Below are 72,089 nucleotides of genomic sequence, written 5' to 3' on the forward strand. Positions count from 1 at the left end.
TAAGAGTTAGGGCAGTTGTCAGACTAGTGAAGGACATGTGAAGATGTCCTAATCAGTGTACATTATATTTTTTTATTTTGGTTATCATATCGTTTTGCTAAATTCTATGTTTTCACCTCATATTTTGTATATGTAAATGTTGTATTTATACCACAGGGGATGTTTTGTTTAATATTAAACCTTTGAGCTACGCATATGAATGTTTTGTTGGCTCTACTAGTTGGGAATGAGAGGAGCACGTCCGTACCCGTTGACATTGGGGCTCGGGCTATTATAGGTGGTATCAAAGCCCACGTTCCTAGAATCATTCCTTGTGCATAAGGTTTTAGAGTTTAAACGTAACCTTTTATGATTTTCAGGATGTTCAGTAGGTAGGAAAGTTAATTTCTTTCAAGAGACCAGATGAAGAAGATATCCATGCTTTTGATTCTACTCAAAGGGTACTTGCACGATCACTCTCTCTATATATATATGAAATAATTTTACATACTAGGTTTTTTAGATTAAAGAGTAGTCAGTGTCAATTAATGTGTAGGGGAATCAGAAGAGATGCAAAAGACAAATTAAATGTCCAATAGTTGGAACAACCACAATCTAATTTACACTTCCTGAAGATCTCTTAGCTATGGCTGATAATATTGATCTTGTTAGTAAAATTTTCTATCACTTAAATCTCTAAAAAAATTTTTAGGTCAGACGGGTTTTCTTAAAAACTAGTTAATGGTTAATTTTTTTTTCTAATAGTATACTCTGGAGCATCTTTGACCTACTACAAATCGTATACGATCCAGTAAAGAATCAAAGGCTGGACGGTTGAGAAACAATGACGGGATACTAAAATATATGATACAATAAGTCTTTTTTAGTTTTCCAACTTAACAAATTGGCTTTTTGGAATACAATATTCATTTTGAAATAGAAAAAGAAACTTGATAATATTTGTATTCATGTGGGACTGTAGTACTATATTCATATGGAATCTAAGGGGTCATTCCAATCGGTTATCGATGTAACATCCAACCCTAAATAAAATAAAAGAAAATGTAAATAACTAAATAAATTGATATTAGGGTTTAAATAAAATGAATTTTAAAATTTTGTGTTTTTGTTTAATTTCAAGGACCTAAATAAAAATAGGTAGGAAAAAAGGGGGTAAAAGCATAAATAAATTGAACTGAAAGGGGGAAAAAATCAGGAAATGAACGGTCCTGATCGAACTATCTAAGTAGATGCAATGGCTGAGGTTTTATTGAGAATAAACAGCCCAGATCGAGCTTTGTGAGATCCAACAGCTAGGGAGACGGGTACACAAGGTAAGAGATTAGGGTTTTTCTTCATTTTGAAAGGAGAAGCTGAAAATGATAAGAGAAGGGAGAGAGCCAATTGGGGAAATGAGAGAAAGAGAAGCATAGCCGAGCAGGAGAATAAGGGGAAGAGCCGAGAATGGCTACCACAAGGGAAGAAAAAGAAGAATAGTGGTAGAGGCGAGAGAATCGTGGAGGCTGAAGTCGAAAGGAAGAAGAAGAAAGGGAAATCGGGCTGAGTAACAGCGTGTGACAGCAAAAACCAAAGCAAATAAGGTAAAAATCCATCCTTTTTCATCTTTTCGTCTCTATTTTTATTCAATCATTTTTCTATTTTATATTAACCTATTTATAGGCATCAAATCCATCATCCAAACTTCAAACAAGTAAGGAGAGTCATGGGGTAGCCGAGAAGACCATTTGAGGTCAAAACCGAGATCGAATTGCACACACCAGGGTAGGTAAGTTTTGTTATGTGATTTGTTGGCTATTAGGGCGACGGGGGCGGGCGGTCGGTGTCGAACTAGTCGCGCGAGCTCAGCGTAGTCACCCACCCACTCAAAAACCAAGGAGCCTTCCTTGGATATGGGAAACGGACTCACCAGTAGAAGCCAAGGTGTCTTCCTCGAGTATGGGAACCCAGTTCCCCCATTCAGGAATCCAATTCACCACTCGGGAAGCTGAAGAGTCTTCCTCGGGTATGGAAATCTGATTCACCACATGGGAAGCCGAAGAATCTTCCTCGAATATGGAACTCAATATTTTTGGGTTTGAGATTTGGGACTATAAGGGAGTAGATTGCTCACCCTTATGTGATGAGCCGGGTATTCCATTGGGTTATCATTGAAACCCATGATTTCGATTGAATTTAGCTTCTATTTAGTGTTTAAATTCCATTAATTAATCTGTGTCGTATGTATACAGTGAATTAGAAAATTCAAGCGGATTCGATAAAGTTATTGTGCAAAGGAGTGATAAGTATTTTCGATTCTGAACCTAGACTAGGATTTTTGGAATCTATGTGTATGTTATTAATTTTGTATGTATTTTTTTAAAAAAATAGAATGGATACTAACCCAAATTTTGATGAAGAACATAACCCGGACTTATGACAAGTGAATTTTAAGCCATAGGAATTTATGCAGAGATGGAACTAAAAAACAAACCCAGGATTGAGGAATACTTGAACTATGATAAGAAATAAAACTTAAATTAAAAAGAATCACCAATAAAGCGTAAGATCGAGAAAAAAAAATAAAGTAAAAAAATAAATAAAAATAGAAAGGAATAATTATGGTTGTGAAATGATCAATTTAAATAAAATTTAAGAGAAATATAGAATATGAGGGAAGCAAATAAGAAATTGGAAATGAGAGGATGCGAGTGATTAGGGTATGGACCCTAAATGCCTTTTCATTTAGTCTGAATCGAGGAGGGGAGTGTGTGGTCACCTAATAAACGTAACTATTGCAGCCATTGTGAGATTTTATGTGTGTGTGTTATCCATGCGATGGGGGATCCATTTTGCCTCTCCTTGATGACGATATAAACGACATCGCGCGATGAAACCTTAGAAATGACCTTTCAAGTGTATATATGATCTTTCGAGTGTATGTGGTTATACTTCGAGATTATGAATTATATTCGAGTGTATATATGTTCCTTCGAGAGTATGTGGTTGTGCTTTGAGATTGGAAATGATATTTGAGTGAATTTAAGAAATTCGATCAGAAATATGTGAAAATGGTGAAAATAATAAATAAATTTTGCATTGAAAACATTACTATTGCATTTGTCTCATATTGTGTATTTTGCATGAAATCTTATCTGGGTTGAAAGGATGAAAATACTTATTGAGTTGGTAAAAATCATTAAATTTCACCCTGATATTTTTCAGAGGAGAAAGAAGAGCCAGAACCACTGCCGAACGAGTAGAACTTTTAAAAGGGTTCCTATTCATGTATATTCAAAAATTTTCATTTTATTTTGTTAAACTCTAAATTTTGACTTCATATTCTGTATATATAACAAGTGTATATATCATATGGGATGTTAGGTTGCATGATAAATTTTGAGTTATGCATATGTATATTTTGTGGGTTCATTGTATGAAAATGGCATGAGTAGGAATTGCGCCTCATATCGAGTTTGGGGTGCTACAGTCGATGTTACAAATTTCATACTTTATGAAATCAGCCCAAATAAACCCGCTCCAAAGCCAAAGAAGAAAAATACAGAAAAAGAGAGTAGCTATGTAGTGCCACTGGGAGAAAGCACTACTCAAATGAAGAAGATGATGGGAAGGCCAAGGAAGAATAACGAGGATGGGAACAAGGGAGAACTCCAATTAAGAGGAAGGTTGGCAAGCCAAGGAAGGTGGTGGATGGAGAAGAAATGACTTCTTCTGTATGTTGGTTTTGAGTATTTATATATATACATATATAATGCACTTCGTTAGAATAGTTCATGAATGTGTAGAGTGTTGACTAAATATCTTTTCCTTTCCTGTTAATTTTTGCAGGTGTCAACCAAAGAGGAACAACTAAAGGAAGTGGTAGGGAGAGGCCTCAGATCATTAACGAAGTAAATAAATTAATATAAAATATTGAAAATAATATTTTTATTCTTAGCAAACTATTAAAATGACCTTGCTTTGCCATATTGTATAGGTGGTGAACTAACTCATTTAATCTTATTGTGTAATAATCAGTTTATATTATCCACTTACAAATAACTTAATTTCTTGGTACTAACAGATGATGGAGCAGACAATTATGAAGGGAAAGAGAAAGAGGGTGGGAGAAGAGATTGATCCAATTGATGAGGTAATTAAGTATGTATTAGTTATAAGTTATATGGGTTAAAAAACTTTATTTGTTGTTTGTATAAATGATGGAATATTTTCAAAAGAAACCGTTAGTTGAACGAAAAGACAATATTACAAAAAGTTATAGGGTGAGTAGTGTTTGATAAATATTTAAGTTGACATAATTCAAAAAGTAATAAAATTATTATTCATGAGGTAAATGGAAATGTTGTTGTTCTTGAGGCAAAAGAAAATGTAGAGAAGTATAGCTCAATGCCAAGAGGTGTATTAAATAATGAGATATCTCGGTCTAATGTAAAGAGTTTTTTAGAAGAGCTTTTTATGAGGATGTCTTGATATTCAAATAAAGATGCTCCTATAAATGACAATTGCAACAAGGGAAAGAACGATAAGGAGGAAAAAAAGATATGAATTGATGGTCTTTGTGGAAAAACAATGTATGATCTTTAACTCTTCTTCTTTAGCTCAATATATGGGTAATGGGAGTGCATCATTATCTTCTAACTAATAAAAAGAGTTAAATGCATTAATCACCAATTCATTGATATGATGATATTTATATATGATTAAAGTCTTTTTCTTACTGTAGTTACATTCTAAATAATGCAGTTATGTTCTAATAGAGTGATACGAGATAAAGCTCCCAAAATAAAATTTTAATTAAAGATACAAATGAGCTCCCAGTAGTCTTATTTTAGGTGGGATTAGAAACCAAAACATATATTAGTCTCAAAATTTTCATAAGGTGGAAAGATGTTAGACACTGACCTTATAGCATAGATTAATTAATTTAGGTTAACATATTTCCACATTTAAAAGAATATCGAAACAATATTGAAATGAAGCTATCCTAAATAAAGAAGTTTAAAAGTTACTTATTTTCTTTAAAAAAGATCTAAAGAGTATAGTTTTGTTTTTTTCAACTTTTCAGTAACAAGTTTTTAAAAATAGCCAAAAAGACTTTTTTTTAAGACAATAAATAATATTTTAAATTTTAATGTCCCAAAATAATAATTTAGAGTGTTGGAAATATATAATTTATATTGTCATAGAGTAAATGCTTTCTTCAATGCTAAAATTTTAATAAAAATAAAAATTAAAAAAAATGAATTATATGCTAAAAAGAAAATTCAATAACTAAAATTATTTTAATAGTAAAAATAAAATCTAGGCCAAGTACATAAGTAAACTTGATCAGTTTATAACATACTAAAAGGAGATGCTTTTATTAATGATGAGACAATAGTATAACTTTTATACTTAAGCAATGAAACTTCGCATGAAACTTATTTATGCTTTAAAAATGAAAGATCATATAGATAATGCAAAAGTGAAATTGTCATGGAGACGTAAAAGTTATTTTAATTTTCAAAAAAATATTACAAAAATTAGATGTCACAATGGATTTTCATCAAAAAATTCAATGTCAGAAATAATTTCTTTTAGCATAATCCTCTAACCCTATGAAGTCCCAAATGGGCAACTTTATTAACCTTTATAGCAAACCCTTTAATAATTACATGAAACAACTGTAGGGAGATCTCACTTACTTAGTGTAATCATCTATTTTAACTAAATATAGATTCTAATGTAATTGAAATTTAATTTTATAAAAGTGATAATAAATTTATGAAGATAGAAAAGAGTCATGAGGCTCTATTATTTTTTTAGTTAAATATATAAGAGTAAATTAAATTTACAAATATAGAAAATAGATATATAGTTCTATTTTCTTAGTTAAATTTTGATTTCGACATTCGTAAGTAATAAAAATATTTGAATCTTTTTCTTAAATGTTGTAATTTTAGTAAAAATACAATTGCGTAAACTGATATTAAAAAGGAGTAAAACATATTTGAATGGATAAAACACAAATTATAAGAATAAATGTATCAATAACTGCTAAACTGTATGTAACATCCCGCTCATTACTGTGCTAAAATGATTTGAAAATCCTATTTATTCGGGCCTTTGGCCACATTAAACTTAATTAATTTACGCTGCTAGATATTTATTGTAATTTGTAATTTTAGTTGATTTTTATTTTTATTTAATTTAATTTTAAGTAATTTTATTTTATTTCATTTTAAATAATTTAATTCTAACCCATTTACATTAAATAGGAAATTTGAGGAAAAAAAAACTAAAAAACAGCGAATCGGGAAGAAAATCCCGCAAGAAAAACCATGCAAGAAGGCTGGTTGACCGCGTGGGTGCTAGACACTATGTGCACACTCATGCACGCATAACGGTCGTGGGACGTGCGCACAGCGTGCACGTCCCATCTGCATGCACGCACGCACGGGACGTCCGTACAGCATGGATGGTGTAGGGTCAAGACCTGCACGTGCATCCTATTGGACGCAGGTGGGCTGTCCGTATGTCACCTTGCATACTGTGCGTGCGCCATCCGCACAGTAGGCCTGCGCGGACGGCCCTGTGCACTTGGGGCTTGCGTACAGTAGGCCTGGTGTGCATAGGCTAGCCCCTGTACGTGCGTCAGGAGACCTGTGCGCCTGCAGGCTAGCTTGCAATGCCCCACCGCTGCCTTGGGCAGGGGGCACTGCCGCCGCCAATAAAAGAGGCCCTCCTCCCTCTTTTTTGTACCGAGCATTTTTTCTCCTCTTTCTTCACTGAATTTTGTCATTTGGCACGAATCCAACGATTTTGAAATTCTTTAAATTTCTCTCCCCCTTCCCTTCCTCTCCATACTTCCATTCTTTCAGTTTTTAAAGGTTTAGAGAAAGAGAGAGAGATAGTAGTCTAGTGAGAGAATAAGAGAAAGAAAGGATAGTGAAAGAGAAAACATCAAGGTTTCAGTAAGGAATCTAGTATTTATTTTGATTTCTTGAGTATTTTTAGATAAGCTAAATTAATATGATTGTGATTTTTTCTGTTTTGTATGCCTTTATGTTCAGATGAGTCGAATTATTCTTATTTTCAAGCATGCTATGTGAATTGTAGACACTTGATGAATTTGCATGTAATAAATATAATACATAATCGATAAAAGTAAAAAGTATAAAAGAAAAGAAAAAGAGAAAAATGGAATGAAGCCTATATGGTCCGAAATATATTTGTATTGACATGTATATTGCATCAGATGTCTCGTTAGGCTTTTTATCTCTAAGGAGTATCTGTTCCCCTTTCCCTTCGGGGTATCTGTTTCTCCCTCCCTTATTTTTCTTGGAAAGACGTAAGAGGACCACTCTCGGTAGATAACGACGTACCCTCTGACGAGAGTGGTATCGCACTATCTGCAGGGGTCACCCATTGCTAAGTAATGTCGCAACTATAGATATCTGCTAGGGCCACTATGGCTGTACGACCATGGTCATAGATCGTACCATGGTTTGGCCAGTCAAAAATGGGTCTGAGCAAATTGTCGTATCTGTATCTAATTTGGTCATTCCACTTGAATAGTTAAAAATCTGTATCTTTCCTTAGAGATAGAAGTTGTATCAACTTCGTAAAGCATGACATGAAAATCTAAGCATTTCATGTTTGATTGTCTGTATTAATGTATCGTTTTCTTAACAAATAAATGGTTTTCCATAATGTGAGACAGATAAGCAAGGAAGTTAAATGGTAATATCAAATAACTAACTTTTGAAATCTTACAATGTTAATTTAATATTATTTTTCTTACTGAGCATATGAAACTCACTCTTTCCATGCCCCCTCAGATGAGGAACAAAGTGAGAAACCGCAGGCTGACCTGCCCTTAGAAGTCTATGAGGATCCCGTGGATCCACAAATCTGAGTGTATGTATGTTCCTGCACTCTGATGAGTCCAATAGCATAGTGAAAGAAGTGGCCCTTATATTTTGTTTTGTATTTTGCAGTCAATTCTGGCCTCATTATACATATGTATTAGAACTCATATGTATTTATAAGGGATTTGTAATGATTTGTTCCGCTGCATAAATTTTATCATGTACTCGTTATTTTGAATTTGTATCTGACACCCATTTGCCTTAATTAACACTTGGGATGTCACACTGTAAGTTGTAAATATGTATAAACATATAAGCCCATGATGTTGCATACATAAGAGCAATATTTTTACAATTATTAGATGTAAAAAAAATATAAAATCAAATATGTAAAATCTCACATTAATTTTTTCATGTATAATAATATAAATATTTTTGCTAACCTAATGCAATTAAAAAAAATCTCAATTATAGATATTAGTTCAAATAAGGAAAAATATTTGCAAATGAGGGGGCTGTTAAAAAAATTTTAAGGATAACAAAATTTTGTTTATAGCTAGTAGGTAACTAAATTGATTAATAATAAACATTTCGTATATTTTCTTATCTATTTGTCGTAGTGCAAATCCAATGGAATCTATTTTCTCGTGTATCTTCCTAATTAGAAATTTAGTATTTTTTAACTTATTTTTAATTTATTTTATTTTATTTTGATAATTTTTTAAGGTAAATAAGTAAGTTTTTCAAGCATAAAAATTTATCTATTATGTCTAAATATGTAATATAGTGCATAGCACTATATAGTTGGTTATATTTCTTTAGAATACAATCAACTACTTTCTCAAAGAAAAGTCTAAGTTGGAAAAGCTATAAATTACTTACGCAAAAAAAAAAAAATACTTTCTCATTTTTTTAGTGAATAAAAAAATATAAAAATATCTATCGAAAATATGTACGAATGCCTTGCAAATCTTCATATGTCAGAAACCAAAGAACAAATTTTGTATAATAATTTTAGGTTAATTAAACAACGAAGTTTTCTTTTATTCATTTTAGGTTTGTAAAAACAAGTATATTAAGAGTTTAATCTTTATAGTTTTTTATGTCTAGGAGGAATTTTGTCGCAAAGTATTTCAATCTAGTAGAGAATTTTGATAAACTCTCCCTTATAGTCCTAGATTCTTCATTTGTTTTATTTTTTTATTTTAAATATGAACTAAGAAGTAGGCACGACCATATGTACGTCTCTGCATGTTTTTGCTTCCGTATGTATATGCATGTATGTGTACATTTATATATGTTCATGTACGTCATATGTTTATTTATTAAAAATACCAAATCTAAAATTGAATCTTATAATTGACAAATTAATGAGTTATTGTATTTGTTAATTCTTTAGTACTTTCTTTTAATTTAGATAATAAAAGAAAGAAAATCTAAATAATTAGAGTTATTAGAGATTTTGTTAATTAACAATAACAATGAATATTTCAATTTATGTTATCTTAATTAACTATTTTTTTCTGTGAATTATTTAAAAGTATTGAGTCACAATGGTAATTTCATCTATATATTTCGATCTATGTTTCATTATCAACCTTTTTAAATTTGTATTTATATATTTGTAATTTTATCTTATTATATGAGTTAATTTAGAATTACATGGTCATCGGATAATTTTATGATTGTTTATTATGTGATAACTTGAAAATACCTCCGATTTAATTTCTTATATTTGATATATTTAATTTACCTTTATATGTATTTTAAAATATATAATAAGATTAAAGACATAGTTTAGAGTCATCGAATAGGCAGAAAATGGGCAGTCTTGGTCAGCCTATTCACAATGACCTAAATGGCATTTCGACCATAATAGTTCCTGGGTAATTCGGTAAAAAAAAATTCATAATCACGTGCTCCTATTTTTATTTGAGAATCAGAAGACCTTGTAGCAAGTCACAAGGTCTATGATGTTTTGGCTTTATCCGTTGACAAGTAAGGCATTGGGAGATGTAGTCAACTATATCGTTCTTCATTCCTAGCTACCAATATTATCGTTTCAAGTCTTGGTACATCTTGGTACTTTCAAGATGAATGGATAACTTGAAAGCATGGGCAGTCTTGAGTACATTGGTGCATACTGCATTGGAAACCCAAATTCGGTTTCAGAATCTAAACAAACGGTCATAAGAACTCTTGAAATCAAGAGATTCATCTGAACTTACCCAAGTTTTTAACGAGTTCTGGGTCCGTGGCCTGTGCTTCCTAGATCTTCATAAAAAGATCCGACAGGGCTTGGATCTAGGTGAGGTAGGTGCCTTTGCCATAATAGTTAAGGTAGAATGATTCCATAATGTCCACCATCTTCTAACTTGTGGCCATGGTTTGGGCCAGCACAGCAGGCTCTTGTCGATTTAGAGCATCGATGACTATATTCCCTCTTCCAGGGTGATAAATGATTTGACAATCATAATTCTTCAAAAGATCCATCCAGCATCTTTGCCTCATGTTTAACTCCCGTTATGAAAAGATGTATTTGAGACTCTTATGGTCAGTGTAGATTTCAAAAGTCTGACCATACAGATAATGCCGCCATATCTTCGGGGCAAAGATAATGGTTGTCAGCTCCAGGTCATGGGTAAGGTAGTTCTACTTATGAACTTTGACCTGTCGGGATCTAAAGGTGACTATTCTACCATGCTGTATCAAGACACACCCCAAACCAATATGAGATGCATCACAGTAAACTTGGAACCTCCCTTCATTATCCGAGAGGATCAACACAGGGGCATAGGTGAGACGGCGCTTTAGTTTCATGAAGCTTTCACTGCATGTATAATTCCAAATGAAGGGTACACCCTTTATGGTGAATCGAGTCATGGGGGTAGCAATATTGGCGAATCCGTCAATGAATAATTGGTAGTAGACTGTCAAGCAAAGGAAACTAAGCATCTCGGCCACATTGGCGGGCAGACTCCAGGTGGTTACTGATTCCACCTTAAACAAGTCTACAGAAAATCCTTCAGTTGAGATTACATGATCAAGAAAAGAAACTCGATCTAGGCAAAAAAGGCACTTGCTTAGTTTCGCATACAGTTGGTTTTGGCGGAGAGTCTCTAATACTTCAGCTAAATGCACCATGTGTTCCCCGTGGCTTTTGGAATACACCAAAATGTCATCAATAAGGACGATGACGTATCGATCTAGTGAATGTCGAAAAACTCAGTTCATTAAGTCCGTGAAAGCTCCTGGGGCATTGGTCAATCCGATTGGCATCACCCTGAACTCGTACAATCTATATCTACAACGAGAGGTAATTTTTTGAATATATTCCTCTTTAACCCTCAATTAGTGGTACCCAATTTTGAGATCAATCTTAGAGAAGACTATGTCTCCTTGCAGTTGATTGAAAAGATCGTTGATCCAGGGTAAGGAGTACTTACTTTTAATAGTCACTCAGTTGGGTTCCCTATAGTCCACGCAGAGTTAGAGGGTACCATCCTTTTTCTTTACGAACAACACCGGAGTGCCCCAAGGAGAATGGCTGGGCAAATGAATTTCCAGGTGATAAGATCCGAAAGCTGATGTTTCAGCTCTTTTAGCTTAGTGTGACTCATGCGATACGTGGGCTTCGAGATCACCTAGATTTCAGGCAGTAATTCAATAAGGAACTCTACCCCACGTGGGGGAGGTAGATCAGGGAGTTTGATGGGAAAGACATCAGAAAAATTACAAATAATGGGTATTGAACACACAGTAAGATCAGCATCCATATTCCTGTTCATTCATTTGTTAGGGAAATAACAATAATTTTTATTTCTTTTTCAAGAATCGTAAGACAATTTTTCTTTCACAGTCTGTTATAGCTCTAAACTTCCTTATCCATGTTATGCTTTCTATTCATAACATTTTTGTCAAGACTTTGATCGATACAGGTGCAACTCAATCTTTTATTTTCTATGCATTTACTTGTAATCTAGAGTTTAGATCAGAACCTTTAGGAAAAACACTAGTGATGGAAACTCCCTCTAAGGGACGACTAGAGGCTCACTGTGTATATAAGGACTGCAGGATAAAAAATTCAGGTATAGAGGTATGTATAAACATAATACTATTAGATTTTGTAGGATTTTATGTAATATTAGGAATGGACTTGTTGGAAAAAGCATAGAGCTATAATAGACTATGAAAGTAAAATTGTAATCTTACGATGCCCAAAAAAGAAATAAAAATTATTATTGTGTCCCTAACAATTGACTGAACAGGAATATGGGTATTGATCTAGCTGTGTATTCCATACCAATTGTTTGTAATTTTTCAAATATCTTTCCCATCAAAATTCCTAGTCTACCTCCACCATGTGAGGTAGAGTTCCTGATTGAATTGTTGCATGGAACCTAGCCAATCTTGAAGCCTACTTATCGCATGAGTCATGCTGAGCAAACAGAGGTAGAACATCAGCTTTCTGACCTTATCACCCAAAAATTTATTCGCCCTAGCCATTCTCCTAGGAGCATTCTAGTGTTGTTCGTAAAAAAAAAGGGATGATTCCCTCCGACTCTGTGTGGACTACAAGAAACTCAACCGAATGACCGTTAAAAATAAGTACACCTTGATTATTTATATAAGAAATGGTTGAAATAACATAGGATGGAGTACTGTGAAATTAACTGAAAGCTTTCTGTGCAATTGATGCTATGTTATTAATTTCTTGGAAAAATAGTTTACATAGAGAGAAGACTAGACCATTCTCTATGACACATTGGCTGAAGGTTGATGGTTGCAAGTAATACTCTGGAAGAATGCTTTGTTATATATGTGCAAGAAATATTTATAAAATAGTGGAAATTTGGTCATGGAGCCTTGCAACCGAGCACGAACGCAAGTCTTATCTTTTGGAGTTCATTTTTCCCAAATAGTATCATTAGTCAAGAATCCGAACATGTCCAACTTGTTAGGATTTGATGGAGAAGACTATTATTCTTACCTTGGCAACCGACAAGAAAAGATTCAGTGCATCTTCATACAAACTTGTTGAGAAATGTGCTAAAATGTTTGGTAGTGAAGGTCTTTTACAACTCCAATTGAGTATTCAAAACTTTTGGGGTCTGATGAATTGTCACCTGAACTTTTGATATTAAGGGACTGAATTACTCTCTCTAGAGAATCTAGTATGCATATAATGATGCCTTTTATTTTTTTTACCAAAATTTTTACTCTAATTGGTGAGGTTTTAAAGAGGATTTATTGCTTTGTTGGATGTGTTTCTTTTTAAAGTTTTCACCTTTTGTTTTCATTATAATTAATCATGTTCAAGCTATGCATCATTCCCATTTGGTTTCATAGTAAAGAGAAACCAACACCGATTCTGTTGGGTGAAGACTAGCATAATCATGTGTTCCCTTATTAATATCCCTTTTGTCTCATTAACATATTGTTCTTAGTCTAGCTCTTTCTATTTTTACACATGGGAAGTTAAAAATTTATCATATAATAATTTCCATAAATTAAAATAAAAAAAAAAGAAGTTTGTGATAATTTTAAATCTTTTATATTAGGTAATCTAGTATCCTTATGCATATATATATATATATAAATCTAGTATCCTTATGCATGATTATAATCAATTTGGTCTTATGTGGTTAGACTCTTTATGAATTTCTACCACATTCTCCATAGGGTCCTCATATCTCTTTTTTCTCCAAACTGATAATTGTAGGAATAACTTGTAATAACGAACTTGCAAAATTGATATGTGTGTCATTTAAAGATTCATTGTTCCTGAACTTGATTCACTTTAATTATTATTTGAACAAGTCCAAATCATGTTTTGGTATGAGTATGGATAGTATTTCTCTTCTACATGTTCATGGAGAGCTTTGAAAAATTCAAATACCTTAAAGATATATAGAGAGATAGGAATTAATCAATCCTCCTTGAAAATTACATTATGTTAGGACTTCATTGAAGAGAAGTGGTTGGGAAAAGTGTGAAACAAGTTCCTATAATGATGAATATAAACGTAATTAAAATTCTTGAGAAGTTATACATTTGTGTATTGACAAGACCATTCACTATTTCTGGTTCAAATGAAATAGAAAAATTAGAGGACATGTTTATATGTAGGTATCTGCACCCTAGAGTGTTGGGCCACGTCTTCAATTGTGATGCAATAGTTTTTGGTGCCTGTTAATGCAGTGCTTGTAACAAAAATGATTGTGATAATTCATCATTTTGTAAATGGCCCTTTTGCTTTTATTATACTCTTAATTCTTCTGAAGTGTCTAGCTATTGTCCAAAATGTCTTCTTACTACTGTAATTTTGGTGAGCTGACGTTCTCGTTACTGGCACAGAAAAATAAACTAATATTGTGGCTTTTGACAATTCTTAATCACAAAGCCCTTAGATATATTATCAAGTTTATGGTCTTGCATTTTTTCTTATGTAATCTTCTTTCAATTTCATTTTGTTAGTTTTGTAAACTATTTTTTTTCCCTTTCCATATTAGTCAGGAGGCAGCATCATCATAGTTGCCACAGAGTGTTCCTAGTAGTCCATATGAGGATAACTATTAGCAACCTTTTAATTCAATCTATGCAGTCAGGTATACTCACCCCACATCATATCTGACTCAATAGCCACATACTGTGTTTATGCCCCCCAGCATCAGCAAGTTCCTTAGGTATTTTGCATTCCTAGAATCTTTTAATAGAGTTCGTAAAACTTTTCTGGTATTTGCTACTAGTTGAATTTGATTGTTCTGAATGTGTGTTTAGGCTTCATATGAAGTGCATAGGCTTGGAATTAGTTTGTGTAGGGTGTAGTTTAGTCTATGGTGTAGGATATGGGTGAATGGGATTTCCCTCCATCAATTTCCTATGCAGACCATGCTTAACGAATCTATATATATATTGAAATATAAAGTATGAATTATATTGATATAGGAACCAAGGGGATGGTGCAATGTACAAAATTTACAAATATCAACAAGTTCGGTTTAAATCCTCCTTAGACAAAGAGGATGACAACGTAACAAAAAACAGGGGTTAGGAACCATTTATTTTTAAGAATATCGAAACCATTTACATCCTCAACCCCATAAAAAAATCCTTCTATTTTTCTCATTCCAAACCAACCAGATATAGATTTTCATAACAAAAGAAGGTGAACATCCAAAGCAATCCTTATTTTGCATTTAGAAAATTAAAAATTTATTTAGTTGTCTTTTATTCAAGTGATAGCTTTTGATCTTCTCTAATAATTTTTTAACATAAGATAAGGTTGTTTCAGTTATTGTGAAATATGCTCTTTTTTTGCATTGATTTATTTTGCTTTACTCCTACTTCTGCTTCTGTTACCACTCAGTTAACTATGAGAACAACCTTTGTTCTTTCAACTCCCCTGAGGTTGAGCAATGTTGATCAGTGTCAATAGCCAACTTTGAGTTCTCAATTATATCATGTCCGTATATCTACATTTTGTTTCCTATCGGAAGGTTTGAATATCATGTTGTAATTGTATGCTGAAATATTTTTCATTTCTGCTCAAGGAACTTCTAAACCTATATATCCTATACCATCTACACCTGTTTCCTAAGACCTATTTCTTCTCAAATTGGCTAACTTCCTAGTCCTAAAATGCCACAAGTTGTTGCTCCCACTCCCACACCTCTTGGGTTTATGTCAATGTCTAGTGCAAGTGTTGTTCGTAGACCTACATTAGGTCCAATGCCATCAATGCAACAAACTAATCCAACTCAGCCAACATCTGTGCAACAAAATATTATGCTTACAACTACACCTCTGATAGTGCAGAATACTGACACTTCAGATGTTCTGAGTAATTTCTACTTCTCTTTGTTTTGGTTAATAGTACATGGAACTTTTTGAATTTTATTGTCTTAGGTTTATGCAAGATGACAGTGACTATTAATAAGGCACTTCCCTATTTCCTATTGTTGCAAAATTCACAAGACTTTTCAATGAAATATCAGAAGCACTTGGAGGCTTCCCTGCAAATCTAGCAAAGAAGTGTGAAATAGAAGAAAATTCAAGGAAAATAGGTGCCTCATTTGCTAAACTCAATAATGGGGAAATTTTTAAAAATGTAGCTGATAAGCTTGTCAAGCTTTGAGAAGCTCTGAAAAATAATGATTTTTGTACTACCCTACAAATACAGGTTTAACTTCTAGAAATACAAGATTTATCATCATCACCAACATCATCATCATCATCATCATCATCATCATCATTATTATTATTATTAGTGTATATATGAGTGTTGACAATTGAAAAATGGTGTTGTTATGTTTTGATTTGCAATAGGTGCTTCTTACCACCAATGAGTGGGATGAATGCAACTTCTAGCTTACAACCTTAAAGCGAATGATCAAGACAAGATAGAATGTAAGGTGATGTATAAAAAATTTTGAGTGTGACAACGTCTTTTTTTTTTGTTAATTTCTGTTGAAAAAATGATTCAAAATTATGAAAATCATAAATTTTCGGTTACAAGTGAAATTATAAATTAGCTGTGGAACAAAAAACATTGCTATTTTTTTCTTTTTCTAGCTCTGATACCAGATGTACAAATAGAGTAATAAAAGAATTATACTGAACTCAAGTGAGTTTTGCTGATGAAATTAGTATGCTTAAATAGGACAAAAATAAGCAGACACTATTAAAGATAAATAACCACTAACCCACTAATTTATAATTGCTAAAATTAAGAGACGATCATGCTTCTAATCATGTTTAGAGTGGTTTGATTTTTCCTCTCAGCTACACCATTTTGTTGGAGTGTATAAGTTGCTATCATTTGCCTCTGAATTCCCTACTCATTATAAAATCTTGAGAATTTATGGGACATATATTCACCACTAGAGTTAGTGCATTGTATTTTAATGGTTGTCCATGCTTCATTCTCCACTTGAGCTTCAAAATTTTTATATACCATTAAAGCCTTAAATTTTTCATGCAAAAAGTATACCTATGTCGTTTGACAATAGTCATCAATAAAAGAAATAAAATATTTCTTTTTGCAATTTGATATAGGATTAATAGGACCGCAAATGTTAGAGTGAATCAGCTTTAGTATTTTTTTAGCTCTTCTTGCCTTTCTTTTTGAGAACTGCTCTCGGTGTTGTTTGCTGAGAACACATTCTTCACATATTTTAGAAGAAGGAATAATCTGAGATAGGTCAATCACCATGTTATTTTGAGAAAGAGTCTTCAATTCATTGAAGTTTTGGTGGCCATAATGAAAATGTTATAGCCATGTTGGATCGTTCATCTTGGTCATAAAGCATGTTTGGATGGTATTGATTCTTAGCAGAAATAGCTTGTTTGGTGTCATCTTGACATGAGCAATAAGACACCTTTTAGGATTGTAGGCTTCACGAGCTCATCCTTTCATTGTAATCTCATGGCCTTTTTCTTGCAGCTATACCATACCTAGCAAATTACTTTCCAAGTCAAGAATATAAAAAACATTTGATATGGTCGCAATATTAGTTTCTTTAGTCCTTATTTGAACATCACCCTTTCCCATGACACTGACTTTAAAATGATCACCAAAGCTCACATTAGTATGAAAATCTTCATTTAAGTGAGAGAAAAATGACATATTATCCCATATGTGATTGATGTATCCTGTATCCAAATACCAAATATCTTGTTCATGATTGTCCTCCTTGATGTGAAATGCCTTCAAGAGTGTTTCTTATTCTTCTTTCTCTACAAAGTTGGACTGCTCATCTTTGTTGGAATGTAAGTTTGCAGTGCATTTAGACTTATAATGACCAAACTTATGACAGCGATAACCCTCAATATTAGACTTATTAAATTTTCTTTGATTGTGGTGATCATTTCCTTTACTTCTGCTTTGAGATTCTAATGGGTTAGAACCTCTACCTCTTCCTCTTCCACAGCCATGGCCTCAACCATGACCATTTCACCCTCTTCTTATAAATATTTTACCATGCGTTGAAGCCTTCAAGGGTTGTTCCTCGGTTGAAGCTATTTTCATTCTCAGTTCATGTAGCAGTAATGAACTTTGCAATTCATCAATGGAAATCTCATTAAGATCTTTTGACTCCTCAATGGAAGATATAACATAAAATTTTTTTGAAACCATTGATATAAGAATCTTCTCCACCACAGCGACATCTTTGATTCTATCACTATGAATATGCATCTTGTTCACTATGCTTAGTATTCTTGAGAAATACTCATCAATAGATTCTCCACGCTTCATATGGAGAATTTTAAATTATCTATGAAGGGCTTGAAGCTGCTATCGTTTGACCCTTGTTGTGCCTTGATATTATTGCTTCACAGATTCCCAAATCTATTTATAAATATCTTTTTGGAGGATTTTGTCCAGGATGGTACGATCAGTTGCTTGAAACATATAATATTTTACCTTGAGATCCTTCAATTTTTTTCTTCTATTCTCTTCTGTTGAGCTTCTATCAAGATCATCCCAGGGGCTGGTTTGGGCACCCCAATTTCCACTACACTCTAGTATTCTTTATATCAAAGAAAATTCTCAATCAACATGCTCCAATGATCATAGTGACCATTAAAATGAGGTAAAAGCTTACGATCTCAATGAACCAGAAAAAGATCAGTGTGGATGGATGATTATGATGTTAATGGATTTCAATATGATGATACTCTTGTTCATTATGCATTATTATCAGATTGTGATCCAATAACATTCCAAGAGGTTGTCAAAGATACAACATGGCAAAGAGCAATGGATGAGGAGATCATATATCTATTGAGAAAAATAACATATGGGAATTGATAGAACTTTCGGAAGGGCAAAAATCTGTTGGTGTTAAATGAGTTTATAAAACTAAGCTGAACAAAGATAGCAAAGTTGACAAGTATGAAGTCAGGCTCATCGTAAAGAGATACAATTAGGATTTCAATAAATGCCCATATGAGCACACTCTCTTTATTAAACTTGTTGATGCAAAGAAAATTTTGATTATTTGTTTATATATAGATGACTTGATCTACATAGGAAATGATCCAACAATGTTTCAAGATCTTTAAAAATCTATGATTGTAGAATTTGAGATGACCGATCTGGCAATGATGCACTATTTTGTTGGTATCGAAGTACTGTAGTCAAAAGTTGGTATTTTCATCACCCAAAAGAAGTATGCTTTGGAGATTTTAGGTAGGTTTCAAATGTTGGATTGCAACTCAGTTGGAACTCCAATTAAATTGGGTCTGAAGCTAACAAGGGACTCTGAAGGAAACAAAATTAATAGTACATTTTACAAGCAAATATTTGGAAGCTTGATGTATTTAACAAGACCTGATATTATGTTTGTTGTAAGTCTTATTAGCAGGTTTATGGAATGTCCAACTAATCTCCATCTCCTTGCAGCAAAGAGAATCTTGCGTGACATAAAAGATATGCTTGTTTTTTGTATTTTTCATCAGAAAGGAAAAGGATCAGATCTTGTTGGCTTCAATGATAGTGATTATGCAGGAGACTTAGAAAGTAGAAGAAGTACTTCTATTCATGTATTTATGATGAGTTCAGGGGCAATATCATAGGCATCACAAAAGCAACAAGTTGTTTCTCTGTCGACAACTAAAACTAAGTTTATAGTAGTAGCTTCTTGTGCATGTCAAGCTATTTTGTTGAAGAAAATACTCGAGTTATTGCATTATTTCAAGTACAGGCCTATGCAGATTTTATTATGTATTTAAGAATTATTAGTCATGGACTAGTGGTTGTTTAATTTAGTAGACTTCTTTTTCTCCGCTTCTTTTATTAATCTTCTCAGCAGCTTCTCCTCTGCATCTTTCAACTTCTTAAACTTTAGAGGAGGCGAAGAAATTAAACCTACTAAAACTATCTCCATCTCCAGACAGTTCAAAGAATGAATTCTCACAATCCATTAAGCTGAAAAGTATCTAAATTCTTCAAAGGTAGACTTAAAGTGAGGAAAAGCCAAAAGGGTAAGAAAAGGGGAATCAACTGCCATTATTAGGTCACTCAATCATCTAGTTCTTGACCTTTCACCTTTGCATTTTCCATCATTGTATTCTAAATCCTTATTTATCTCTTGCTTTATTCTAAATCCTTCTTTAAATTTAATTAAATTTAAAAGTATTTAACTAAAAATTTCAATTATCTATCAGGGTCACTGTGTTTGTATCCACAATCAAGGAAGAGATAAAAGAAGGGTCTAGAATCTGATGGTGGAAAATCCCAAAATAAAATCTTAGTGTTTAATTTACCTAAAATGATTGTTATTCACTTTCTTACACACAAATGCTTGCAAAGCATGTGTACATTTTTTAGATAGAAATATATATTTTTACATTTTTTTATTCACTAAAATTGTGAAAGTGATATTTTGATATAGGTAAGTAATTCATAATTTTTTTAATTTAGATTTTTTTTTGAGAAAGTTGTTGATCATATTTAAAAAAATTTAGCTAACCTCATACTTCTATGCATTATAGTTACCTGGGTATAATAGGTAAATTATGCTTGAGAAAATTACTTATCTACTCTAAAATAATATTGAACTAAAATAAAATAAATTAAAAAAATTTGAAAATACATTTTTAATTAGGAGGATACATGCGAAAATGGATTCTGTTGGATTTATATTACCACAAGTTGACATGAAAATATAAGAAATGTTTTGTATTAATCAATTTAGTTATCTAGACAAAGTTTTGTTTTCCATATAATTATTTAGCGTTCCTTCTGTGTAAATATTTTGCCTTTATTTGGACCAATATATATAATTGGGATTTTTTTTAAACTAGACTAGGGCTAACAAAAATATTTGTATTATTATATCTCACAAAATTAATGTGAGATTGCGCATATATGATTTTGATTTGTATGTTTAAACAATTGTGAAAATACTACTCTAATATATCCAAAACCATGAGCTTAAGAAATTTTCAAAAAAAAAAAACTATTGAAACCTTCAAATATCTGTATAATATGGAACATAGCCTGATGAATTTTTGCACTCAATTAGTGATATTGAACCATTCTACTCTTTTTCTGGTTGAATTTTGATCTGCAGCAGGTCCTTCTACCCCCTTTTCTACATGTGGCTGGATCCCTGAACTAATGAGTTTTAGGCTCTCAGTGACAAATGAAATCGATGATATATTACTGATTCAAATACTAGATAAGAGAGAGATTGAGAAAGAAAGATTGAGAGAGATTGAGAGAGATAGAGAAAGAGAGAAATGCATATTGGGGGATGAAGAAAGCAAAAAGGTGTAAGTTGTAGAAAAGGGTTTAATGGTGAAAGACCATGTGCATTCGATCAATGCCCTTTCCCCACTAATAAAATCATGAACCTTATTATCTATTATGCACTATATCCTACAATTAAGTTATAAAAATTTATATTTATTTCATAACTATTAATCTTGTGAATTTAATTGTAATTTAATTTAAAGCCACTAAACCTTATATTATATATACATAGGTTTTTAATATTTTAATATATTCATGTATGCATTTACTGGTAATTAAAAAAATACTTTTTTATAAATATCTTGAACACAATTGAAATAATATTTTTTTCTTTTATTTTTATTATAAAGAGTATCATTCACATATGTTTAGCATTCTACTAACTAAATTTAAATTTTTTTAATATATATTTGTATGAGATATATGTGACACTCCTTATCTCCCATGAAGGAATTACAGTCAAAAACTCAATATGCAGCGGAAATGCAATTAACAAAATATTTATAGATTAAAAATATCCATCATTTATCCTTTGACCACATTGTAACATTGTTTACAATACATGAGATTCGTATGATAAAATCAAAACAAAATAGATTCCCTTCCGCTTAAAACATATAATTTTCGTCACGAGTGCTCATACAATTTGTTCTTGATCCAGTTCAGGGGTGAGATCCTCTTGATCCACAATTGGATCCTTTTGATCCAGAAAGATGGTAATTAAATGGGGTGAGCAATTTCAATGCGCTCAATAAGTATAAGAAATATGCTACACCCTTGCCATGCGACATACAATCAAACAATCAATCAAAGATGTAAAATTTTTCTTTATCTTTTTATTTGAAAACTATGAAATGCAAATGTATTTCATTTCCTATCTTGTCTCTTATTATTCACTGACTGCCTTCTCTCTCAAAATTCCCCCTAAGTTTTAGTGTTATTCCTCCAAATTTTTTTAGACCCATTTTTCCTCGAAGTTCCTCTAAATCCATTTTATTCTACTGTTCCTCAAGCCGCTATTTATCCCTCATAATTACTACCAGAGTTTTTTCACAAGTTTTTAGTCAAATCGAGACATTCGTAACCTCCCTCAATGGGTATCTTTGATTCTCAATTTGCCCCAACACAATCACCAAATTGAAGTCATTAAAGTTTTAGAGTTTTGATTTGATATTGTGCGGATGTACCTGTTATTCAATTAGTACCATTATGGGATTAGGATCCCACTATCACAAGGAGATGCACACATAAGCAACACATGCACATTGGTCACAACAGTCCATCACTAGGTGACTCATAATAGAATACGCATCCCAACCACCTCTAGAAGGGTTTCCATCCACCAAAGGATAGGGTTCACCACATGCTGAATTTCAGCCATACCAATCTTAAACAAATTATCTGTAAATTTTTGCTTTTTTCAATCTTCATATTCTTTTCTTTTCTTCTTATTCTAGTTAAGATTGATATTTTATTTATATATATGTATTTATTTTACAATTGAAGTTTCACTTATCACTGTTCCTTTTCCATTCTAACTAATTCGCTCTAAATTTTACTTTAGAAATTTTATTTAATTATTTGTGTTTATATATATATATTGTTAACATTCGTTTACTTTATGTAATTCTTTGTGATTTTTTAATATAATATATATATATTTGCTAATATCTACTATTATTATTATTTTTATTTTATTTTATTAAGATTACTTATATTATTATTATTTAATTTATTATTATTTACTTATTTTTATTTTTATTTTAGATATATATCTTTTTCACTTCTTATTATGTATAATTAGTATTTTTATTTTATTATTATTTTTTTATCTTATCCTAACTCTAATTGATTTTATCTATAACTTAATTATCTATTTTTCAATCTAGCAACTTGAATCTAATTTTTTTCTTTGTCTCTAATTTATTTCCTCCTCTACTTTTTTGTTTCATCTACTTAATTTCTTAATCTGAACAACCCATTTTTTCATTTTTTTTTCTTCAAACTTTTTCTTTCAAGACAATTTGTACATATATAAATTATATAAGTATCATACATGCATTCAATTAATTCAATCAAGCAAATGAAAGTTCAAAAAAATATTAAAAGCATCAAAATATCTAAACAGACACTTTAGGGACCTTTTCCGGTGGTTTGAACTGCGTGGATAGGTTCTGAGATGGGTTTTAAACCCAGCTCACCAATACCTCTTTACAAGCTTGTAACTTCTTATCCAGTTAACAAAATCCAATAAAAATTTATGTTATGTAAGCTTCAGGTTACTTATTAATTATACTTACAATTTGAAGGTCCCTACGAAATAATTTGAGCTCCAAAAATGTCCCTAAAGTTGAGACAAAATCAAGTTAATTATAACAGTCTGCTCAAGAATAAGAATATTAATTTTAATCTTTTGTATTAATTTATTTACTTCATCAAGGGTGTAAGGCCTCTCTCTTGCCAGGTCGTTCACCTATTCCTCTTCAATTGGCACCTACAAAAATTATTAGAAAAGCAAAGCATATTTTAGTCAATACTCTACACATACATGAACTATTATACATATACATATACATATACATATATCTATAAATATATACGTAAACATTTATACTTCATTCATGGAAGCATTCACTTTTTCCTCCATATTGTTACTAGATTTCCTCACCAAAGGCACCTATATACAAAAAAAGAGACTTAAGATAAATTTTTTTAACACTATAATGTTACTCATGACTTGAATATTTTCAAGACATATATGTATATATATACACACTCAAAACCATCATACAGAAGAAGAAGTGTTTTGTTCTCCATCCACCGCCTTCTATGGCCTACCAACATTCCTCTTCACTGAGGTACTCCCTTGTTCCCCATCCTCCTTATTCTTCCTTGGCCTTCCCACCTTCTTCTTTTCTCTTGGTAGTACCACAGAACTATTATCTTCTTCTGTGTTCTTCTTCTTTGGTTTTAAAATGGGTTTATTCGGGTAGATTTCATATAGTATAAAATCAGTTACCTCGATATCTAATCAAAACGATCCCTAAGATTCCCTATTTATATAATACTGTAATCCCACATGAATATAAATATTATGAAGCTTCTTTTTCTTTTTCTATTTCTTACTGTATCATATATTTTAGTATCCCATTGTCATTTCTTAGCCATCCAACCTTCAGTCCTTTGCAGAATCGTATATCTGCAATTTCTATTTGGTCGAAGGAGATGCTCTGGAGTGTACTATCTGTAAGAAAATTAACCATTAACAAAACTCATTTAACCTAAAAGACAATCTTAGAGAGTTAAGTGACAAACATTTTACTAAAAAGATCAATATTATTAGCCATAGCTTGGAGGTCCTCTAGAAGACTAAAGGAAACTATAGTTGTTCCAGCTACTGGACATTTACTTAGTCTTCTACGTTTGCTAATTCCCCTATAAATTATTTTATATTATGATCTAAAAAACCCAATATGTAAAATTATTTCATATATACATATATATATATGTATATATATATAGAGAGAGAGAGAGATTGTGGAAAAATCCTGAATTGATCTTTCAACAATTAATCATTTCGCCTGTGCGGCTTGACGTGCTTCCTTTTCTTTCTCTTCTTATTTCACCTTCTCTCTAAACTCCTTCACTATTTTTTGTTTCAAGATCGATCGTTTTAATAAATTCCCCAAAACAATATTGAAACCTTCACATATTCGTATAACGTTTAACTTACCCGAACAATTTTTTGCACTTTATTAGTAATATTGAACCATTCCCTTCTTTTTCTGGTTGAATCTTGATCTATAGCGACTCTTTCTTCACCTCTTTATGCAAATGGTTGAATTTCCCAATTGGTGAGACTTAGGGTCTCAGCTTTAGATGGAATCGATGATATCTTATGTATCTAGAGAGGATTGTGTGTGAGAGAGAGAGAGAGAGAGAGGAAGATTAGAGAGAGATAGAGATAGAGAAAGAGAGAAATGTATATTGGGGGATGAAGAAAGCAAAAAAAGGTATAAGTAGTAGAAAAGGGTTTAATGGTGAAGGGTCATGTACATTGATTGAAGTGGCCTTGGGTGGATTCTTTCTAAGAAGGTGAGGATAGAGATTTCATTTTATTATTATTATTTTTGATAAAAAAAAGAACAAATTTTATTATATTTTTCCCGCCCATCTACAACCTTCTTTTTTCCCCTTCTAATACATGTCCTTAAACCATTCATAAACCATTAGCCTTATTCTATATTTTGCAATATATCTATATTTATGTAATGACTATTAATATTGTGGATTTAATTGCAATTTAATCTAAATTCAGCAAACCTTATATTATATATATATATTATTAGTAGTTAATTAAGAAAATATTTAAATAAATAAATTTTTGAAATAATTAGTCAGAGGTTGAGAATAATATGTAGCATCTCATGATTGATGACAAAATCTTAAAGTTTTAAAAAATTTTAATTTAATTTTAATTTTCAAAAATTTGGTACATATATACTAAAATATAATAACAAAATAAATTAAATTAAATCATGCACCTGCAGATATATATATATATAAACAGAAATCAAAATGATTAGAGAATGATATAGGGGTTGACATATAATGAACAATCATGAAAGTATCTAATGATTACGTAGTTCTTAATTAGCTCCTAAAATAAGATAAAACTAAACATACATACACAAATTAAAGGTTGATAATGAAATATAGATTGAAATATATACAAGAAAATTATTACTGTGAGCTTAATGCTTTTAAATAATTTACATGAAAAAATAGTTAATTGTGATAACATAGATTGATATATTCATTATCATTGTTAATTAATAATACATGGGATGACATAATTAACAAATTAATTAAATTGTAAATAGTATTGATAATATTTGTGAAAATATTTTATTTGTTATATTTCAATCTATATTTCATTATCAACCTTTTTAGATTTGTATTTACATATGTGTTATTTTATGTTATCCTATGAGCTAATTAAAAATTACGTACGCATTAGATAATTTAATAATTGTTTATTGTATGTAAACTCATGTATCACTTTCTAATCATTTTGATTTGTGTTTATATCTATCTTCAAGTGGGTGATTTAATTTAATTTAATTTATTATTACATTTTAATATATACATACCAGTTTCAAAAATAAAACAAAATTAAGTTTTTTTTAATTTACAATTTTAACATCAGATATAACATTTTTGTGGAATAGATCTGCTATGACATGCAATATATTGGTCTAGATATGTGATCAATCGCTCTAAAAGTTTATTTATTTGAATATTTTCTTAATTAACTATTTATAATTTTTAAAAATAATTTTTTTTGTATACACAATCAGTCCACATATGTAAGTTATAATTGAAATACATAAGTCCCTAAGGTAGAAGTGAAACAAAATTTCTCATCTAGGAAGATAGAAATTGCTAAAGAAAAATTAGCTATGTGTTGGAAATTTTATATAAAATCTAATTATTTTCTACTACTAATAATCTAAAGGTAAATATAGACTTAACACTTCTTTCATAAGAGGAAAAGTTAAATGATGCGGACTTTGAAATTGGAGTTGACCATAAATAAGAATTTTATGAGATAATTTGTATTTTTTTAATACACAATATTTTCTATACATAGCTTTCTCAATCTTAATTAACATTAGAAGGAAATATTAGTTTTGAAATTTTAATACACAATATTTTCTATACATAGCTTTCTCAATCTTAATTAACATTAGAAGGAAATATTAGTTTTGAAAATTTAAATAAATATTTGTATTTAGCTAACACAATGAAAAACAAAAAAAATATTATTTTAATTGTGTTAAGATTTTTTATAAAAAAATATTTTTTAAATTATCATTAAATGCACACATAAATATATTAAAATATTACAAACTTATATATATAAAATATAAGGTTTTCTAGGTTTAGATTAAATTGCAATTAAATTCACAACATTTGTAGTAATTAAATAAATATAGATTCCTATCGCTTACTTGTTGTACTTATTGCAGAACATAGAATGAGGTCAATAGTTTTATGAGTGGGTAAAGGGCATGCATTGGTAGGGAAAAAAAGAAAAAAGAAGGTTATAGATGGACTAGAAAAATATAAAATAATAATTTATATAGGATAAAGCAAAAAAGTTAAATGTAATAAAATTTGATTTTTATGAAAAATAATAATAAAAAAATAAAAACACAATCCTCACCTCCTTAAAAAGAATCCACTCAAGAACACCTCAATCTCAATCAATGTACATGACCGTTCACCATTAAACCCTTTTCTAGTACTTATACCCTTTTTTGCTTTCTTCATCCCCTCACATACATTTCTCAATCTCTTTTGCCTTTCTCAATCTATTTCTCTCTCTCAATCACTCTCGATAAGATTTTGTCGATTCCATCTGAAATTGAGAGCTCAAGCTTCATTAGTTGGGAAATCCAACAATTCAAAGAAAAGGTGAAGGAGTTACTACAAATCAGAATTCAACTGGAAAAAGAATGGAATGGTTCAATATTACTGATCGAGTGTGAAAATTCATTGGGATAAGCTCTAGATTATGCATATATGTGAACTTTTCAATGTTTTTCTATTTTTGAGAATTTATTGAAAAACTCCATCTTGAAGTAGAAATTAATGAAGGAGTTTAGAGAGAAGGTGAAAGAAGAAGAAAAAGAGAAAAAAGCCCGTGAAGCCACATAGGTAGAATAATTAGCTACAGAAGGGATTAGTATTGCGATGGAGGCTAAGCCAGCAATTCCTATTTCTTTCAAGAGACCAAATGAACAAGATATCCACCTTGTTGAATCTACTCAAATGGTACTTCCACGATCTCTCTATCTCTCTCTCTCTTTCTCTCTCTCTCTCTCTCTTTTTCTTTCTTTCTCTATCTATATATATATATGAAACAATTTTACATACTTTGTTTTTTAGATGATATTAGTGTCAATTAATTTGCAAAGAAAACACATAAACGCAGAAGATAAAGTAAATGTCCAGTAGCTGGAACAGCTATAGTTTCCTTTAGTCTTCCAGAGGAAAAGTGGGGGGGGGGGAATAATTATAAGGATAACAAAATTTTATTTATAGCCAATAGGTAACTGAATTGATTAATAAAAAAACATTTATTATTTTTTGTCCATTTGTTGGGCAAATCCAATAGAATCTATCTCTCATGTATCCACTTCATTAGAAATGTGGTAGTTTTTCATTTATTTTTTATTTAATTTATCTTATTTTGATATTATTTTAGGGTAAAAGTAATTTTTTCAAGCATATAAATTTATTTATTATGTATAAATAGGAAAATATAGTGCACAACACAATATGGTTGGTTAGATTTTTTTGAATATGATCAATTACTTTCTCAAATGAAAATCTAAATTAAAAAAATTATAAATTACTTACCCAAATAAAAAATATTACTTTTTAATGTTGTCAAAAAATAGAAAAACATAAAAATATCCACCCACTATCTCAAAAAATGTGCACATGCCTTTCAGACCTTTAAATGTAAGAAATTAAAGAACAAATATTGTATAGTCATTTTAGATTAATTAAACGTTGAGGTTTTCTTTTGTTCCTTTTAGATTTCGAAAAACAAACATATTAAGGGTTTAAATCATTATAATTTTTTGTTTTTAGGAGGAATTTCATCGTAAATTATTTCAATCTAATATAAATTTTCAATCAACTCTCCCTTATAGCCCTAGACTTTTTTTCTATTTTACTTTCCTTTTAATCTTAAAAATAAATAAGAAGTAGACACGACCATATGTATGTGTTTGCATGTTTTTGTCTCTATATGTACGTATATGCATATATTTATATATTCATACATATTCATACACGTCATATGTTTATTTATTGAAAGTACCAAATTTAAAATCGAATCTTATAATTGACAAGTTAATGAATTATTGTATTTTTTAATATTTTAATATTTTCTCTTAATTTAGTCAAATAAAAGAAAAGAAATTTATATGAATATAGTGTTGAAGATTAATGCATAAATTATAATTTATTTTATTTATTAGTTTGAATTCAAATAGGATTTATCTTTAATTAGATTTAGAACATATTTATTTTTAAATATCATGTTATTAGTGAAAATTTATCTTTTAGGTGATTTGATTTATATTTATCTCTTAGATAATGGTAAATTATTTTTAGAAAATTTGAATTTGATATAAGTATATTTAAAGGCATTTTAAGTTTTTAATTTTGGAGTGAGTGAAGTTAATGGAAATTTAGATTTTCTTCACCTAGAAAAAATCTCAACATATAGTCATTAAAAACTTTGTTAATTGTTAATTAACAATGATAATGGATATTTCAATATATATTATCTTAATTACCTATTTTTTCATGTAAATTATTTAAAAGCATCAAGGTCACACTAATAATGTAACGGCCCCGGAAAATTAGAATGAAATATGTGTATTAAAAAATGTCAAATGCGGAAGCGTAATAAAAATTTTGATTAACATCCCTTACACAAAAACCAAAAATGTGCTCAAAATATAAAAGAACAAACTAACTAAAAGAGATACTCGAAAATAAGAACTATAAATATAACTACGGAGTCTTCAGGCGTCTCCTTCGCCGTCTTCCTGCGGAACGGGCTCGAGAATAATGTCTTCCTGATCTGAAATGGTTAAATAAAGGATGAGCTACACCAGCCCAGTAAAGACATCACACTATCTCACCGCCACGGAGGTCAAGGTGGGTAGAAAACACAAAAAAGACCAATGGAGCATAATTTATAATAAACTTGTTTATTAACATAAAAACCTTTACTGTCCACTTACCTCGGTGAGATCCATAAAACAACATATGAAAACAACAACATTATCATCATCACGAAATCATATGAACTGTATAACATAATACTTACCACGCCTTTGCATTTCAATCATTAAACAACACATTTTCCTCATTTACCAGCCTACTAGTATCCATGGGGATCCATAGGGGTCCTGCTACCCGTGAACCCTTAACATTTATAGCCTGATTCCAGAGCCGTCCCCATACCCCATCCGGTATGGGCACCAAAACCATGAACCTCAATACCCCGTCCGGTATGAGGGTGAAACGGGCCATCCCATACCCCGTCCGGTATAGGCGCCAAAACACAGAAGGTCTCCAACCCCGTCCAGTATGAGAGACCACGTTCCCGGTAGGGTTCTCTACGGACCCGGTCCATCCACCATCTTCCAGGATATCTAGTCAGGCTATCCACATTATTCACGTAACCTTTTATTCCTTTTTTCCTCAGTCACAATCATCAAATCACACACAAACATGCAAACCAGTAGATTATGCCAAACAAGACAACACACAACATCGGGTTCTCAGTCATTCAACCCATAGTCAATAAAACAGTGACATATGCACACGAAACTATGAAATGAAAACATCAGACATCATATTGCATTTAAAACTGTAAAATAGAACAAACAACAACTGACCGATAAATACACCAGACTCGGGCTCCAATAGCAACCTTAAACAATTTCACACATCTATTGATTCATGAAATAACGTTTTATCATTTATTGAACTTTAATACCGTGATAGAAAATAGGGTGAGGGGTCCTTACTTGTTTCGGGGTCTGAATTCGACTCTACAGTGCGCCTACAGGCAGTCCATAATTTTCCCTGAATTTTTCCCAGCAAACTGAAACACACTACTGGTACCTGCACGTGTCCCAAAAAATCCAAAATTAGACCTAGGGCCTCTTTCGGCCAATATCGCAATTCTGGCATGGCGGCTTCGCCGTGCTCCGGCGACGGCACCGCTGCTTACGGTGGCGATTCGCCTCGAGTTGGCCGTTTTCGGCCAAATTTGGCCACGCTTGCATCGGTTCCTGTGATAGAACAACCTTAGGGACATCGGTGGGCCGAAAAATCACGAAAAACTGAAACTTACCAGCGGCGGTGCTCTCGGGTGTGGCGGCTCCTTAGGCATGAGTCGTGTTTTGATGTTTGGCTCCGATCAACCTGTAGAGAAAAGAACGGTGATCACAGTGGTATAAAATTTGCATCAAACGGAGGCCGGGAAGGGCCTCATCGGAGGAAAAAACTGAGGAGGGGCGCGGCGGCGCCGCTGGGTTTTGGTTGGGTTTTCCGGCCGTTTGGCAGGTGGTTTGGCTCCGATTTGGTCATAGGTGGACTCAGTATCAAAAAACGAGCAGGGAGGAGAAAATTTACCTCGATCGGCAGTCGGAAACTTCCCCGGTGCGGCGGTGGGTGGCGGCGGCCACCTCCTCCGGCGTCTGGTTCTTCTTCTCCGGCGAGCACTGGCAGCTAGGGTTTTTTTGGTCAGGTGTTGGTGGGGTTATTTGTACCCTTTGCCTTTTAATCTCAACCGTCCATCAAGATTAAATCTGGACCGTTCGATCGCGATTTAATTGGGATTAAATCTGGGCCGTCCATCGCGATGCAATCTGGGCCGTCCGTGCCTGATTGAATCTGGGCCGTCCGTGCGCGTGAATCTGGGCTATCCATGCGCACGTTTGATCTGGGCCGTCCGCGCGCGCGGGAACAGATCTGGGCCGTCCGATCGCGCGCACGCGGATCGCCCACGTGGCCCGTCCCCTGGTCAGTATTTCCTTGCCACGCGGCGAGTCCTGGTTGGCCGGGGCTGCTGACCGGGCCGCTGACGTGGCTGCTGACGTGGTGCTGACGTGGCACAACTCTTCTAAATTATGTTTTGACCCCCCGGTTTTCGATTTTCTTTTCAAAAACACCCCCAGAATCCAAATTTTCACCTCTTTTTCTCAAAATCAATTTCAATTAAATCCAAATAATATTTTTACCCAATTTTATCATTATTATTATTTTTATTTTCATTAAATTAAATCAAATTAAATTAAATTAAATAAAAAAATCAAATAAAATTCCAATAATTGCAAAATAAAATAAATAAAATAAATTGAAAAAAATAATAATAATAATAATACACTTGGGGTGTTACAACTGTCCCCCCCTTAAAGAAATTTGGTCCCCAAAATTTGCCTCTTACTCTTGGTCGAACAAATGGGGATACTGGGCTCTAAATTCTGATTCCAGCTCCCAAGTAGCCTCCCTGGGCGTGTGGTTCTGCCACATGACCTTTACAAATGGTATTTCCCGGTTGTGGAGTATTCTACTCTTTTGGTCTGTCATACCGACTGGTACTTCTTCATAAGACAAGTCCTCTTGGAGTGGAAGCGGTTCATGAGCCAAGACATGAGAAGGGTCCGGGTTGTACTTACGTTGCATGGATACGTGGAACACGTTGTGGACTCTGGAGAGCTCTAGAGGCAGTGCTAGTCTGTAGGCAACAGTAACAATCCTGTCTAAGATTTCAAAGGGTCCAATATACCGGGGGTTTAATTTTTCCCTCCTGCCGAACCTACTAATTCCCTTGAAAGGAGTGACCTTAAGAAACACCCGGTTGCCTTTCTCAAACGCTAGGTCTCTCCTCCGGGTATCTGCATAACTCTTATGCCTACTCTGAGTTGTCTGAATGTTCTTCTTGGTTTTAACTATCTTGGACGTGGTCTCCTCTACCAACTCCAGGCCGAACAATCTTCTATTGCCCACTTCCTCCCAGCAAATCGATGATCTGCACGGGCGCCCATATAACGCCTCATATGGAGCCATGCCGATGCTTGCTTGGTAGCTGTTGTTGTAGGCAAACTCTATCAGGGGCAGATGGTCGTCCCAATGGCCCCTGGAGTTAAGGACACAAGCTCGGAGCATATCCTCAAGCGTAAAAATTATCCTCTCTAATTGTCCATCAGTCTGGGGATGGAAAGCAGTTCTAAGAGATATCTTTGTTCCCATAGCTTGCTGGAAGCTACTCCAAAACTGAGAAGTGAACCTAGGATCCCTGTCGGACACTACTATCACTAGAACCCAATGCAATCTGACTATCTCCCGGATATACATCCTTGCTAACTTGTCCAATGAATCGGTCATCCTGATGGTTAGGAAGTGAGAAGACTTGGTAAGTCGGTCAACGATTACCCATATGGCATCGTGTCCTAAACGTGCCTTGGGTAGCCCCGATACGAAGTCCATGGTGATATGTTCCCACTTCCACTCCGGGATCGGTAAAGGCTGAAGTAACCCACCTAGGCGTTGATGCTCTGCCTTGACCTGCTGACATACCAAACATTTAGATACAAAGTCGGCTATGTCTCTCTTCATCCCATGCCACCAAAACTGGGGTCGCATGCTTTGGTACATTTTGGTGCTTCCTGGATGCATGACAAACTTTGAGCTATGGGACTCCGTCATGATGTCCCTTTTTAACTCACTGTCACCTGGGACACACACCCTGTCTTGGAAATGAAGTAGTCCATCGGCAGATATTCAGAATTCTGAGCTCCCTCCTTGTTCTGCATCCTTCTTGCTGGCTACTAGGGCGAGGTCAACTGTCTGGGCTTCCCTTATTCTCTGAATTAACTCGGGTTGGACTGTCAGGCGGCCCAAACATGTGACTCTCTTCAGATCATGAAGTTGAACCTGTTGTGTGGCCCCAATTGGTCTGCATTCTGAAACCATCAAATGGGCTAAGATACCTGCATTTTTCCTGCTGAGGGCATCTGCTACCACGTTGCCCTTACCCGGATGGTATAAGATGTCACAATCATAGTCCTTAAGGAGTTCCATCCACCTTCTCTAACGCATGTTGAGATCCTTCTGAGTGAATATGTGTTTCAAACTCTTGTGATTGGTATAGATCTAAAAGGTCTCTCCGTACAAATAATGGCTCCAGGTTTTCAAGGCATGAATGATTGCGGCAAGTTCCAAGTCATGGGTGGGATAGTTCTTCTCATGATTCTTTAACTGTCTGGACCCTTATGCTATAACCTTTCCATACTGTATCAGGACACAACCCAGGCCCAGATAGGAGGCATCACTTAAACTGTATATCCTCCCGATCCACTCGGTAAAGCTAGCACGGGTGCAGTGGTCAGCCGCTTCTTTAATTTTGAAAAGCTTCTTTCGCAGTCTTCATTCCACTCAAACTTGGCATTCTTCTTTGTGAGTCGGGTTAGAGGAGCTGCTAGACTGGAGAATCCTTCAACGAACCTGCGGTAATAACCTGCCATTCCCAGGAAGCTACGGATTTCTTTAACTGATGTCAGCTTCTCCCAACCAAGTACCGCTTCAACCTTTTCAGGATTCACTGATACCCCTTCCTTCGATATGATGTGTCTTAGGAAGGCAGTCTGCTCAAGCCAGAATCTACACTTACTCAACTTGGCATATAACCTCTTGTTTCTAAGGACCTGCAAAACTTGGGCCAAATGGTGAGCATGTTTTTCTCTGCTTTTTGAGTAGACTAAGATATCATCGATGAACATGATGACAAATTGATCCAAGAACTCTCTGAAGACCCTATTCATAAGATCCATAAAGATTACCGGGGCATTGATTAGCCCGAATGGCATGCCAGAAACTCATAGTGTCCGTACCTGGTTTGGAAGGCCGTCTTGGGGATGTCTTCTGTTTTTATCTTCACCTGGTGGTAACCTAATCGTAGGTCTATTTTAGAGAAGACTTGTGCACCCTTCAGCTGATCAAAGAGGTCATCAATCCGGGGAAGGGGATACTTATTTTTGATCGTGACCTTGTTCAATCCTCTGTAATCAATGAACAGTCTCAACGTTCCATCTCCTTTCCTTGCAAAAGTGACTCCGGCACCCCAAGGGGACACACTGTGTCTAATAAAACTACTGTCTTGCAATTCAGTGATCTGTTTCCTCAGCTCTTCCATCTCAATGCGGCTCATGTGGTAAGGAACAACCGAAATGGGCTGGGTACCTGGCTGTAGGTCTATAGTGAACTCGACTTCTCTGTCCACTGGCAGACCGGGCAGTTCGTCTGGAAACACATCTGAGAAATCTCATACTACAGGAATCTCTTGAATACAAATTTCCTTCTTGGGCTTACCTAGTCAGAGAAAACAACAAGATTAAGGCACTAGAAGTTAAGAAAACTTGCCATCAAGGAATACGTACTGAATAATTTTATCAATTTGTAAATGGCTCCTCGTTAGGAGGATTAAATACAACTTTCTTGTTGAAGCAATCTATGGTGGCGTGATACGCCGCTAGCCAATCCATTCCTAAGATTACATCAAAGTCCCCCGTGTCTAACCCTATCAGGTCTACACTCAGTTTTTTATTTGCTATCTCCACGGCACAAGCCCTATAGATAGCTTCCCCTAGTAGTGTTTCACCCCCAACAGGAGACACAAACAACAGTGATTCAAGTTTATCAGGTGATACATTAATTTTAGAAGCAAAAGCATGTGAAACAAAAGAGTGTGATGCACCAGTGTCAAATAAAATATGAGCAATATGGTCACAGATAGTATACATACCCTGTACCACATACGGGTCGGCGTCGACATCCTGCTGGGTAAGGTTGTAAGCTCTGCCCTGGATAGGAGGCCTCCCTTGATTCTGGTTCCTCGGGCATTCTCTGGCATAATGCTGGGCACTGCCACAAATGTGACAAGTGTTGTTAAGGTGGTAGCAGGGTCGGTCCCCGTGATCTCTGCCGCAGTGTTGACAGATTTTCCCACGTGCTACCCCTAGAGCCTGAGGAGGGGCTTGGATAACTGGTCTGAGCCTCTTGTTTGGTTGGGCAGGCGCAGTAGGTGCTGGCCTGCGGAACGGAGCTGAGGGTTGGGAACTCCCTCCTGGCTGAGGACGGGTGCTGAAGCTTCTTTCCACGATCTGTGCCTTTGCTAGGACTGATGAATATGTCTTGAGCTTCAATACTACCAAATGTTGCTTGATCTCTGAGCGGAGACCCGACTGGAATCTCCTGGCCTTTCGGCCCTCATCAATCAATGTCTCTGGGGAGTATCGGTCCAGCTCTAGGAACTTACTAGCATATTCAGATACTATCATGTTTCCCTGAACTAGTTGAACAAACTCCGTTTCCTTTAGGTGTCGGATGTGCTCAGGGAGATACTCTGCATGGAAGGCCACTAGGAACTGCTCCCAAGTGACTGGTGCAGGCAAGGTGGCCTTCTTGAGCTCCCACCAATGTCCTGCTTCCCCTATCAGCGTGAAGGAAGCAAGGGCCGCTCTCTGCTCAGGAACTACTCCCAAGATCCTAAAAGCTCTCTCAGTCTCCGCCAGCCAGTACTGGGCCTCTTCAAAAGAGGATCTCCCTGTAAAGGTGGAGGGGTTCAGTCTCCTGTACCTCTCTATATAGCCCGGGTCAATCAAGGAAGGAGCGGAGTCCCGTGGAGGAGGGACTGGACCCAGCTGGGGATAGACTAGGGGGTCCTGTGGTGGCACCTGCTGATATGCTGGGGGCACTGGGTCGTGCTGTGGTGGTGCTGGGTAGTACCGTGGCTGGGGCAACAGGTTGTACTGCGGTAATGGTGCCAGGTGGTATTGTGGAGGAATAGGCTCGTGCCGGGGTGGCTTGGGATCACCTTGCTGTAGTGGAGGCTCAACCTGTGGTAGTGGAGGAGGGTTGGGTAACTCCCTTCTCTCCTCTGGCCCTTGCTGGGCAGCTATGAATCCTTCCATCATCTCAAATAGCCTGTCTACATCCTCCCGAAGTGAATTATCCCGGGCCGCTCAGTTTAGTGGGGGTCTTCCTCTCCTCATTTCTCTGCACCTGCATTTCATAAGGAATGGTTGAGTAACGGTTTATCGGTGAATATTTCTCTAAGGATTATTATGTAAGGGATGGGTCCGGGAAACGCGGCTCTGATACTAACTGTAACGGCCCTGAAAATTTAGAATGAAATATGTGTATTAAAAAATGTCAAATGCGGAAGCGTAATAAAAATTTTGATTAACATCCCTTACACAAAAACCAAAAACGTGTTCAAAATATAAAAGAACAAACTAACTAAAAGAGATACTCGAAAATAAGAACTATAAATATAACTACGGTGTCTTTAGGCGTCCCTTTCGCCGTCTTCCTGCGGAACGAGCTCAGGAACAATGTCTTCCTTATCTGAAATGGTTAAATAAGGGATGAGCTACACCAGCCCAGTAAAGACATCACACTATCTCACCGCCACGGAGGTCAAGGTGGGTAGAAAACACAAAAAAGACCAATGGAGCATAATTTATAATAAACTTGTTTATTAACATAAAAACCTTTACTGTCCACTTACCTCGGTGAGATCCATAAAACAACATATGAAAGCAATAACATTATCATCATCACGAAATCATATGAACTGTATAACATAATACTTACCACGCCTTTGCATTTCAATCATTAAACAACATATTTTCCTCATTTACCAGCCTATTAGTATCCATGGGGATCCATAGGGGTCCCGCTACCCGTGAACCCTTAACATTTATAGCCTGATTCCAGAGCCGTCCCCATACCCCATCCGGTATGGGCACCAAAACCATGAACCTCAATACCCCGTCCGGTATGAGGGTGAAACGGGCCATCCCCATACCCCGTCCGGTATAGGCGCCAAAACACAGAAGGTCTCCATACCTCGTCTGGTATGAGAGACCACGTTCCCGGTAGGGTTCTCTACGGACCCGGTCCGTCCACCATCTCCCAGGATATCTAGTCAGGCTATCCACATTATCCATTTATCGATTCACGTAACCTTTTATTCATTTTTTCCTCAGTCACCATCATCAAATCACACACAAACATGCAAACCAGTAGATTATGCAAAACAAGACAACACACAACATCGGGTTCTCAGTCATTCAACCTATAGTCAATAAAATAGTGATATATGCACACGAAACTATGAAATGAAAACATCAGACATCATATTGCATTTAAAACTGTAAAATAGAAATAAAAAACAACTGACCGACAAATACACCAGACTCGGGCTCCATTAGCAACCTTAAACAATTTCACACATCTATTGATTCATGAAATACCGTTTTATCATTTATTGAACTTTAATACCGTGATAGGAAATAGGGTGAGGGGTCTTTACTTGTTTTGGGGTCTGAATTCGACTCTACAGTGCGCCTACAGGCGATCCCTAATTTTTCCTGAATTTTTTCTGGGAAACTGAAACGCACTACTGGTACCTGCACGTGTCCCAAAAAATCACATATTAGACCTAGGGCCCCTTTCGGCCAATATCGCAATTCCAGCACAGTGGCTCCGCCGTGCTCCGGCGACGACGCCACTACTTGCGGTGGTGATTCGCCTCGGGTTGGCCGTTTTCGGCCAAATTCGGCCACGCTTGCATCAGTCCCTATGATAGAACAACCCTAGGGCCCTCGGTGGGCCGAAAAATCACGAAAATTGAAATTTACCGGCGGCGGTGCTCTCAGGTGCGGCGGCTCCTCCGTTGTGAGTCGCGTTTTGATGTTTGGCTCCGATCAACTTGTAGAGAAAAGAACAGTGATCACAGTGGTATAAAATTTGCATCAAAAGGAGGCCAGGAAGGGCCTTATCGGAGGCAAAAACTGAGGAGGGGCGCGGTGGCGCCGCTGGGTTTCGGCTGGATTTTCCGGCATTTGGTCAGTGGTTTGGCTCCGGTTTGGCCATAGGCGGACTCATCATCGAAAAACGAGCAGGGAGGAGAAAATTTACCTTGATCGGCGGTCGGCTCCTCCGGCATCTGGTTCTTCTTCTCCGGTGAGCACTGGCGGCTAGGGTTTCTTTGGTCAGGTGTGGGTGGGGTTATTTATACCCTTTGCCTTTTAATCTCAACCGTCCATCAAGATTAAATCTGGACCGTTCGATCGCGATTTAATTGGGATTAAATCTGGGCCGTCCGTGCCTGATTGAAGCTGGGCCGTCCGTGCGCGTGAATCTGGGCTGTCCATGCGCACGTTTGATCTAGGCCGTCCGTGCGCGCGGGAACAGATCTGGGCTGTCCGATCGCGCGCACGCGGATCGCCCACGTGGCCCGTCCCCTGGTCAGCGTTTCCTTGCCACGCGGCGCGTCCTGGTTGGCCGGGGCTGCTGACCGGGCCGCTGACGTGGCTGTTGACGTAGTGCTGATGTGGCACAACTTTTCTAAATTGTGTTTTGACCCCCGATTTTCGATTTTCTTTTCAAAAACACCCCCATAATCCAAATTTTCACCCCTTTTTCTCAAAATCAATTTCAATTAAATTCAAATAATATTTTTACCCAATTTTATCATTATTATTATGTTTATTTTCATTAAATTAAATCAAATTAAATTAAATTAAATTAAAAATCAAATAAAATTCCAATAATTACAAAATAAAATAAATAAAATAAGTTGAAAAAAAAAATAATAATAATAATACACTTGGGGTGTTACAAATAATTTCATTGTATGTATTTCAATCTATGTTTCATTATTAACCTTTTTAGTTTTATGTTTATGTATGTTTAGTTTTATCTTATTCTATGAGCTAATTAGGAATTATGTAATCACTAGATAATTTCATGATTGTTCGTTATATGTCAACCTGTGTATCATTCTTTAATCATTTTGATTTTTGTTTATATTTATTTGCAGGTGCATGATTTAATTTAATTTATTTTGTGATTACATTTTACTATATATGTACAATGTTTTTGAAAATAAAAATTAAATTATTCTATATGATGTTGTCGATTCCATATGAAACTAAGACCTTAAATCTCACTAGTTGGGAAATCCAACCATTTACAAAAAAAGGTGAAGAAAGAGTTGTTGCATATCAAGATTCAGCCGGAAAAAGAGGAGAATGGTTCAATATTACTGATAGAGTGCAAAAAAATGTTGGGGTAAGTTAAATATTATACAGATATGTGAACGTTTCGATAGTTTTTTTTAGGAATTTGTTAACATGATCCATCTTAAAACAAAAAATAATGAAGGAGTTTAGAGAGAAGTAAAGAAGAAGGGAAAGAAAATGAAGCACGTCAAGCCGCACAGGTAGAACGATTAGCTACTGAAGGAATAAATATTGCGGTGGAGGCTGAGGTAGTGATTCCCATTTCTTTTAAGAGACAAGATGAAGGTGTCTGTCCATTTCAATCTACTCAAGAAATGATTTTTCCACAATCTCTCTCTCTATATATGTATATGTATGTATGAAGCAATTTTAGATATTGGGTTTTATAGATCATAATATAAAATAATTTGTAGGAGAATCAACATAAACATAGAAGACTAAGTAAATATTAAGTAGCTAGAACAACTACAATTTTCTTTAGTCTTCCAGAAGATCTCCAACCGTTGGCTGATAATATTGATCTTGTTAGAAAATTTTTATCACTTAACTCTTGAAGATTGTCTTTTAGGTCAAATGAGTTTTGTTAATAATTAATTTTTTTACTGATAGTACACTCCAAAGCACCCAACGAATCCATCTTGACTTAGAGTCCTATTTAGCAAAAAAATGCCTCAAAGCTTCGTGGCTAGTGAAAACAATTTTTTTTGAACCTATTAAATATGATCTATATTTCTCAAACGTAAAAAAAGATTTTAGGAGCTCCTTTTCAATTGTACTATAATTGAGTTATGGGCATGTGAGAATATGACTAGCACAACAAATTGTTTTAAAAATTTTATCCCTTTTTTGCCCAAGGACAACTCCCACTGCGTAATTGAGTTCTTTGCGTCGCATAACAAATGCTCATTTTCAATTGAACTATAAATGAGTTGTGGGCCTGTGAGAGTATGACTACCATAATAAATGGTTCTAAAAATCTTATCTCTTCTTTGCCCAAGGATAGCTCCTACTGTATAGTCACTAGCATCACACATAAGCTCAAAAGGCTCACTCCAATATGGTGCTACAATCATAGGGGCTGTAACTAGCTTCTCCTTCAATATGTTAAAGGCTTACAAACAATCATTTCCAAAGTGAAATTTAATATCCTTCATAGATAACTTACATAAAGGTTTGGATATTTTAGAAAACTCCTTGATAAATCTTCTATAAAAACCTGCTTAAGTCTCGCTTAGGCTACTTTAATGGTAGTCTTTACATTTTCCCTTTCACTCGTAGTATAGGGAAGAAATGGACTTTAGAGGTACTACTAGTTGAGTTAAGGATTCGAACTATATCAATTGTTTTCTAGATTGTTCTGCAAAGCCTTTTTTACTATTTAAATAATTTTAATTATTGAATGAAATTAAAAAGGAAAATGACTTAATTTTTTTTTTTATCAAAATATGCCATATCCTTTCCATTGATTTGATTCTTTTGATGGATGCCAAGATTCACATTGAAAAGAATCCAAAATTTAGGAATTAAAAAATCATAAGAGTACGATAATGATCTAAGAAACTCCGAACAGCTCGAAACATCTATATTTTCCTTATCTTGAGAATTGTAGAGTTAGTATTTTCCTTATCTTACTCTTCTACGTTGACCGCAATTGGGTTTAATTGAATCACCTTATCAACTCTTACCTTTTGCTTTGGCTCCTCTAACACCTTCACATTTCTTAGTGTAATGGCCTTGACATGCTCCTTGGGATTAATCTCTGAGTTACTTGGTAATAACCCTTAAGTTCGACCCGCAATAGCATTGGCAAGCTGTCCAATTTGTATATCTGGATTCTTCATGAAAGCATCATGATTTTGTAACCTTACTTTGGTAGAGTTAATGAACTTTGTCATCAGCTCCTCCAAGTTAGATTTCTTTTCTTGTGGTGGAAGATGCTGTTGAGGTTGGAATCTTAGTGGTGGTTGTCTCCTTTAATTATTATTGTTGTTCCATGAGAAATTTGGGTGATTTCTCAAACTAGGATTGTAAGTATTAACAATGTTAGCTTGTTCAGGCACATTATTAGCAGCAAATGTATTAACTGCTTAACACTCTTGATTTAAGTGCCCTCCTCCACAAAAATCACAAAGGGCTGCCACTACATATGATTTTTATAATTGTAGCCCTTGTAGATTCTTATTCAATGCTTTCATTTGAGCTATTAATGCTATAAAAACATCTAAATTATAAAGTCCAACTGCCTTCTTTGTAGATGGTCTTTTAGTAGGCCATTCACTTGAGTTGGCAGCCATCTCTTCTATCAATTCATAAGCTTCTTTAGGTGACTTCTATATAGTGAACCTCTACATAAAGCATCTATGATGCTTCTAACTTTACTATTAGTTCTATTGTAGAAGGTTTGTACTTTCCACAAAATAGAGAATTCGCCTTTAGGGAATCTTCTTAGCACATCTTTGCCACATATAGGGTCTTTAAATCTCTTTGTGAAAATTTAGTAACCTCATTAGTTAATTATGTAATTTTGGAATGAGGAAAATACCTACTAAGGAATTTTTGTGTCAACTCATTCCAAGTAGTTATGAAGTTCGATAGTAGTGATTTCAACTAATGTTGTGCTGTGATAGCTCGAAAATACCCTCAAGTTAATTTTTTATGTTTGATCTATTTAATTTAACTTTTATATATGTTTGAAAATATATAATAAGTTTAAGAATATAGTTTAGAGCCAAATGGAAAAATGATGGATAAGGATGAAAGAACTAGAATAAGCATGAAAAGGCATGAAAAAAGGTTGGAACCTTTTAGATGAAGTGGTATAATGAAAAGTGGTAATTTTTAGAAGAGATGACATATGAAAAGTGGTAACTTTTAAATGAAGTAATAATGAAAAGTGGCAACTTTTGGATCAATTGGCATGTGAAAAGTGGTAACCTTTTAGATGAAATAGCATGTGAAAAGACCTTTTAGATAAAACGACATGTAAAAAGTGGTAATCTTTTAGATGAAGTGACATGATGAAAGGTGGCAATTTTTAGATGAAATGGTATGATAGAATGGTGGCAACCTTTCTCTTGTGGCGGTCCACTCCTATAAATTGAGGTTGGGAGAAGGGAGGATGAGACATTCTGGATGAAAGAAAATAGTGAGAAACATAGAGGTGAAGAAAAAAGGAGTACAAAGTGTGTGATATTTGAGAGTATTATCAGGTTTTAGAAAAAAACCTTGGGGAAACTCTGCTAAATTCGTGAGAAAAAAAGAAGAGAAAGAGAAAATAAGGAAGACTCATAGTCAAAAGAAGGTTATAAACCGTTAGAAAGGTAAGTCTTTTATGAAGTTTTGAAGTTTGGTTTCTCTTTAATTTTTGGGATTAGTTTTTGAGAATTGTGCTGAATATTTTTGAGTCAACAATGTGATCAAAAATTATCCTAAAACTCAACTGGATTTTTTAGAGAAAAATATCATAAACAATGCCAAAACTCTACTGAAATTAAGATTATGATTGTTAAGTACCTAAAGTAAGTGGATATTATGGATTTATAGTCTATGTAATTTTGAACATTTTATGTTTTTTCAGTATAAAAATGTAAAAGTGTTCGATTTATCTTCTGTATTTTCTAAGTAAGTATTTGTTAAAGATATAAGTATTATTTCGCTTTGTATTTTCAAAATATGATTTTGATATGTGTGCATCACTCATTATAGAAAGGAGTTATTTCAAAAATACTTGCATTATGCTAGGCTTCAATGTGGCCATACATAACTATTCCATGTTCTTAGCAAAGTGATAAGTGTATACCCATACATAACCGTTCGGAGTTCAGATGTATAGAAAAAGAGTCTAATATGCATACCCTAACTGTTCCGTGTTTGGGGGATAGTAATATTTCAAGGTATTCATGTATGCCATTCCATGTTCAATATATGGAGAACCCGTGATAAGTATGTGTGCCTATGCATAATGTATGCTCACTGATTGATCCTCCATAATAGTGATGAAGTATGCAACAAAGCAATTATGAATCTATTTTCTAATTTATGTATTTTTCTTCTGATTCGTTTATTTGTTTTAGAAATATTATATGATATATGTTTTATTTTGTGTAAAGAAACTATATATCATATGCTGTGATTTCATAATATCACTTATTGGATATTATTTCACCCCCTTATCACCCTCCAGATACTGAAGATATCGTTGTAAAGTGAGCAGTGATACGAAGGAAAGTTTTGAAGCTAGACTCTGAGATTAAGATTACTGTTTCATACATTTATTTAGTAATATAAGTACGGAAATTTAGAGTGTTTTACATATATTTTTATTTTACATTTAAAGGATGTAACACTTCTGTGAATCTGTTATGATTAATAAAGTTAAGCTATTTTACTTAACTTAAGTACATGTGATTTAAGTAAGTATGCTCCGGTCATTATACTATAAGATGGGATATGATCCGTGAAAAGTGGTATCAGAGCATGATCCTAGGACATCCCTTGAATACGAGGTTTAGGGTTACATGAGGCTTAGATAAAGTTGTGAAACATAGTGAAATGCCTTTAAGTTCGAATTTCATGAATGTAGAAAATGGCAAGGATACCTACAGAGTTTAGATAGATTCATGCATATAGTTAAAGGCTTCGCTATGGTGGTAGGTCAACACGTAGTCCATAGCCAAAGTGTTATTAATGGTAATAATGCTAGTACCAGTAACACTCAGTCGATGGAGAGAAATAATAAAAAACTTATTGAAAGATTCAAGAGAATGAACTCATGACCATTTGTTGGAGCAACTGACTCGATATTAGCTGAGTAGTGGATCATGGAGTTGGAGAAGATGTTTGAGGTTCTCAGCCCCACTTTAGAGTAAAAGGTACAATTAGCCACATTTATGTTCAAGGGAGCTAAAGAACACTGGTCACGCCTGAAGAAGGGATCCCTGAGGACACTGATCCTAAGGGAAGTATTTGTAGCAGCATTCTACGAGAAGTATTTTCTTGACTTTGTTCGAGAACAGAAGCAAATGCAATTCCCAGAGTTATAGATGGGGAATATGAGAGTGGTAGAATATGCAAAAAAATTCATAGAGTTGGCTTAGTTCACAGATGGAAGGCTAAGAGCCAAAAAGTTATAGAGAGGCTTGCGTAAGGAAATCTAAGATAAAATCTCAGTTCTGAAGATTAATAACTATCAAAAAGCACTGGAACGAGTTTAAATTGTTGAAGAGGTTACAAAAGAGGTTACAATTCCAGTCCCATAAGAGATCCAGCGGGTTCGACCATTCAAACCAAATAATAAGAGGAAGGTCCAAGAGCCATAACATCCTAATAAAAGGAAAAAAATGGGTCTCGTAGTCCCAGCACAAGGGCAAAATATATATGCCCTTGTTGTGGAAAGAACCATGATAGCAGACCTAGCTATAAGCTGACAAATGGATGTCTTAGATGTAATAGTACTCAACATCAGATCAAAGAGTGCCCTATCAATAAAGGGCAGATCAGGACAAAAACTCAAGGAAAAGTATATGCCTTTAGAAAGAGAGATGCTAAAGCCACCCAGGATGTGATCCAAGGTATACTCACTATCTCTAATACCTTGGCAAAGGTTCTAATAGATCCAGGATCTATACATTCTTTTGCTTCATATGAGTTTGCTCAATATCTGAATATTGAATAGCCACATTTAGATTATGTATTAGTAGTCTCTATCCCAACCAATAGGGACTTGACCACTAGTATAGTCTGCTGAGCATGTATTGTGGATATTGCCAACAGAGTTACCAGTTGATCTCATACTCTTTTATATGCATGATTTTGACGTCATATCAGGAATGAATTGGTTGGCAGCATACCACGCCAATATAGATTGTCATGGGAAAATGGTGAACTTTATTATTCCCAATAACAAGGCCTTTAAATTCAAAGGGATTAGGGAACCCCAACATCCATTTCTCATATCTTGCATTATAGCTCAATGATTACTTAAAAAGGGATGTGCAGGGTATTTGGCTTACGTAGTGGAGAGTAAAAGTAAAAAATTCAATCTACAACAAATACCCATGGTGAAGGAATTTTCAGATGTTTTCTTAGAAGATCTTTCAGGTCTACCCTCAAATTGGGAGATTGAGTTCTTTATTAACTTAATTCTTAGTCTAAACCCTATATCTAAGGCTCCATATCGAATAGAAAAAGTTGAACTAGAGGAACTTAAGAAATAATTGCAAGAATTATTTGATAAGGGTTTTATCAGACTAAGTGTATCATTATGAGGTGCCCCAGTACTATTTGTAAAGAAGAGGGATGGTACCATGTGGCTCTATATCAATTATAGGCAACTGACCAAGTTACCATGAAGAATAAGTATCCGTTGCCTCGTATTGATGATCTGTTTGACCAACTTCAAGGATCTCAAGTATTCTCAAAGATTGATCTACGTTCTGGATACCATCAACTAAAGATTAAGAAAGAGGATGTTCCCAAGACTGACTTCAAGACCAGGTATGGCCATTACTAATTCTTAGTCATACCTTTTGGTCTAACAAATGCTCATGTGGTATTTATAAATTTGATGAATAGAGTTCTCAAACCATTCTTAGATAAGTTTATCATTATCTTCATTGATGATATATTGATATATTCACGGAGTGAGGTTGAACTTGTGGAGCATCGGGCAATAGTGATTGGGATACTTAGAAAAAAGAAGTTGTATACCAAGTTTAAAAAGTGTGAGTTTATGTTAAAGAAGGTTGCCGTCCTCATGCATATAGTTTTAAAGGATGGGATATCATTAGATCTAACTGAGGTAGAAACAATAGTAAACTAGAAAAGACCTACAGCACTGAAGTTTGAAGTTTCCTTGGTGTAGCTGGATACTACAAGAATTTCATTGAAAGTTTTTTAAAGATTGCTACTCCACTAACTCAGCTCACTGAAAAGGACACAACGTTCGAGTGGAATGATAAGTGTGAACAAAGTTTTCAGGAACTGAAGAAGCAGTTGACAATAGCCCTAGTATTGACTATTCCTAACGGTACTGGTGCATTTTCTACCTACAGTGATGCTTCAAAGCGAGGGTTGGGATGCATGTTAATGCAACACGAAAAAGTGATAGCGTATGGTTCCAGAAAATTAAAAAATCATGAGCAGAATTATCCTACCCATGACTTAGAACTAGCCACCATAGTTTTTGCCTTAAAGATCTAGCGTCATTATCTATATGGTGAAAGTTTTGAGATTTACACAGACCATAAGAGTTTGAAATATTTGTTCTTGCAAAAAGAAATTAATATGTGCCAAAAGAAATGGATGGATTTACTTAAGGACTATGATAGTAAGATTCTAGACCATCTTGAAAAAGGCAAGATAGTTGCAGATGCACTCAGTAGGACTCTTCCTTACATGATGGTCTTGGAGTGGCGACTCATATAGGAGTTCCAGAAGTTAAACCTGAATGTCCAACATAAGAGATCAAGAGGATACCTAGCCAATGTAAAAGTAAAACCCATTTTCATACAGGAAATTAGAGAAGTCTAGCAGTTTGATCTTACATTGAAGTCGATATTGGAATATGTCAGTAAGGGACTTAGTTTAGAATTCAGACTATCAGAAGATGGTGTCTTGAGGTTTGGAAACAGAGCATGTGTGACACAAAATAATAGTATGAAAAATGAGATATTAGAATAGGTGCACTACTCTAGATTTACTATGCATCTTGGCAACACTAAGATGTATTAAACCTTGAGGACCAAATATCGATGGAGTGGGATGAAGAAGGGTAGAGTAGAGTTAATTTCTAAATGTCTCACCTACCAACAAGTGAAGGCTAAATGTCAGAGGCCAGTAGGACTACATCATCTTTTACCAGTAGCAGAGTGGAAATGAAAAGATATTACATTGGATTTCGTGGTAGGTCTACCTAAAACAAGATCTCAGCATGATACCATTTGGGTTATTGTTGATAGATTAACTAAGTCTACTCATGTCCTGGCTATCAGAGTAAATGGCCCACTAGCCAAGTTAGCCAAGCTCTATATCAAGGAGATTGTGAGATTGTACGAAATTCTAATCAAAATTATCTCTGATCGAGATCCTCACTTCACTTCAAGATTTTAGACTAGTTTATAGGATGCTATAAGGATCAAGCTATCTTTTAGTACAGCTATCCATCCTCAAATGGATGGCCAATCAGAACAGACAATCCAAACTTTAGAAGATATGCTACGAGCCTGCGTCATTGAGTTGCGAGGTAATTGGGATGATCATTTATCTCTGATTGAGTTTGTGTATAATAATAGCCATCAATCCACCATTCAAATGACACCTTATGAAGCTTTGTGTAGAAGACCCTGTAGATCACCTATTTATTGGGAAAAAGGTTGGGGAATAAAAATTAAATGGATCTAAATTAGTATAAGAAACTAAAGAGAAGGTGGAATTGATCAGAAAAAGTCTTCTAATAGCTCAAAGTAGGCAGAAAAGTTTTGCTGACAATCAAAAAAGAGATTTAGAATTTGAAGTAGGTGACGATGTATTTTTAAAAATCTCACCAATTAAAGGGATCATGAGATTTGGAAGGAAAGGAAAACTCAGTCCTAGATTTATTGGATCTTTTGAGATATTGGATAGAGTGGGAGTTGTTGCCTATTGTTTAGCATTGGCTCCTGAGTTAGTCAATATACACAATATCTTCCATGTGTTGATGCTAAAAAAATATCATCTAGATCCATCACATGTACTCTGATATGAACCCCACACTTTAAGACGTCCTATCCTACATTAAGTTTCATGTACCAATGTAGATTGCAAAGAGAAAATATTACAATCAAACGTAATCTCCTTGATAAAGGTACTATGGTAGTATCATTCAACTAAAGAACCCACATAGGAGCCAGAAGAGGAAATGAACACTAAATAGCTACATCTATTTGTAACCACTAGTAAGTCCAATTTGGAGGACCAAATTTTTTTTAAGGAGGGAGGATGTGATAGCTCGAAAATACCCCGAGTTAATTTCTTATGTTTCATATATTTAATTTAACCTTTATATGTGTTTGAAAATATATAATAAGGTTAAAGACATAGTTTAAAGTCAAACAAAAAGAGGATGGATAAGGATGAAAGAGTTAGAATAAGCACGAAGAGGCATGGAAAAAGGTGAAAACCTTTTAGGTAAAGTAGTATAATGAAAAATGGCAACTTTTAGATGAAATGGCATAATAAAAAGTGATAACTTTTAGATGAAGTGACATGTGAAAAGTGATAACTTTTAAATGAAGTGACAAAATGAAAAGTGATAACTTTTAAATAAAGTGGTATGTGAAAATGGTAACCTTTTAGATGAAATGGCATGTGAAAAGACCTTTTAGATAAAATGGCATTTGAAAAGTGGTAACCTTTTAGATGAAGTGACATGATGAAAGGTGGCAACTTTTAGATGAAATGGTATGATGGAATGGTAGTAACCTTTCTCTCGTGGCTCCCCACTCCTATAAATAGGTGATGGGAGAAGGGAGGAAGAGACATTCTAGATGAGAAAAAATAGTGAGAATCATAGAGGTGTGAAAAGAAGGAATATGAAACGTGTGATTTTTGAGAGTATTGTGAGGTTTTAGATAAAAACTTTGGGGAAATTCTGCTAAATTTGTGAGAGTAAAGGAAGAGGAAAAGAAGAGGAGGAAGGTTTACAGTCAAAAGAAGGTTATAAACTGTTAGAAAGGTAAGTCTTTTTTTTTAAGTTTTGAAGTTCAATTTCTCTTTAATTTTCAGGATTAGTTTTTGAATATTGTGTTGAATATTTTTGAGTCAAGAAAGTCACCAAAAATTATTTCGAAACTCTGCCAAATTTTTTAGAGAAAAAGGTAATAAATAAAGTCAGAACTCTACTAAAATTAAGATTATGACTCCTAAAGATCTAAGGTAAGTGAATAATATGGATTTATAACCTACATAATTTTGAATTATTTTATGTATTTTTAGTATAAATATGTGAAAATGTTCAATTTGTATTCTGTATTTGCTAAGTAAGTATTTTTTAAAGTTTTACTTTAATATAAGTATTATTTCACTTTTTGTTTTCGAAATGTGATTTTGATATGTGTACATCACTCATTAGAAAGGAGTTATTCCAAAAACACCTACATTATGCTAGGCTTTAATGTGGCTATACATAATTGTTCTGTGTTCGGGTGTATTGGTGAAGTGATAAGTATGTACCCATATATAATCGTTCCGTGTTCGTGTGTATGATGAAATAGTCTGATCTGTGTATCTTAATTGTTCCATGTTCGGGAGGTAGCAATATTTCAAGATACTCATGTATGTCGTTCTTTGTTTGGGTACATGGAAAACTAGTGATAAGTATGTGTGCCTTCACATAATGTATGGTAAATGATTGATGTTCCATAATAGTGATGAAGTATACAACGAAATAATTGTGAATTTATTTTCTAATTTGTGTATTTTTTTATTTATATATCTGTTTTGGAAATATTATATGATATATATTTTGTTGTGTGTAAAGAAACTATATATTACATGTACTATGCTGTGACTTCATAATATCGTTTGTTAAGATATTTTATCTCACCCCCTATCACCCTCTAAATATTAAAGATGCCACTGCAGAGTGAGCGGTGATACAGAGAAAATTTTTGAAGCTAGACTCTGAGATTAAAGTTACCGTTTCGTACCTTTTTTTTAGTAATGTAAGGAAATTTAGAGCCGCCTACATATGTTTATATTTTACATTTAATTGATGTAACGCTTCAGCGACTCTGTTATGATTAATAAAGTTAAGTTATTTTACTTAACTTGAGTATCTTAACATTAAGTTATAAAAATCTATATTTATTTAATGACTATTAATCTTGTGAATTTAATTATTATTTAATTTAAACCTACTAAACCTCATATTATATATACATAGGTTTTTAATATTTTAATATATTCATGTCTGCATTTGTTGATAATTAAAAAATACTTTTTTATAAATATCTTGAACACAATTGTACTAATATTTCTTTCTTTTATTTTTATTATAAAGAGTATCATTCACGTATATTTAGCATTCTACTAACAAAATTTTAAAAAAAATTGATATATTTCTGTATGAGATATATATATATATTGTAAATACAGTTTTTTAATTTGTTTAGTGTCTATTAGTGTTTATTTTTAGTTTCTGAATATATTCACTTAATCAAAATATTTATTTAAATTTCTAAAACTATTATATATGGGAAAAATATTATGTAGTAGAGAAATACAAATCACCTTATAAGGTTCTTATTATTTTTAGTTTTCTCATATGAAAGAAGTGTCAGTCTGTACTTATATTTGAGTTTTTAGAAATCACCATCAACTACCTGCAAATATATTGTAGAAATAACTTTTAGTAATAAAAAATAATTAGTTTTTATATAAATAAAATTTTCAACACACCTTCGATTTTTTTATTAGTAAGTATTTTACTAGATGAGAAGTCATCCATCACATCTACCTTAACGAGGTTTGTATTTCAATTATAACTTACATATACCTTTACTATATACATTAATCGTGTATATAAGAAAAATAATTATTTTAAAAATTATGAGTAGTTATTGTGTAGCATGTTATGACTAATTTATTATACAATACCATTATATCTAATGCCAAAATCAAAATAAAATAAAACTCAATCTAATTTTTATTTTTGAAAATTTGGTACGTGTATGCTAAAATGTAATAACAAAATAAATTAAATTAAATAACACTCCCGCATATAGATATAAACACAAATCAAAATGATTTGAGGATAATACATGAGTTGATATAATAAACAATCATGAAATTTTTTAATGATTACATAATTCTTAGTTAGCTCATATAATAAGATAAAATTATACATACATAAATACAAATCTAAAAAGGTTGATAATAGAACATAGATTAAAATATAAATACAATAAAATTATTACTATGAGGTTAATGCTTTTATACAATTTACATGAAAAAAAAGTTAATTGTTAACATAAATTGAAATATAAATTATTATTGTTAATTAACAATTAACAAAGTTTTTAATAACTATATTCGCATAAATTTCCTTTCTTTTATTGACTAAATTAAAAGAAAATATTAAAGAACTAACAAATATAATTATTCATTAACTTGTCAATTATAAGATTAGATTTTAAATTTAAAAGCTCCAATAAATAGACATATGACGTGCATGAATATATATAAATATATAAATGCATGCATATACATAGGTATGGAGGCAAATGCATGCAGGCACATACATATTGTTTTGCCTACTTCTTAGTTTCATAATTAAGAATAAAAAAATAAAACATAAGAGAAGTCTACACTAAAATACTTTCTAATAAAATTTCTTTTAAAACTGAAAAACTACACAGATTTTAACTCTTAATATGCTTGTTTTTGGAAGTATAAAAAGAGTAAAATTTACTTAAAATTATTATACAATGTTTGTTCTTTAGTTTTTTATATACAAAGGCTTGCAATGAATGTGGATATTTTTAGTTTTTTATATACAATTTTTGTTCTTTTATTCAAATTCTCTTAAGCAAGAGAGCGTGTTGGAATAATCCCTACTTTATTTTGACTCTCTTACTCACTTTTCTCTCCCTTTATACCTATTGGCTTCACTGATATTTCTCCATTTTCAATTCTATGTTTATTTTTTAAACGCTCTATCAGAATTAGTTCTTACTTCTTGTGTTATTGCACGCTTGATTTTTTCCATACATGTGATGGATTATAGTTTTTACTTCTTATGTGTTTGAGATGAAAGGATATTAGTAGAGCCAATACATATCTATCGAATTTCAGGTCTATTTATCTTTATAATTTAAAGTCCTCATTCATTTTGGTTAATAATGTTTTTGGGATGGAAAGCTTTCCTGGTTGCAATGTTTTTGTGCCATTAATTTCTACATTTACACGTGTCCGTTTATCACATTTGCTTGTTTTATTTTTTATCTAAGTTCGACATTGTTTCATGATTTTTTAGATTTTTGGTGGCTGTATTTTACTATGACTTCTATTCTGTCTTTTGATGCTTATTTTTCTCTCATCAGTTATATGTTTCAATTTCTCTGTACCTTGGATTGTCAAGAAAATGGGTAATGGTGGCTGTATTTTAGGTTGGATTAACACCAAAATATATATCAGTCGTCAATCAAAAATTAAGCTAACATAGTGTCATACTTTGTTAATTAAAATTTAATCAAAATTTATACAGACACGTACATATAGTCTTCACTACTTTTTAATATTATATTTAATTTAAAAAAAACAAAATAGAAGAAAAGTGCAGGACTATTAGAGGGAATTGATTAAAAATGTCTACTACATTGAAATACTTTATGATGAAATTCCTCTTACAAATAGAAAAGTGTACAAATCTAAACTCTTAATCTGCTTGTTTTTCAAGATCTAAAAAGAATATATCGAAAACTCAGTATTTAATTAACCTAAAATGATTATATAGTTTTTGTTCTTCAGTTTTTTACGGATTGTAAGGCATGTGCACTTTTTTAGATGAGAGGTAGATATTTTTATGTTTTTTATTCGTTAAAAGGGTGAAATAGTAATATTGTTTATTTAGGTAACTAATTTATAGTTTTTCCAAATTAGATTTTTCTTTAAGAAAGTACTTGACCATATTTGGAAAAATCTGACCAACCATGTACCATTATGCACTATATTTACCTATTTGAACATAAGAGGTTAATTTTTTATATCCACAAACCACCTTTATTTGTAATGTGGAGATGTGGGTTTTGAGCCTTCACTTCAACTTCTAGCTCCCATGTGGTTTCTTTAGTTGAATGATGCTGCTATAATAGCTTTATTAAGGAGATGACCTTGGACCGTAATATCTTTTCTTTACGACCCACTATCTGCATAAGAAGCTTAATGTAGGATAAGTTGTCCTGAAGTGTAAGGGGTTCATATCGGAATACATGCGATGGATCTAGGTGATATTTCTTTAGCACTTACGCATGAAAGACATTGTGTATGTTGGCTAACTTAGGTGGTAATGCAAAATGGTAGGCGACAGCTTCCACTCTATCCAATATCTCAAAAGGTACCGATAAATATAAGACTGAGTTTTTATTTGCTCCTAAATCTCATGATCCCTTTAATTTATAAGATTTTCAAAAATAGATGGTTGCCTACTTCGAATTCTAAATCTCTTCTCCGATTTTTGGCATAACCTTTTTGCCTATTTTGAGTTATTAGAAGATGTTTCCAAATTAATTTAATCTTCTCTGTAGTTTCTTCGACTAATTTAGGTCCAACCAGTTTTCGTTCCCCAACTTCTTCCCAACAAATTGGTGATCTACAGGGTCTTCCTTACAAAGCTTCATAAGGTACCATTTGAATGCTGGACTGATAGCTATTGTTATACGCGAACTCAATCAGAGGTAAATGATTGTCCCAATTACCTCGCAACTCAATGATGTAGACCCGTAGCATATCCTTTTGAGTTTGAATTGTCCATTCTGATTGACCATCAGTCTGAGAATGGAAAGTCTATAAACTGGTCCTTATAACATCTATAAAGTAGTCCAAAATCTTAAAGTAAAGCAGGGATCGCAATCAAAGATGATTGACTGAAATTCCATGCAATCTCATAATATCCTTAATATAAATCCTGGCTAACTTGTCTAGGGGGTTATTTACTTTGATAGCTTAGAAATGAGCATACTTAGTTAATCTATCAACCATAACCCAAATAGCATCATGTTGGGATCTTTATTTAGATAGACCCACCACAAAATCTATGGTAATATGCTCCAGTTTCCATTATGCTACTAGCAAGGGATGAAGTAGTCCTGCTAGCCTTTGACATTCATCCTTTACTTGTTGGCAAGTGAGACATTTTGAAACGAACTCTACTACATCCTTCTTCATCCCCCCCACTGATATTTGGTCCTTAAGTTCTGATACATCTTAGTGTTGCCAAGTGCATAACAAATTTAGATAGTTCACTTCTTCTAATATCTCATTTTTTAAAATGTTATTATTTGACACACATGCTCTATTTCCAAACCTCAATATATCATCTTCTAATAGTTTGAATTCTCGCCTAAGTCCCTTAATGACATCTTCCATAATTGACTTCAAGGTAAGATCAAACTATTGGGCTTCTCTAATTGTTTACTCTAAAATGGGTTGTACTTTTATATTTACTAGGTATCCTCCTAATCTCTTATGTTGGACATTCAGGTTTAACTTCTGGAACTCCTATATGAATCTCCACTTTGAGGCCATCATATAGGTAAGAGTGCAAGTACTCTTCCTACTAAATGCATATGCAACCATATTGCGTATTCTCGAATGGTAAATGATCTTGCAATCATAATCTTTAAGTAAATCCATCTATCTCCTTTAGCGTATATTAAGTTCTTTCTGCGAGAACAAATAATTCAAACTCTTATGGTTTGCGTGAATATCAAAACTTTCACCATATAGATAATGGCACCAAATCTTTAAGGCAAAAACTATGGTGGCTAATTCTAAGTCATGGGTAGGATTGTTCTACTCATGATTCTTTAATTGTCTTGAACCATAAGCTATCACTTTCCTGTATTGCATTAGCACACATTCCAATCCTTACTTTGAAGCATCACTGTAGATAGAGAATCCACCAGTGTTATTAGGAATAGTTAATATTGGGGTTGTTGTCAACTATTTCATCAGTTCTTGGAAACTTTGCTCATACTTATCATTCCACTCGAACTTTATGTCTTTTCTAATGAGTTGAGTTAATGGAGTAGTAATCTTTAAAAAACATTTAATAAACTTCTTGTAGTGCCCAGCTAGATTGAGAAAACTTCGAACTTCAGTTACCGTTGTGGGCATTTTCCAATTTACTAGCACTTTTACTTTAACTGAATCTACTAATATCATATCCTTTGAAACTATATATTCAAGGAAGGAAACCTCCTTTAACAAACTCACATTCCTTAAACTTGGCATAGAACTTTCTTTTCCTAAGTATCCCGAGCACTATGGCCAGGTGCTCCACATGTTCAGCCTCGCTCCATGAATAGATCAATATATCATCAATGAAGATAATAATAAACTTATCTAGGAATGGCTAAAATACTCTATTCATCAAATCCATAAATCTCGCGAAAGCATTTGTTAGACCAAAAAAATGACTAAGAACTCATAATGATCACACCTAGTCCTAAAGGCAATCTTGGGAACATCCTCTTTCTTAATCTTTAGTAGATGGTATCTAGAATGTACATCAATCTTTGAAAATACTTAGGCTCCTTGAAGTTGGTTGAATAAATCATCGATACGAGGAAATGGACATTTATTTTTTATGGTAACTTGGTTTAGTTACCTATAGTTGATACAGAGTCATATGGTACCATGCTTCTTCTTCATAAATAGTACTAAAGTTTCCTATAGTGATAGACTTGGCTTGATGAAACCCTTATCCAATAATTCCTACAATTGTTTCTTGAGTTCCTCTAATTCAGCTTTCACCATTTGATACAGAGCCTTAGGGATGGGACACATACGAGGAATTAAGTCAATAAAGAACTTGATCTCCTAGTCTATAGGTAAACCTAGACGATCTTTTAAGAAAACATTGGAAAATTCCTTCACTCACTGGTATCTGTTGTAGGTTAACTTCTCTACTTTTATTCTCCACTACATAAGCCAAATACCATGCACATCCCTTCTTAAGTAATCGTTGAGTTTAAATGCAAGATATGAAACATGTCATGTTAGGGCTCCCTATGAAAATCTATATTGGCATGGTACACTGCCAAAATCCATTCCTAGTATGACGTCATAATCATATGCCTAAGAGTATGAAATCTACTGGTAACTTTCTATTGGCAATCTCTAGAATACATGCTCAGCTGACTGTACTCGTGGTCAAGTCCTTCTTGGCTAGAGTAGAGACTACTAATACAGAATCTAAATGTGACTATTCAATGTTCCAATGCTGAGCAAACTCATGTGATATAAAAGAGTGTGTAGATCCTAAGTCTATTAAGACCTTAGCCAAGGTACTAGAGATAGTGAACATACCTTAGATCACATCTTGGGAGGCTTCAACATCTCACTCTGTAAAGGCATATACTCACTCTGTAAAGGCATATACTCTTCCTTGAGTTCTTAGCCTATTCTTCTCTTTGTTGATAGGACACTCTTTGATTTGATGTTGAGTACTACTACATATAAAACATCCATTTGATAGCTTGTAGCAGGGTCTACTACCATGGTTCTTTCCATAATGGGGGCATATCTACTCTAGTCCTTGTGCTGGAACTATGAGACCCATCTTCTGCTTTTTATCAGGTTATTGTGTCTTTTGGGCCTTCCTCTTATTGTTTGGTATGAATGGTCGAACCTATTGGATCTGCTGTGTGACTGAGCTTGTAGCCTCTTCTGCAATCTGGGCTTGTTCCAGTGCTTCTTAGTAGTCATTAATCTTTAGAACTAAGATTTTATCCTATATCTCCTTACGCGGGACTCTCTGAAACTTTCTAGCTCTTAGGCTTCCATCTGCTACTAAGTTGGTTGCGAACCAAGACAACTCTATAAATTTTTTTGCATATTCTGCCACCCTCATGTTCCCTTACTTTAATTCTAGGAACTCCATTTGTTTATATTCTCGAACAAAGTAAGGGAAATATTTCTCGTAGAATGCCGCTCCAAATACTTCCTAAATGATCAGTGTCCTCAGGGATCCCTTCTTCAAGCACCACCAGTGTTTTGCAACTCCCTTAAACATGAATGTGGCTAATTGTACCTTCTACTCTAAAGTGGGGCTGAGAACATCAAATATCTTCTCCAACTCAATGATCTACTGTTCAACTACAGGTTGGTTGCTCTAACAAATGATGGTGGGTTCATCCTCTTAAATCTTTAAATGAATTTTCTATTATTTTCCTCTATCGATTGGACTGGTACTAGCATTATTATCATTAGTAGTACTTTGGCTATAGACTACGTGTTGACTTACCACTGTAGCTAAGTCTTCGACTATAGGCATGAGCCTATCTAGATTTTACTCGATCCAGTCTTCTGGAACCCGATGTGCTTATTCTCTTAGTATCCTTACCATTTGCCACATTCATGAAATTCAAATTTAGAGGCATTTCCTTATGTTTCACAACTCTATTTAAGTCTCATGTAACCCTAATCCTCGTATTCAAGTGATGTTACGAATCGTACCCCGTCTTATAGGGCTTACAGAGTATACTTACTTATATCATAGAAACTAGAGTTAAGTAACTTAACTTTGTTAATGTAATAGAGTCACAAACGCATTACATCTCTTAAATGTAAAATATAAACATATGTACGAGGCTCTAATTTTCTTGCTTACAATAATAAATAAAAGTATGAAATAGTAACCTTAATCTCAGAGTCTAGCTGCATAAATTTCCTCTGTATCACCGCTCACTCTATAGCGATATCTTCAGTATCTAGAGGGTGATAAGGCAAGTAAGATAAAATATCCTAATAAGCAATATTATAAAATAACTGCATAGTACATGTAATATATAGTTTCTTTACACACAACAAAACATATATCATATAATCTTTCTAAAACATAAACAAATTAGAAGACAAATGCAAAAATCAAAAAATAGATTCACAATTGTTTCGTTGAATACTTCATCACTATTATGGAGGATCAATAAATTACCATACATTACTTGTAGGCACAGATACTTATCACTAGTTCTCCATGTACACGAATATGAAACGACATACATGAGTACCTTGAAATGCTGATACCCCTCGAACACAGAACGGTTAGGGCATACAGATAAGACTATTTCCCCACACACCCGAACACGGAATGATTATGTATGGTGCACATTTATCACTTTGCCAATACACCAGAACACAAAATAATTATGTATGGCCACATTGAAGCCTAGCATAATGCATGTGTTTTCAGAACAAGTCATTTCCATATTAATTGATGCACACATATCAAAATAACATGTTGAAAACACAAAGTGAAATAACACTTATATCAAAGTAAAATTTTAACAAATACGAAAGATAAATTAAATACTTGCACATTTTTATACTGAAATATGTAAAATACTTCAAAATTACGTAGGTTATAAATCCATAATATCCACTCACCTTAGGGCCTTAGCAGTTGTAATCTTAATTCCAGTAGAGTTCTGGCTTTATTTATGACCTTTTCCTCTCAAAAGATTGTAGATTTTTGGAATGATTTTTGGTCACTTTCTTGACTCAAAAATATCCAATACAATACTCAAAAAACTAATCACAAAAATCAAAGAAAAATTGAACTTCAAAACTTAAGAAAAGGTTTACCTTTCTAACAGTTTATAACCTCTTTTTGATTGCGTACCTTCTTCCTCTTCTCTTCCTCTTCCTCTGCTCTCACAAATTTAGTATAGTTTTCTCAAGGTGTTTTTATCTAAAACCTCATAATACTCTAAAAAATAATACACTTTGTACTCCATCTTCTTCTTGCACCTCTATGCTTCTCACTATTTTTCTCTCATTTGAAATTTCTCTTCCTCCCTTCTCCCATCCCTTATTTATAGGAGTGGAGAGCCACAAGAGAAAGGTTGCCATTATTCCATCATGCCACTTTATCCAAAAGTTGCTGCCTTTCATCATGTCATTTCATGTAAAAGGTTACTATTTTTCACATGTCGTTTTATCTAAAAGGCCTTTTCACATGCCACTTTATTTAAAAAGTTACTACTTTTCACATGTCACTTCATCTAAATGTTGTCACTTGCTATGATGTCATTTAATCTAAAAGTTGCTACTTTTCATATGTCACTTCATCTAAAATTTGCCACTTTCATTATGTCATTTTATCTAATAGTTACCACTTTTTATTATACCACTTTATTTAAGTTCTCACTTTTTTCTATGCCGCTTCATGCTTATTCTAGCTCCTTCATCCTTATCCATCATTTTTTCGTTTGACTCTAAACTATATTCTTAACCTTATTATATATTTTCAAACACAAATAAAAGCTAAATTAAATATATCAAACATAAGAAATTAACTCAGGGATATTTTAAAGCTATCAAAAATTTAACAGTTGTTCATATACTTATTCCCGTAATTTGTTCTTTTATTAGCTCGAATATGTTTTACTCATTTTTTAATTTTAGTTCACACAATTTTATTTTCACTAAGATCATAACACATATGGAAAAAGATTTGAATGTTTTCACTATTTAAGAAGCTCAAATTAAATCTTAACTAAAAAAAAATAAAACTGGAAACCTATTTTCAATATTTATAAATTTGATTTACTCTTATATATTTAACTAAAAAAATAATCGAACTACATAACTATTTTTTATCTTTAAAAATTTGTTATTACTTTTATAAATTTCAATTTCAATTACATTAAAACTTATTCAAATACATAATAGAGAATTACGTTAAGTGAGTTCAATCTCTCCATACTTATTCACCGTGATTTTTGAAGGGTTTACTGCAAAAGTTAAAAATGTTATCGTTTTATGTTGAAATATAATTACATTATATGTACTACAACTATAGTAAAAAAGGGTTACCATTATATATAAAAATCGTAGTAACCAACAAACTAGGAGTTAATGGTGACTCCCATCACCCATATGTTGAGTTAAGGAAGAAGAGCTAGGGGTTGTCCATTGTTTTCACAAACACCATCAATTTACATCTTCTGTTCCTCCTCATCATTCTTTCCCTTATTATCTTTTTCCTTGATTATGATGCCTCTATTTGACTGTTAAGACATCATCATGGAAAACTCCTCTGACATCTTGCTCTTTGACACACCTCTTGACTTGTACATTAAGTTATACTTCTCAATATTTCCTTTTTCCTCCTGAACAATAACAATTTTTTTACTTATAACATTATCATGTGTCAACTTAAATATTTATTAGGAACTACTCATCCAATAATATTTCAAAATTTCCTCTGGTTGAGGTAATGATATTTGCTGAAAATATTTCATCACTTATACAAACAACAAATAAAGTTTATTCACCTATATAATTTGTTATTAGTAATCTATTATTAACTACCTCATTAATGTGATCAATCTCCTCTTCCACCCTCTCTCCCTTTCCCTTCATGATGGTCTTCTCCATCATCTATAAGTACTAAACAATTAAGTTGTGTAATTTTCTTTTATATCCATCTATAAATAACTAAATATTATATAATAAGATTACATTAGACACTTCACCATTTATACAACAACACAAAGCAAGGTAATTTTAATAGTTTGCTCAAGAATAAGAATATTAATTTTAATCTTTTATATTAATTTATTTACCTCATCAAGGGTCTGAGGCCTCTCTCTTGCTAACTCATTCACTTGTTCCTGTTCTATTGGCACCTGTAAAAATTATTAAAGAAATAAAGCATATTTAGGTCAACACTCTACACATACATGAACTGTTATACGTATACATATAGATATATATAAATATATATGTAAACATTTATACTTCACTCATTGAAGCACTCACTTCTTCCTCTACATTGCTACTAGATTTCCTCACCAAAGGCATCTATATACAAAAAGAGGACTTAAGATAAAATATTTTAATACTATAATCTTACTCATATCTTAATATTTTCAAGATATATATATATACACTCAAAACTAACATACAAAAGAAGTGCTTTGTTCTCCATCCACCAGTTTCCTTGGCCTGCCAACTTTCCTCTTTTGGTACTCCCTTATTCCCCATCTTCTTTATTCTTCTATGGCCTTCCCACCTTCTTCCTTTCTCCAGGTTCCACTAAAAAACTACTCTCTTCTTCCGTGTTCTTCATAGTTTCAAAATGGGTTTATTTGGGTAGATTTCATAGAGTATGAAATCAGTTATCTTGATAACCGATCAAAATGATCCCTTAGATTCCCTATGAATATGGTACTATAGTCCCACATGAATATAAATATTATCAAGCTTATTTTTTCTATTTCTAGATGAATATAGTACTCCAAAAAGCTAATTTTTTAAGTTGGAAACACTAAAAGAGACTTAATATATCATATATTTTAGTATCCCGTTGTCATTTCTCAACCATCCAACCTTCAGTCCTTTGTTGGATCGTATATCTGCAATTTGTATTGGGTCAAAGAAAATGCTTCAGAGTGTACTATCAGTAAAAAAATTAACCATTAACAAAACCCATTTGACGTAAAAGACAATCTTAGAGAGTTAAGTGACGAAACGTTTACGAACAAGATCAATATTATTAGCCATAGCTTGGAGGTCCTCTAGAAGACTCAAGGAAACTATAGTTGTTCCAGTTACTGGACATTTACTTACTCTTCTGTGTTTATGCTAATTACCCTACATTTAATTAGGCCTACAACGTGTGACTAACTTGGGGAGGCGTACTGCTGCCTCAGGCAGTGTGTCGCAGCCCCTAAGGCATCGTGCACTACCTTAGGTAGTGTGTTACTGTCGGTTGAGAGGTTCTTCCTCTATTTTTCACGTTGTTGTTGTGTCGCGTCACATCATTCTTTTTCTATTCAATTTTCTCTCTCCTCATCAGATTGTGCCACTTGGCATAAATTTAACAGTCCTTATTTTCTATAAAGAGGGACCCGTCTCTTCCATTTTTCTCATCATTTCTATTTCATTCTTCCATCCTCCAAGAGCTTAGAGAGAGAGGAAGTGATCTAGAGAGAGAAAGAGAGGAGAAGAAGAAGAAATGTGTAGGAAAACTTCAAGGTTTCAGTAAGGAATTTAATATTTCTTTTAAACATCTTAAGGAGCATTTCTAGAATCAAAATTATGAAACTTAAAATTTATTACTTACATGATTCATGTTTAATTGTTCAAAAGAAATAAAATTCATTTGATAGAGCATGATTATAATATCATATAGGCACTTGGTGATTTGCATGTAATTTAACTGACATAATTTTGGTGATAAATTTCTAAAATACAAAAAAGAGATTAAGCGTGAAATGGTATGAAAAATATGTATCTGTATTGACTTACATAATGCATCAAGTGCCTCATTAGGCTTTTTATCTTTGAGGGTTTTCTCCTTTTTTTCTCTCCCATCTGGTCTGTAAAGACGTGAGAGGACCCCTCCCTGTGGATGACGACGTACCCTCTAACGAGAGTGGTGACGTGAATTATCTCTTAGAGGTCACCTTTGGCTAAGTACTATTGTGGCTATAGACTATCTAATAGGACCACTGTTGTTGGCACGGCCATGATCATAGATCGTATCATGATTTGACAAGCAAAAAATGTGCTGAGCAAATTGTATCTGATCTAATCATTCCACATGGGTAGTCAGAATTCCGTATCTGCCCTCAGTAGATGGAAGTCAGAACAACTTCGCAAAGCATGACACGAAAATATGGGCATTTCATTATTTATTTTATTTTCTCTATTATTAGCATGATTGATTTAATTGTTGTGACTATGATATGATAGATCTGATATTTTTTAATAAATAAATTATTTTTATTAAGTAAGAAAGGACCCTAACGTGACCCCTTGATGGTAAGTGTTGATGACATAATTATTCACTTTTAAAATCTTATGATGTTATCTAAATATTATTTCCCTTACTGACTACATGGAACTCACCCCTTTCTATGCATCTCAGATGAGGAAGATAGTGAGGAATCGATCGCTGATCTACTCTTTAAAATCTATGAGGATCCCATAGATCTACAAACCCTGAGTGCATGACTTGTCCCGCACTCTAATGAGTCCATTCACATAATGAAAGAAATGGTCCTTTTTGTATTTTGATATTTTGTATTTTGTTGCTACTTTTGGCCAAAGTTATATATGTGTAATTGGAACTCATATATTTTGGTAAGTGATTTGTAATAATTTGCTCCGCTATACAATTATTTATCATACACTTCTAATCTATTTCTATATCTGGCACCCTTATGTCTTAACTAGCATTTGGGATGTCACAAAAATGTAATAACAAAATAAATAAAATTAAATCATGCACCTATAGATATATATATATATATAAATACAAATTAAATCATTAGAAAATGATACATTGGTTGACATATAATGAACAATCATTAAATTATCCAATGATTAAGTGATTCTTAATTAGCTCATAGAATAAGATAAAACTAAACATACATAAACACAAATCTAAAAAGGTTGATAATGAAATATAGATTGAAATATATACAAGGAAATTATTATTGTGGCTTAATGCTTTTAAATAATTTACATGAAAAAATAGTTAATTGTGATAACGTAGATTGATATATTCATTTCAGGAACACGAATACATGCCACAAGTTAATTTTAGATTATCTATTCAAACAAATCTACTATCAAACTTGTTATACAAAATTTTAATAATCATGCATTGAAATCCCATTGATTAAAAATCCTAACTTCTCTATTCGACACATCATTAAGGAATTCAATCAACAAAATATTAATACAAGCATTAAACTCAATGATTTTGCATAAAACTAACTCAGATGTAATTAACCAAAATTAATACCTATCATAGTTCAGGGTTCATGTTTTTCCTAACAAAAGAAATCTACACCATAAGTAAATCTAGAAAGAAAAAATTAAAACTAAAAGAAAACATGATAAAATAAAATCAAACTCTTAATTGTCTCTTATCTTGAGCTTAACTCCCCTCCAATGGAGTTTTGAGTCGTCAAGGAAGAAGAAGAAGAAACTCTCTAACATAGAACAATCTCTCAAATATGAAAAGTTCTCTTAAATACTAATAATATATCCTACATATACTACGATAGATAATAGAATATCCTAAATACAAATCTTAAGTGAAATAGGAAAGAAAATAAGGCATCCCAAGCACTTTAGGAAACCTAATAATTTTGCTTTTCCCGCATGACCATGCACCTTCGCATGCAAATTTCTGTCTTCAAAATTGTGTGTAGAGAAAGACTCTAGGACTAATGTGCATCACCACCTGTATGAGCATGCATATGCCAATGCATGTTTCTGTCCTTTCGTTCTGTCATCTAAAACTTTTCAGATTTTCTCAAAATCACCAAAAATTCATAAAATAAACTAAAGTGACTAAATAAATAAAATCAAATAAAAACTAATGAAAATTAGTCAAAACTAACAAAAATTAAAGTAAAAACAATCTTGATTGTGTATAAAATACACAATTATCAAGTATGTATATAAAGTTATTCACTCAGCAATGGGAGCTTCAGTTAGTCAAGAATCATCTTTTGATACGTATAAATTATGTTTAGATACGTGGCATTTTGAGCTTCTATGGTTTTGTGCAAAGTCTTGCAAACTTAATTAACTAACATTCTTTTACTATGGGCTCTCCCTCTAGAGTTGTCGGGCTAAATTTATCCATCATGAAATTAGATATAATATATTTTATTCTCACTAGAAAAAAAACATATGCATGTTCAATTAAATGATTTTTGTTTTAGTTAAAAGCTTTACTTAATTAACCATTCAAATAAAAAATTACTTATTTTTAAGATATTACTTTTTATCTCGTATTATACACAATTTATACTTTTCTATTGAAATATTTGATTAATCATATAGTAATTAAGAAATTGAGTTTATACTGCAGTAAAATAATTCGAATATTTAGAATCTTTTAACATTATGTCGTATAATATTATTTTTTATGAAATAAAATTCAACACATCTAATAAACCAATATATTTATTGCAAAATAATAATAGTAAAAACAAAGTAAGAACATGATACTAAAGTTATCATCTTATGTCTACTTAGCATGTCATACATTACTTATTTGTTATCATGCATTACTTTTTTATGGAAGATTTGCATGAGAAATAAGAGACAGGTAGAGAAATATGTGATCAATAGTTTATATTCATAGTCAACTAAAAATTAAATTAATGTTTTTTATATTTAGAATATTCAAATAACTAACTACTATATATATTTATCACAATAAATTTGTTTTCATATTTTAAAATTTGAGTAGGTAATAATCTAAATCTTTATCTAATATATAATAATAATTAGCTTAAATTACCATTTTACTCCTAAACTTTGGCTTTTTTGTTTTCGTCCTTAATGTTTTGTTTGTTACTCAAAAGTCCCCAAGTTTTTCTATTATTTTTAAAGTATTAACTTCTTTAAATTTTAAATAGAAAAAACAAACATATATTTTTTATTTTCATTCCTTCTCCCTTCTCTTTCCTCTCTCTCTCTTGAGAGATGATTTTTTTTATCAAGTTAATTTCATTAATTAACTAATTTTTAGATTAAATAAATTAAGCGCAAATTAAAAAATAACCCTAAGCACCCTTTTTATTTATTTTCTTCTCATCATCATCATCTTCTTCTCAATACAAATGAAAAAAGAACAGATAACATAGCAACAGAGTAAATGCAAGAAGTTAGCAAAGATGATGACGGCTGAAGGATGAAAAGTGCCTAGACTAAGTATGAATTAACAATTAACAAAGTCTTTAATAATTATACCCATATAAATTTTGTTCTTTTATTAACTAAATTAAAAGAAAATATTAAAGAATTGACAAATACAATAACTCATTAACTTGTCAATTATAAGATTAGATTTTAAATTTGGTATTTTCAATAAATAGACATATGTCGCCCATAAATATATGGGAACGTATAAATATATGCACGTAGAGAGGCAAAAGCATGCAAACACGTACACATGGTCTTGCCTACTTTTTAATTTTATATTTAAGATTAAAAAAATAAACAGAAAAAAAGTCTAGACCTATAAGGTGGATTTGATTGAAAATCCCTACTATATTGAAATAATTTATACCGAAATTCCTTGTAGAAATGAACAAATGTAAAGATCTAAACTTTCAACGTGTTTGTTTTTTGAAGTCTAAAAAGAATAAAAAAAGCCTCAGCATTTAATTAACCTAAAATGATTATATAGTGTTCCTTCTTCAGCTTCTCGAATACAAAGACTTCTAAGGCATGTACATTTTTTTTAGATAGGAGATAGATATTTTTGTATTATTTATTCACTTGAAAGAATGAAAAATTAATATTTTTTATTTGGTAACTAATTTACAATTTTTCCAATTTAGATTTTCCTTTGAGAATGTACTTGACCATATTTGAAAAAATCTAGTCAACCATATACTGTTATGCACTATATTTACTGATTTGGACATAAGAGGTAATTTTTTTATACTTTAAAAAATTACTAATTTACCCTTAAATAATATTAAAATAAAAAATTAAATTAAAAATAAATTGAAAAATGTACCAAAGGGATGCCGCGCATGTACAAAATTTACAGATATCAACAAGTTCCGCTAAATCCTCAGAGTAAAGAGGGTGAACCCGTAATAAAAAGCCAGGGGTTAGGAACCATCTATTTTTAAGAATATCAAAACCATTTATATCCTCAACCCCATAAAAAATCCTTCTATTTCTCTCATTCCAAACCACTTAGATATATATTTTTAGAACTGAAGAAGGTGAACATCCAAAGAAATCCCTATTTTTGCATTTAGAAAATTAAAAATTTCTTTAGTTGTCCTTTGTGCAAGTGCTAGCCTTTGATCATCTTCTGATAATTTTTTAACATAGGATAAGGTTGTTTCAGTTAATATGAAATATGTTTTTTTTGTGCATTGATTTATTTTCTCCTTGCTCCTACTCCTGCTCGGTTAGCACTCAGTCAACCATGAGAACAACCTTTGTTCCTTCAACTCCCCTGAGTTTGAGAAATCTTATCAGTATAAGCAGCCAACCATAAAGTAGTTAATCATGTTTAAAAAAATTTAGCTAGCCAAATACCTCTATGCATTATATTTACTTGGGTATAATAGGTAAATTATGCTTGAGAAAATTACTTATCTACTCTAAAATAATATTGAACTAAAATAAAAAAAAATTGAAAAAACATTTTTAATAAAGAGGATACATGCAAAAATGGATTCTATTGGATTTATATTACCGCAAGCAAACAAGAAAATATAAGAAATGTTTTGTATTAATTAATTTAGTTATCTAGACAAAATTTTGTTTTCCTTATAATTATTTAACGTTCCTTCTGTGTAAACATTTTGCCTTTATTTGGACCAATATTTATAATTAAAATTTTTTTTAATTGGATTAGAGCTAACAAAAAATATTTGTATTATTATATCTCACAAAATTAATGCTAGATTTTGTATATTTTATTTTGTTTTGTATGTCTAAACAATTGTGAAAATACTACTGTGATGTATTCAAAACCATGAGTTTAATAAATTCTCAAAAAAAAAAACACCATCGAAACCTTCACATATCTGTATAATCTAGAACATACCCTGATGAATTTTAGAACTCAATCAGTGATATTGAACCATTCCATTCTTTTTCTGGTTGATTTCTAATCTGCAGCAGCTCCTTCTTCCCCCTTTTCTGCATGTGGCTAGATCCCCGAACCAATCAGTTTTTGGCTCTCACTGACAGATGAAATTGACGACATATTACTGAATTCAAATACTAGCAAGAGAGAGATTGAGAGAGAGATAAATTGAGAGAGACAGAGAAAGAAAGAAATATATATTAGGGGATGAAGAAAGCAAAAAGGTGTAAGTAGATAAAAGGGTTTAATGGTGAACGGCCATGTGCATTTGATCAATGCCTTTTTCCCACTAATAAAATCTTTACCCTTATTATTTATTGAGCACTATATCCTACAATTAAGTTATAAAAATCTATATTTATTTAATGACTATTAATCTTGTGAACTTAACTGTTATTTAATTTAAACCCCCTAAACCTTATATTATATATACATAGGTTTTTAATATTTTAATATATTCATGTTTGCATTTGTTGATAATTGAAAAATACTTTTTTATAATATCTTGAACACAATTGAACTAATATTTCTTTCTTTTATTTTTATTATAAAGAGTATCATTCACATATATTTAGCATTCTACTAATAAAATTTTAAAAAAATTTAATAGATATTTGTATGAGATATATATATAAATATATTATAAATACAGTTTTTAACTTCTTAACTGTCTATTAGTATTTATTTTTAGTTTCTGAATATGTTCATTTAATCAAAATATTTATTTAAATTTTTAAAACTATTATATATGTTGAAAATATTATGTAGTAGAGAAATACAAGTCATCTTATAATATTTTTATTGATTTTTAGTTTTCTCATATAAAAGAAGTATTAAGTCTGTACTTATATTTGGTTTTTTAGAAATCATCATCAACTACCTGCAAATATATTGTAAAAATGACTTTTAGTAATAAAAATAATTAGTTTTTATATAAATAAAATTTTCAACACACCTTCAATTTTTTTATCAGTATGTATTTTACTAGATGAGAAGTCATTGATTACATCTACCTTAACGAGGTTTATATTTAAATTATAACTTACATATGCCTTTACTATATAGATTGATTGTGTATTTGAGAAAAATAATTATTTTAAAAATTATGAGTAGTTAATTAAGAAAATATTCAAATAAATGAGCTTTTGGAGTAATTTGGTCACATCTCTAGTATATTGTGTAGCATGTTATGACTAATCTATTATACAATACCATTATGTCTGATGCCAAAATCAAAATAAAATAAAACTCAATATAATTTTTATTTTCGAAAACTTGGTATGTATATGCTAAAATATAATAACAAAATAAATCAAATTAAATAACACTCCCGCATATAGATATAAACACAAATCCAAATGATTAGAGAATAATACGAGTTGACATAATAAACAATCATGAAATTATTTAATGATTTTGTCATTCTTAATTAGCTCATAGAATAAGATAAAATTATACATATATAAACACAAATCTAAAAAGGATGATAATGGAACATAGATCGAAATATAAATATAATAAAATTATTACTATGAGGTTAATGCTTTTAAACAATTTACACGAAAAAAAAAATTAATTGTGATAACATAAATTGAAATATACATTATTATTGTTAATTAACGATTAACAAAGCCTTTAATAACTATATTCACATAAATTTCCTTTCTTTTATTGATTAAATTAAAAAAAAATATTAAAGAACTAACAAATATAATAATTCATTAACTTATCAATTATAAGATTAGATTTTAAATTTAAAAACTCCAATAAATAGACATATGACGTGCATGAATATATATAAATATATAAATGTATATAAATACATAGGTATGGAGGCAAATGCATGCAGACACATACATATTATCTAGCCTACTTATTAGTTTTATAATTAATATTAAAAGAAAAATAAAACATAAGAAAAGTGTACATTGAAATACTTTCTGATGAAATTTCTTTTAAAACTGAAAAACTACACAAATTTTAACTCTTAATATGCTTGTTTTTGGAAATATAAAAAAGAATAAAATTGAATTAAAATTATCATACAATGTTTATTCTTTAGTTTTTTATATACAAAGGCTTGCAAGACATATGGATATTTTTAGTTTCTTATATACAATTTTTGTTCTTTTGTTTAATTTTTGATAGTTCTGTTCAGTTTCTCTTAAGCAAGAGAGTATGCTGGAATAATACCTGCTTCATTTTAACTCTCTTGCTCACTTTTCTCTCTCTTTATACCTATTGGCTTCACTGATATTTCTCCATTTTCAATTCTATGTTTATTCTTTAAATGCTCTGTTAGAATTAGTTCTTACTTCTTGTGTTATTGAACGCTTGATTTTTGTCCCTGCATGTGATGGATTATAATTTTTACTTCTTATGTGTTTGAGATGAAAGGGTATCAGTAAAGCCAATACATATCTATCGAATCTCAAGTTTGTTTATCTTATAATTTATAGTCCTCATTCATTGTGGTTAATAATGTTTTTGGGATGGAAAGCTTTCCCGGTTGCGATGTTTTTGTTGCATTAATTTCTACATTTACACAAGTCTATTTATCAAAATTGCTTGTCTATATTTTTTTTCTGAGTTCGACATTGTTTCCTGATTTTTTGGATTTTTGGTGGCTGTATTTTACTATGTCTTCTATTCTATCGTTTGATTCTTATTTTTCTCCCATCAGTTACATATTTTGATTTCTTTGTACCTTGGATTGTCAAGTAAATGGGTAATGGTGGCTGTATTTTAGGTTGGATTAACACCAAAACATATATCAATCCTCAATCAAAATTTAAGCTAACACACTTTCATACTTTGTTAACTGAAATTTAATCAAAATTTATGCAGACACGTATATATAGTCTTGACTACTTTTTAATATTATATTTAATATTAAAAAAATAGAAGAAAAGTGTAGGAATATTAGGGGGAATTGATTGAAAATCTATAATAAATTAAAATACTTTATGATGAAATTCCTCTTATAAATAAAAAAGTGTACAGATCTAAACTCTTAATATGCTTGTTTTTCAAGATCTAAAAAGAATAAAACGAAAACTCAATATTTAATTAACCTAAAATGATTATATAGTTTTTGTCCTTCAGCTTCTTACGGCTTGCAAGGCATGTGCACTTCTTTTTTATGAGAGGTAGATGTTTTTATGTTTTTTATCCGCTAAAAATATGAAAAAGTAATATTATTTATTTGGGTAACTAATTTACAGTTTTTCTAAATTAGATTTTCTTTAAGAAAGTACTTGATCATATTTGAAAAAATATGATCAATCATATACCGTTATGCACTATATTTACCTATTTGGACATAAGAGGTTAATTTTTTATATCGACAAACCACCTTTATTTGTAATGTGCATATTTGGGTATTTAGCCTTCACTTCCACTTCTAGCTCCCATCTAGTTTCTTTAGTTGAATGATGCTGCTATAATAGCTTTACTAAGGAGATGACTTTGGATCGTAATATCTTTTCTTTGCGATCCACTATCTGCATAGGAAGCTCAATGTAGGACAAGTTGTCTTGAAGTGCAAGGGGTTCATATCGGAGTACATGCGATGGATCTGGGTGATATTTCTTCAGAATTGACACATGAAAGACATTGTGCATGTTGGCTAACTTAGGTGGCAATGCTAAATGGTAGGTGATAACTCCCACTATATCTAATATTTCAAAAGGTCCGATAAATCTAGGACTAAGTTTTTATTTCCTCCTATATCTCATGATCCCTTTAATTGGTGAGATTTTTAAAAATACATGGTCGCCTACTTCAAATTCTAAATCTCTTCTCCGATTGTCGACATAACTTTTCTTCCTACTTTGAGTTGTTAGAAGATATTTCCTTATCAATTTCACCTTCTCTGTAGTTTCTTCCACTAATTTAGGTCCAATCAGTTCTCGTTCTCCAACTTCTTCCCAATA

This window comes from Carica papaya, chromosome 8 (assembly GCF_054855325.1).
Source record: "Carica papaya isolate Zhongbai chromosome 8, ASM5485532v1, whole genome shotgun sequence".
NCBI classification, from domain to species: domain Eukaryota; kingdom Viridiplantae; phylum Streptophyta; class Magnoliopsida; order Brassicales; family Caricaceae; genus Carica; species Carica papaya.